Raw genomic sequence first — 54,262 nt, 5'->3', positions numbered from 1 at the left:
CTCTGAACTGGCACAGATTAAGCCCTGCATAAGGAAGTGCTTTTCCATGTAATGCACAGTCAGCCTGGGGAATGCATTATGGGGGGATGTTGTGAAGGCCAGAAGTATAACTGGGTTCAAAAAAGAACTGGGTACGTTCATGGGGGATAGGTCCATCAATGGTTATTAGTCAAGATGGTCAGGGATGCAACCCCAACCTCTGGGTATCCCTAAACCTCCAGAAGCTGGGACTGTATGACAGGGATGGATCACTTGAAATTACCCTGTTCTGTTCTTTCCTTCTAAAGCATCTGGCACTGGCCACTGTCTGAGACAGGATGCTGGGCTAGCTGGACCATTAGAATGATGCAGTATGACTGTTCTTATGAATGCACTAGAGAAGCACAATTATCCATCACTGTATTCCGTCCAATATAAAAACTACTGAGCTGGTAGTAATTCTGTGGTTCCTCCTTTTTTTTTTCTTGTTAAACCTATCAAGAAACACTTTGTCATGTAGCTCATTTTCCATAATCACGTGAAAGTGCAGTCTGCACTGATGCATCAAATTTACAATTATAGACGGGGCAGCATGAGAGGTTGTGTAATTTGATCTTGCGTAATTTGATCACAAAAATAATATGTAAATAAGCGCTTCCCAGATCACCACCTGCACTTCTTCCAAGAGCAGCAGAAACTGACATGGTTTTAGGAAACCAGCAATGTGGCCTTAAAAAAAAAAATCTTTGTTTTGGGAAATCCTTTGTTTTCCTTATACGACCGTATCCATATTCACCAGGCCTGCTTAATTCAGACTCAGAGGCAAAGTTCACTTTCTGTACATCTAAATATTCAAAACCCTTTGGCCTGTATTGGAGAAAGGCCATGATGTAGGCATTGCCAATCCCAAACATCAAAACCCTGGAGACTGAATTGAAAGAAACGTGGACCCCTTTTTTAGATACATTTGGATAAAACAGATGTAGAGAGGGCTCAAAGAATGCCAGACCTCCATTCTTTTCCCCTTCCTCTTGGACTCCTCTTCCCTCTTCTCCCTATTCATGTATGTCTTCTCCTATTTTATTTCTAGCATGTTATGTCTATCTAGCAATGCCTGTTTTTCTATTGTCCGGTCTTGCAGCTTTGACAGGTTCTGAAACAGCGTAATTGCATTGGCGATCCCGTGAAGCATGCAGTACTGGAAAATATTGTAAGTCATTTACCTTTTTGTACATTTCATTGTCTGTTTTCTTTATCAAAATCAAAAAGTTAATCACGGAAGTCCACCTTGAGTCCAGTTTCAAACTATTCATGAGATTGGCTTAAAAAAAAATCATGAATAAATGATGGGTTTGTTTTATTTACACTCTAGTTTCTGTGCTTTGAGGACACACTTAGGTCATGTTTCCAAGTTTTTCTCCACTACTGTCAGGTCTAGAAACTTTTATTTAAAAGGAAAAAAAAATGAGCTGAGATGCCCATGTGATCACATGACTCCAGGAGCTGGGACTTTCAGAAAAAAAATGTTGTGAGAATAGCAATAAAATCCCAAGAGTTGGCAACAATGATAGGAACAACACAATTACAAATAGATGATACAGAGATAGGCCCCAATCTTCAGTCTTTGGATCCTGACTTGAATTTTCACAACTGATTTATTCCATTCAGTTATGAAGACGAAGCAGCTGTGGGGTTTGGATCAGGATCCAAAAGTCCTCAGAGTTGTGGAGTGTTCAAACCTGGGGTTTTGATTTAGTCCCATCTGTAACTGGATGTGGGGAGGAGGAGTGGAAAGAAATATTTGATGTGATCCATACGTGTAAATTCTTCTTGTTGCTATTGATGATTCTCTTGTTTCCTGAATGAAATCAATTCTCTGACGCCTTGTACCAAAGTGCTCCCATGATCCCCAACCATCCTTCCAGCATCTGAGACAATAAGGCATTCAGGGCTCCCCAATGCACTGGATATCACTAGCACAATGGGCATCTCTGTAACTTTAGTCTTCAAGAGCTGCTCTGCAAGACATCACTTCTCAGTGGCCGTGGTAGGGTGATGAAATTCCTTGCCCTCCTCCTCCACCGGAATCATTACATCACTTCCTGGAAACGATTCTGTCTCCTGCTGCGGATAATGCATTGCAAGTTCGTTTTCCTCCATGTTTTCTTGAGCCTTAGCATCATTTTCACATCCTCTAACCGCGCAGTTCTTGCTGACGGGCACTTCCGAAATGGACCCCACAATCACGGTGTCGGCTTTCATTATGTATATTTTGTCTGCAGAAGGAAGCAGATAGGAATCAGTCCTGAGCATTACTAATGATCATTTCTGGTGATAGCCAGAGACGGTTCCCTCTGTTGCAATGCTTGGTTGCCTAGCTGTGCAGATCTGGCCCATCTCGACCATAATTCCCCTCTATAATTAATAGTTAAGACATGCCGGCCTTTGGTTTGTGCCCCACTAGTTATGAATAGTCAGTCTTGGCTATTCATAAGGCACCTTTCATTTGGAATCTAAGTACTGAACACAGAGAATGAAAGAAAGGGTTATGGAAAAAGGCCACGTGCAAGAGAGCTGGATATTTCATACTACAAAATGTCCAAATGTTTTGGATCACATAGAAAGTTTTGGGTCAATATTTGTTCGCGTCTCCTGCAAATCTCATCTGATTACTGAACCACCGTCCCCTCCCCCAGCAATATAAACTATGTTTCAAGTTCTTCTCTAACCAAAAGACATGTTTGCTGCGTAACAATGATCAAGGTTCTGGCCCTTCTGCAAAGGCCAGAGAGAAATTAATAATGCCAACTACCAGGATGCAAGAGTCTTCTATGACCCCAGGGCATACGCTTTAATCTACAGCGACACCAATAGCGGCATGAAAAGGCTGCCTTTAAGCAAAGTTTTCAATTGACAGGAAACTCAGATAGCTGTAACAAGAAGGATAATTGAACTCTGTTTTTAGGTCTTGCACAGGAGACTTGGTATCAGGGCTCAGGCAATGCAGGATCAGCTACGCTGGAAAGGGTATTTTAGGACAGATTTGTAGGACATGAACATAGTGTCCAACATGTTAAACCTGGTCTTGATGGGAAAGTTAATTCAAAGCCTTCATTATGACTTGAATGGCAAACTCCACCCCAGAGGTCACTGCAGTTCAGTGGTGCTGTGGGTGGGGGCAGTACCTGGGGATGACAGGCCTTACAGACTTTACATTGTTATCATAGAATATCAGGGTTGGAAGAGACCTCAGGAGGTATCTAGTCCAACCCTCTGCTCAAAGCAGGGCCAATCCAACTAAATCATCCCAGCCAGGGCTTTGTCAAGCCTGACCTTAAAAACCTCTAAGGATGGAAATTCCATCACCTCCCTAGGTAACCCATTCCAGTGCTTCACCACCCTCCTAGTGAAATAGTGTTTCCTAATAGCCAACCTAGACCTCCCAGACTGCAACTTGAAACCATTGCTCCTTGTTCTGTCATCTGCCACCACTGAGAACAGCCGAGCTCCATCCCCTTTGGAACTCCCCTTCAGGTAGTTGAAGGCTGCTATCAAATCCCCCCCTCACTCTTCTCTTCTGCAGGCTAAACTAGCCCAGTTCCCTCAGCCTCTTCTCATAAGTCTTGTGCCCCAGCCCCCTGATCATTTTCATTGCCCTCTGCTGGACTCTCTCCAATTTGTCCACATCCTTTCTGTAGTGGGAGGCCCAAAACTGGACGCAATACTCCAGATGTGGCCTCACCAGTGCCAAATAGAGGGGAGTAATCGCTTCCCTCAGTCTGATGGCAATGCTCCTACTAACGCAGCCCAATATGCCATTAGCCTTCTTGGCAACAAGGGCCCACTGCTTACTCATATCCAGCTTCTCATCCACTGTAATCCCCAGGTCATTTTCTGTAGAAGTTACAAGTGCATCACTCACAGGGTGGGAAGGTTCTGATGCATTTGCAGGACCTATGAAAGCCACTTAGTTCCAAAAGATCAGCACTAACGAGGACAAGGTAGCGTAGACTGGGAGCTGACTTCCATGGAATACCGTACCATGGCCTGGCACCAAGATGCTACTGGAACAAGTGAGTTATGTAAAATAGGCCAGGCAGCCAAGTTCTCTGGGGAATGTTAACTCAGAGCTGTTTGCAGAACTCTGACAGGATGCCATGACGTCCAAACATACAATCAGTTTGAAAACTGGCACACAACAGGCCTGCACTTTAACGATAACCTTTCCTGGTGGAGCACAGTATAGGAGCTTTGTTCCAAAAACCATACTGCCGTGACCACACAGTGCCCTCTAATCAACATCACTTAAAAGTGTTTCACAGCATTTGCACCAGGCATGAAGAGAGCGTGGATTGCATACAATACAGCAGTGGTTCTCAAGCAGGGGTCTGCAGAGGTCTGCCAGGGGGACATCAACTCCTCTAGATATTCACCTCGTTTTACAACAGGCTACAAAAAAACACTAGCAAAGTCAGTACAAACTAAAATGTCATACAGACAATGGCTTATTTATACTGCTCTATATACTATACACTGAAATACAAGTACAATATATATATTCCAATTGATTTCTTTTATAATTATATGGTAAAAAATGAGAAAGTCAGCAAATTTTCAGTAATAATGTGCTGTGACATTTATATGTCCGATTTTGTAAGCAAGTGGTTTTTAAGTGAGGTGAAACTTGGGGGTACGCAAGACAAAGCCTCCTGAAAGGGGTACAGTAGCCACTGCAATACAGAATCTGCAGCACCCCACATCTCCTCACTTTGCATATTATCTGACAACCAGGCTTTGAAATCACACTGGTCACTAATAAAGACCCTTCCTCATTACACATGTGCTTAAACAAATAAAGGGAAGCTCTCATACCAAATCATTTTGTAACATCAAACTCAAATCTGCGCACTCGTCTGTCTCCCTGTAATTGAGAACAAGTTCCAGTGGAGATTTGTCCTTCCTTCAGATATACACGTAGGGCCAGATCTCAGCTGGTGTAAATCTGCCTAGGTCCAGTGGAGATCTGCCAATTTATACCAGCAGAGGATCTGGACCATTACTCAAGATTTTCCGCAGAGGAGAGAAGACTCTCAAATGCATCTTCCCCTCCAGCCTCATTGCAGAAACTGCCTGTGAAACATCTCACTGGGAAAAATATCACCATGGTTTAAAAACAGTTTTTCAGGCTGGAGAAGAGTTGCGACGAATATTTTTTTAAAAATATATTCAGACATTAACTCTTCACCCACTGTATTGCTTAATCCCACCCTGGGCACGCCCCCAGCTGCACAGGAAATGGCCTTTGCTTATTTTCCACTTTGCTCCATCTCAGCAGCTCTTGATTTCCTTTTAAGCAGTTTTCTTTGGCAGCAGTCACTGCGGGTCAGGATTCTGTGCTGCTTGGTTGATTGTTCGAGGAAATGTTTGGAGCCAAAGTCATGCAACTGACAGTAAATGAGAACTTTAAAAAGCAGCTAGTTAATTATACAAATGGGCTGAATTCCTTCCCTCCTCCCCAACACACACACACACTATTCTGCAAAGGCATACGAGACTCACCGATTCTGTTATTAGTGTGGTCCCTCACTCGGGAATCAGCAGGGTAATCTGTGGCATTCCCAGTGCTCTGGATCACCTCCGTCAGGCTTGAGTTGGGACTGGGATTTTTTTCTGAGATGGAGACCAAATTGTTGTTGGTTTCCACAATGGGGGTTCTGTTTAACAACTCCCTCTCTTCTGACTCTTTGTCAGCTTTCAGCATACTGAACCTCTTCTGTCGACATAAAGAGGAGATGAAACAGGGCAGTGAACCTACGGCTCACAGAACAAGACACAAACCAGGGAGGGACTCCGCAATAGTTTTGGAAGCATCCACATCCCTCTGAATCCGCGAGAACAATAGTCGTATTTACAGAATACCTTCTTTCCGTTGAGGCAAATTTTCAAGAGGGCCTAAATGACTTCAGAGCTCAGGGTCCTTTGAATTAGGCTCCTAAGTCCCTTAGGGCCAGATTTACAAAGATACGTAGGTGACTAAAGATGCTGATAGGTGTCTACCGGGCAGGGCTGCCTGGGGGGGCAAGTGGGGCAATTTGCCCCGGGCCCCACAAGAATATAGTATTCTATAGGATTGCAACTTTTTTTTATGGAAGAGGCCCCCGAAATTGCTTTGCCCCAGGCCCCCGAATCCTATGAGCAGCCCTGCTACCGGGATTTATAAAGTGCCTAAGCAGGTTCGGCTCCGATCTGCAACTTTAGGCCCTAAATATCTTTGTATGTTGGGAACCTCGCTGCTTTCGAAAATTTTATTCCGTCTTAAAGCACTTGAAATACAGCAATGAATTAAGTCTCACAGCACTCCCCCGCCGATCGAGGGGTAAACTGAGGCGGAGAGCAGTCAAATGACTTGTCCAAGGTCACAGATTGAAAAAAGTGAGCATCTTTGGCAGAGCCAGTGACAGAACCTAAGTTCCCAGGCCTGTCCCATAAACACAGACCATCTGTCCTACCGAAATTGGATACAATGAACTTTGTGACATGAGACTTTAAAAAAAAAATAGATCCTGCCTGCTCTGCATGACACAAACAGCAATGGGAAGAGATCACTGAGAACTGGCCTCCAGAGGACTGAAGTTATCATTGGCCTCCACCGGCTGGCCCTTTTTGGTTACGTTGCCGGACTCAGAGACAAAGTCCCTGCACACTGAACTCTGAAGATTGACTCTGAGGTCAGGAGGGTCACTGCCCCATCACGGACAGGTGGTGGTCACGTGGTCGCCCACAATTAACCTGGCTGCAGCAGATCAGTAATGATCCTGGGGAGTTACTAAATACCGTACAGTGCGGCCATGGACATTCAAAGCTACGGGCCGCCGCTGTCTAAGCACATGGAGGTTGCTGCTCTGCATAGTCCGATGGCATTTTCATAGAAGTAGCATCCACGGCCAAGACTGTCCTCTCCCCACCTGCAGTGTTGCATGCTGTGCACCAGCGGTTGCTATCCTGTACCCTAGAGGTAGCTGCACCTCAGCGGTGGAGTATAGAGTTTGCAAAGCTCTAGGGTAGCAGTTTTCAAACTTCATTGCACCGTGACCCCCTTCTGACACCAAAAATTACTACATGACCCTAGGAGGGGGGACCAAAGCCCGAGCCTGCCCGAGCCCCACCACCCTTGGCAGGGGGGGCCCGTAACCTGGGCCCCAGCACCCAGGGCTGAAGCTGAAGCCTGAGTCCTGCCACGCAGGGCTGAAAACCCTTGGGCTTCAGCTTTAACCCCGGGCCGTAGCAAGTCTCATGCCAGCCATGGTGACCCCATTAAAATGGGGGCGCACCCCACAGTTTGAGAACCCCTGCTCAAGGGGAGCGTTGTATGTGTAATGAACAGAAATCCCAGGGAGAAGAACTCTGTTTGAACGGCTGTATTCAGGCATTGATGTTCTCGCTCTGTATTTAGGAGTGAACTAAGCAAATAGCACAGCGTGAAATTATGTAGCGCTGGGTGACCAAGGGGCAAAGAATTTAAAGGAAAACAGATGCATGTAAATTTCCCCTGATTTCCTGCAAGTCCTTGGCCTCTTGTGGAAGGTCAAGCAAGCACAGGATTTGAATTGATGTTACAGAACTTCAACAGGGAGTCCCTGCAGTCCTGTCTCAGAGGAGCTCCCTCTCAGGGGGTTAATGCTTATTTATTTATTTATTTAAAAGAGGAAACGAAGATCCAATTAACCAAAGCTGTAGCTTTCATGTCACAAAGCCAAATTCTGCTGATGGTTCCTAGCTCTGCTGCTGTTTGCACACGATTAGATCAGCAAAAACCGAGCAAGGGGTTTCAAGTGTGAAGTTCCCAGCACTGGGCACAGGGCTGACTCATTTTCTACGAAAAAGCACGAAAGGAAGCTTCCTGAGCAGCTGGCAGTGAAATATTGAAACGATGGTAGACGTTTGTAAAAACCAGGTTTCTTTACAATTGGGGATTTAAATTGGAGATTTAAAAACATTTTTGCTTTGAAAAATACAGAGCTCAATTGAAAGACCTAGCTCACTAGCACGGCAGCCGTGTAGGCTTCAAAGATTATAAAGACATTTAAAACAAAAGACATGAATTTCAGTGGAGCCATGACAACAGGGCCGCCCAGAGGGGGGGGCAAAGGGGGCAGTTTGCCCCGGGGCCCCGGGCTCCGCAGGGGCCCCCAAGAGAACAGCGGAGGCTCCCGCCTCCGCCCCTCTCCTGGAGCCTCAGCGCATCAAGCGCCGAGTCTCCGCCGGGGCCCCTGAGCCCCGCCCCCTCAGAGCCGCGTGGGGAGGGGGCGGGGCTGAGAGCTCCGGGCTGAGCTCAGCTGCCTCCGCTCGGCGTGAGCTCCCAGCCCCGCCCCCTCACCACGCGGCTCTGAGCGGGACGGAGCTCAGGCCCCGCCGGCCACACGCTGCGGCTGTTCCGGCGAGGCGCTGAGACTCCGGGTGAGGAGGGAGCCGGGGGTAAGAGGCTGGGGCCGGGGCCGGGGGGGGAAGCGGGACCCGCTGCTGAAGCACAGCCCGGTCTTCGGCAGCGGGGGGCCCCTTCCGTTCCGGGACCCGCCGCCGAAGTGCCCCGAAGACCCGCGGCGGGGACCCCACCCCCGCCGAATTACCGCCGAAGACCGGGTCCCGCTTCGGCGGTAATTCGGCGGCGGGGGGTCCCGCCGCGGGTCTTCGGGGCACTTCGGCGGCGGGTCCAGGAACGGAAGGGCCCCCCGCCGCCGAAGACCCCGGGCCCCCGGAATCCTCTGGGCGGCCCTGCATGACAATGGACTGCAGCTCAGGATCTGTCCTCTAATGTTACTGTGTTTGTTTATGTTTGATTTGTTCATCTCCAGCCCGGGATAGTCTTACTTTATCATTACTGTTGTTTTGTATTAATTGGGAATATCCCTGCACTGTGGATGAGGGTAATTATTTCCAGAGGGTCATGTTGGCTAACCAGCTTCAATCTGTGTCGTCACACCAGGCCTGGCGCAGCCAGCAAATAATATCCTTCTAACACCATTTTAGGACTAGCACTCTTGCCCACACCTGCAGAGAAGGGAAGGGGGCACCAGACGGGGGGAAACGGAAGCGGGGGCTCAATCCCAGTGACTTCATTGGAGTCAGTGGAGATGGGACGAAACTGCCAAGTTCAGATCCAAACTGCTCCCAAAAGCTCAGGCATGTTCACCTCTGCGATTTTGGTTCCTGCCCCAATCTAATGAGAACGGGTCACAGCCTGGACTCCCCACTAAAGCAAAACTCCCATTAGCAGCATGACATTGATGGGAATTTTGCCAGCGGAAGGATTCTAAGGTCAGGCCCCAGATAACAAGTAGATACATCCCCCATGTGCATGTACATCAGAGGTTACAATGGAAAGAGGCAAACCGAAGGGCAGGTTTACGCTTTGGTGATGATGCTGATGGGAGAGTAGTTAATCCACCTCCGCAAGAGGGAGTAGCCATGTTGATGGGAGAAGCTCTCCTGCCAACATAGCACTGTCTACACCAGGTGTTAGGTTGGTAAACTACATCACTCAAGGGGGAGGATTTTTCACACCCCTGAGTGATGTAGTTACACTGATACAAGTCTGTAGTGTAGACCTGGTCTTAGAAGGTAGTCACTGATGGTTTAAAAGGACATTATTAAATGCCACTAATTATTTTTACCCCTTTCGGGGAAAACAGCAGTAATTTTGGGGCGGGGGGGGTCTATTTCATACTTACTGCACAGTTCTTCATCAGATCAGAACCTGCAATGAGAAGAGGGGAAAAAAAAAACCACACATCATGAGTAAGTTTATATTAATTTAATTTAACAATCCCAAGAAGACTATCAATGTCTCATCTTGTATTTGTACAGCACCCTTCACCCTGATCGATTTAAAGTTACTTTACAAACTGACATACCTTTTGCATTCCTTCCCTACCACGAAAATGCAGACACATTTGGAGTGAATGCAGCTGAGTAGTAAAGAAGAACCCCATATTCAATAAAGAATGAACCATGCACGGCAGATGTTGATTAACGCCCTGCTGACTGTATTTAGCTATGAGGGCAACGAGAACGGAAGAGAAGCCAGATAGAACAGACTATTCAATTGAAATCGCAAGGGGAGGTTAGCTGGACAAAATGTAATTGTGAGGCTGGCAGGCCAGATGGCAGTTCTTGCCCAGGCTGCAGGCATTGGCTAAGAGCTGACAACCTCATAGCTGGAGACCAGACCAGGTCAACTGTACGTTAGTTTTCCTCAAAACAGGGATTAGTCTTATAAGAATGTATTTAGTGTTTAGATTTTATGAAATGCTTGTAAATTGCTGCCTGCATTAATCTCACTAGTAATGTCTGTATTCCAGGCTATAAGAAAATATGCAAGTTGTGCTTTGCCCTGAACTTGTGAACTCAAGCATGGGAACCATTCCCCACTCCCTCTGCCCATCCAGAAGGACTGTCAAAGTCAGATGGGCCATCAAGAATCATTGCCGTACAAAGGACTGGTTAATGGCTCTGTCCATCTGGGAAGTGCTCAGTGCAAGGAAGCTCCTCCTGAGGGCTTGGAAGCTGAACGAAGGAAATAAAACAAAGCCACAGGAAACATTTCCATCTTTTTGGCGGTTTGCGCTCTGAAGTGCCAGAAACTGTCTACATTTGCCATTTAAAGCGGAAAAAGTTCCTTTTTTGTGCAAAGACCGTGGGACTGTCTACACTTGCCAATGCCCTTTTTGCGGTGAAACTCAGAAGTTTCACCGCAAAAAGAAAACCACCTCCACGAGAGGCACACAGCTCTTACCGGTGATGCTTTTGCGGTGATGTGCAAGTGAAGACACATTCTTCCTGTTTACAGAGCTTTTAGCCTCCGCAGGATATCCCACAGTGCCTAGGTGGCCACTCTGGCCAGCGGCTCTGCTGCTCCGACGCCAGGTAAACAGACGTCTGTCCCTCCCCCTGTAAAGCCCTGGGAACTTTGAAACTCCCCTTCCTGGTTTTTTTGGCAAGTGCTCACTTACCCTCTGGCCAGGTGACACTGGCTGCTCCCCGGAGCAAACGTTCCCCTGCTTGGAGCAATGCTGAGCTACTGGAGCTGAGCAGTGTTTGGGGAGAGGAGGCTGTGCAGGAACCCAGGATGCCCCACGGTCACCCCCCGCCCTTCCCACACAAGACCTGTCATGAGAATGGAGAGAGTTGCACTGTGGGATAGCTGCCCTCAGTGCGTGGCTCTCATTGGCGATGGAAGTGCTGCAAATGTGAACACTCTCTGATGCCTGTGGAAGTGAGAACACAAACCAGCGCTTTTCTTTCACCGGTTCACTATCACCGGTGAAAGTGACAGCGCAAACACTCTGCAAGTGTAGACGTACCCTAAATTGAAGCCAGAGATTCCCCAAGGGCTGCCTCCTGGGTCTGCCCTGAAAGACACTTGGAATGGCCCGATCACTACAGCTCTGTCATTCATATGATGTAGATGGAAACCCATTCGTGCTTTAACCCATAAATAACTCTCCGATTCCTTTTTCCTAGTTAATAAACCTTTAGCTTGTTTATTGCAGGATTGGCTACAGGCGTTGTCGCTGGTGCAAGATCTAGGTGCTAATTGATCTGGGGGTAAGTGACTGATCTCTTGGGACTGGAAGTAACCTGAATGTGGTGTGATTTTGCGGGGGTAAGTGATCATTTATCACAAAAGTCCAGTTTGTCTGGATTTCAAGACAGACTGTAGAGTCTAAGGGGACCGTCTGTGACTCCGGGGAAGGCTAGTATGGTGATGAAGGAGTTTGCATTTCTTATTGGCTTGGTGAAATCCACTTCTAGAACCAGGAGCGTTGGAAGTACCCTAAAAGTGTGGGGAGGGGGCGCCCCACAGGCACCCAAACCACGGCCATGCCCCCCATGCCGCCCCTTCCCCCAAAGCCTCGCTCTCTGCACGCTCCTCTGCGCCCTTCCCCCCGTCACCAGGGCCGGCTCCAGGCACCAGCTGACCAAGCACGTGCTTGGGTGGCACCTTGGGGCAGGGCGGCGCTCGGGATTTGGGGGTTTTTTGGTTCGTCGGGGCAGCGCTGGAGGGTTTTTTTTGTTTCGGCGGCGCGGCGCTTGGGGGGGCAGGGGCGTGGCACGGCACTGGGGCGGCGGGGGCTGGCGCAGCACTCGGAGGGGGGGGCGGGGGCTTGGGGCAGCACGGCGCTTGGAGGGGGCAGGGCTTCAGGCGGCATGGCACGGTGCTGGGGGAGCGGGGGCGTGGCACGGCACTCGGAGGGGAGGCGGGGGCTTGGGGCAGCACAGCGCTCGGAGGGAGGCAGGGCTTCAGGCAGCGTGGCGCTCAGGGGTGGGGCTTCAGGTGGCATGGCACTCAGGGGTGGGGTGGGCGGGGGCTTGCGCAGCACTCGGAAGGGGGGCGGGGGCTTGGCACAGGACTCGGAAGGGGGGGAGTTTGGGGGGGCGTGGCGCTCGGGGGGGCAGGGGTTTCAGCAGTGCGGCACTGGGGGGGTTCGGTGGCGCAGCACTCGCGGGGGGGTACGGCAGGGCAGCGCTCTTCTTTTTTGCTTGGGGCGGCAAAAAAATTAGAGCCGGCCCTGCCCGTCACTCACCCTTACCGCAGGTGATAAGTGGGAGGGCCCTGGCCACCTGCCCCTCCCCGATCCGGAGCCCCTGTCTAGAATACCCCACCAGTTTGGGGCGTCTCCCCTGCTGAGCCACTCCAGACAGCATGACAGTAATGACTCAGGCTGGGGCTTGGCCAGGGTACTGTGGTTAATGCCCTCACTACTTCTGTAACACACGCCACAAGGCCTTCAGGTCAGGCACTGTGGTTTTAAGTTTCATCTAAAAAACGTCACACCTCCTGCAGCACAGGGCCCCGCGTACTACGCCAGGGCATCGATTCAGGTGGAAGAGCGCCATCTGTTGCACCGTTTTAATCGTGCTGGAGAGAGCAATGCAATGGGTTTTCACTGCCCCCTGTCGTATAAGTCTAATAACGTAAAAACGTGTCTCAGTATCAGTTGTCCTAATTAACACAAAAATGGACTGAAATTCAGCTAGAAAATCTTCCGAGATAGACCTGAAAGATGGCTCCAGCCTCTATCAATCACTTACCCTGACTTGAAGATTTGGGTCTACATGTAGTGACTGGATACAGATCAAGAGCTGAGAAAATAAAGAGACACAGTGTTCAGCACCAGAGTAGCTCTGGGACATATGGAGGACTAGATCTGATCATTACCAAGGAAGATTACCCTTCCCCTCTCTTTGCTTGGGGCTATACCAGCTAACACACTCCCTGCACAACACAGACCCCAGACAACACCATTTTGTGCCGAGGAGAGACATTTTATTACCATTTCTCCCACAGCCTCTGAGAAACTCCCCACGCAGCCTATGTTTCATGGAAGCACCATCTCTTTCTTCCTCCATGAACTGCTTATAGGATTCTAACATTGAAAACCCGGAGGTCAGGATCTGCCTGGAGCCCTCACCCTGCCCTGCTGGTAGCTCTCCCCTTCTTCCCGACACACGCAATGGCCACCCAAACCTCTAGGAGAACAGGTGACACTACCACCTTGCTACAGGTTAATGAACAGCCAGAAGGCTCAGGAAACTCACTCTTCCCATTGGGTGTGAAGATCCGCCTCTTGCAAACCTTCCTTTGCCAAACCGCCAGCATACCAGCGAGAAGCACCATGCTGCAGAGAACCACCGCACCCCAGGGAACAAAGCTCCCATCACCTGCAACACAGAGCGGGCACAGGGGGTATCGTTAATAAAGCTGCATGTTCCGCAGCTAGGATTTTTTTTTAAAAAGGTATGGGAGGGTCCACAGGCAGTATGAGAGAGAAAGATGTTCCCACACCAGAACACGCCCGCAGAGCCATGCCCGCTTTCATGTGCTGCACTCACCACGTGCATTATTGGTGCTGTCACCTGTCTTGGCAGTCTCTTCTGTAGCTATATCTGAGGTAGAAGTGCCAGCTGCGTGTTTTATATCCGATCCACCGACGGGTCCCGCAGTGGTCCAGTTGGCATCGCCAGAGGCTGCGTCACTCGTGAGGATGCTGGCGCTGGTCACTGGCTTTGTGGCAGTGTGGGAATGCTGGCCTCCCACGGTCATTGGCTGCTCGTTCAGGAGCGGCACTTCTGCCCCGTCGGAATTCTTCGGCCTGTTGCTGAATTTTGCAGACAAAGAGGCGGGTGGGAGGTGGGTGGGAGGCAGGTCCATGCAGACTTGGTCGTGCGTGGAATTTCCGCTGTCCATGGCTACTTTGTTTAGCTTGGCGCAGCTGGGAAGGGGAAGGAGAACACGGAGGTTACAGGTCACAGAGTAAAAACGCACGAGGAATCCTTGGGGGAACGGAAGACAGGAGAGAGGTTACCTGAGTGATAACCACCCCCTTGCTCATTTTTGTGCCATCTGCCCTTAGTCAGAAGCTCATTCCTCCCCATTACTCCTCCCCCTGCCCCACAGGATCTCTTTAAGCCAGATGCAAATCTAACATTCATGTTCAAGTCTAACCCACTCTAGTCAAGAGAGCTCGAGGTTAGAGGGGTTCCTCCATCCCCACTCAAACCTCCCCCCGGCCATGTCGTCTGGTGTAAATAATAAGAGAAATAGGGATGCCCTCAAATCTCTGCTCACTAGCAAAAAGCTGCCCCTTGTCCCGGGGCTGGATTTGGCTAGTTTGCACCGGAAGAGCGACAGTTCTAGCTTTAGACAGCCGGTCAGAAATCTGGGCTTACTCCGTGTGGGGCTGGCAGCGTTCGGTGCTGGAGTGCCGATCAGAGAAGGTCCCCGAAGGGCATTCTTGGCAGGAGACATCAACTTCTGACGTGCCTGCAGGAAGGGGGAAAAAAAAAAGAAGTGGTCATCGAGCAGTACGTGAGACATGTCGCCCGTACCGCCCCATGGCCAAAGCCAGGGGAGACTGGCTGGCATGGGTGGGATGCTTACCTCTGGCTAGGACTCCAAATCCTGGCTTGCAGACAGTGTGGGAAATGCATCGTGCACAGCTGTTCTGAATGGCTAGCTTACAAAACAGCCCTGCTCGGCACTCACACACCCTTCTGGAATTGAAGGAGCAAGGAACTTTCTCCACAAGGTCGTATTCTGAAAGGGGGAGTGAGAAAATCAGCATGGAGGAGATGCAGGGAGAGGAGAAGAGTTGAGCAATTTCAGTCCAGGGGTCCTGGAAATCAGGGCGGGGACACAGGATAATGAGTGTTCTGTCCAGCGATAACTCAAGTCACAAGAGCAGGAGAAGTCTGCACACCAACAGGCTGGAGTCTTATCAACCAAGCAGGGATCAGGCTTGGTCAATAGCTGAATGATCTCACAAAACTAAGTGATTGGGCAACAAAATGGCAAATGAAATGTAATGTGGATAAATGTAAAGTAATGCATATTGGAAAAAATAACCCCAACTATACATACAATATGATGGGGACTAATTTAGCTACAACGAGTCAGGAAAAAGATCTTGGAGTCATCGTGGATAGTTCTCTGAAGATGTCCGCGCAGTGTACAGAGGCAATCAAAAAAGCAAACAGAATGTTAGGCATCATTAAAAGGGGGATAGAGAATAAGACTGAGAATATGGTATTGCCCTTATATAAATCCATGGTACGCCCACATCTCGAATACTGTGTTCAGATGTGGTCTCCTCACCTCAAAAAAGATATTCTAGCACTAGAAAAGGTTCAGAAAAGGGCAACTAAAATGATTAGGGGTTTGGAGAGGGTCCCCTACAAGGAAAGATTAAAGAGGCTAGGACTCTTCAGCTTGGAAAAGAGAAGACTAAGGGGGGATATGATAGAGGTATATAAAATCATGAGTGATGTTGAGAAAGTGGATAAGGAAAAGTTATTTACTTATTCCCATAATACAAGAACTAGGGGTCACCAAATGAAATTAACAGGCAGCAGGTTTAAAACAAATAAAAGGAAGTTCTTCTTCACGCAGTGCACAGTCAACTTGTGGAACTCCTTACCTGAGGAGGTTGTGAAGGCTAGGACTATAACAATGTTTAAAAGGGAACTGGATAAATTCATGGTGGCTAAGTCCATAAATGGCTATTAGCCAGGATGGGTAAGAATGGTGTCCCTAGCCTCTGTTCGTCAGGAGAGAGATCACTTGATCATTGCCTGTTAGGTTCACTCCCTCTGGGGCACCTGGCATTGGCCACTGTCGGTAGACAGATACTGGGCTAAATGGACCTTTGGTCTGATCCGATACAGCCGTTCTTATGTTCTTAATGAGAGACCTCTGGGGAAATCCCAGGTCCTGCAGGAAGTGGCACTGCTCTCCTGCCTGAGCCAAATTTTAGCTCAGGCAATTGTGTTCCATCCCCCTAAATTTTCCTGGTAGCTTCTTTTAAACATGCTAGCCTCCCTGTTCTAACCTGGTGGGTAATGTTGTTGTGCATTGTTAAACATATCTGTGCATCCCCCCAGAGGTAGCTGCAATCCCAGTAAAGCTTGCACTTCGGTTCTGCGTCTGCAAAAACTCTTTGGGATCCATTGGAGTGAAAGACACAAGAGATGGGTCCGTACCAGAACCAGACTTTGGGAGAACCAAGATGCAAATCTGAATTCAGATCCAAGCTCCTTGGCTCGTTCCTCTCTCTAACGTCATGTCACGTGGTGGGATGACTTTTCAAATCTGAACGGAGCATCCAAGTCAAGCATTCGCATGCTCAAGTTGGTGCACAAAGTAGGAAAGTAAAATAGCCCGACGTGCACTCTCCAATTCCACCACAGTCAGTGGGAGTCTTTCCATTGACTTCTGTGGGATTTGGATCAGGCCCCAAATGCAGCCTTTAGATGTCCTACTGAGATACCCAACTATACAAATGGGACTCGTTTCACGTAATGGGGATACCTTACTGCAGTGCACCTTAACTTGAAAGGTGGCTCGCATCAGCTGTGCGTCTTAGGATCAAGGACTAAGACAAGACAGCTTCCCTCGCCAGTCCAGACAGGTAGCGGAAAGGCAGGAAAGCGAGATACAGTGAAACTGGCCCAGAGAAAGCAAACCCAGAGAAGGTCTCGGCATGATGTCAGTGCAGGGGATAAGCAAAACAAATACCTGGCTTGCACGACACGCAGGCCTCGCAGTGTGGCTTCCCTTGCTCCCTGTTCAGGAAGTGCTCGGGTTCACACTGCCCGCAGTCCCAGTCGGGATCTGTGGGACACTCTTTCCGTTTATGGTAGCCTGGAAGAGAGAAAGCAAAATAAATAAGAAGCCTCTGAGCAAGGGCTCTGAGAGAAGCAGAGGGAGAGAACCATCCTGTCCAATGCTGTGCCTGCCCGGCAGCGCCCTTTGCTGGCCAAGCGTAGCTCAGAAGTGCCACGCCTCAGTTTCCTTTTCAGAGAGGCTTTTCTCTTCCAATACGACCCTGGGTTATCATCATAAACGGTTCCCATCAAAATAAAGTTCTCAGAGTCCAAGTTTCATCCTGCCCAGCCCTACCTGGCTGGAGTCTTCTACTCCGCTGCAGGCTGCTTTCTGCTCCAGCCCCAGGCGCTCCTCCTCGGAGCTGGGGGTGTAATTGATGCCACCTGTTGAGTCTCAGCTAGCTCCTTCCTCCAGCTGGCTCTTTTCCCCAGTCAGCCCTTCACTCTCCCCCTAGGAGGTTTCCCCTGCAGATCTCCCCCAGCCACTGTCTCCACTCCTTCTGAGGGAGGATAGAGTGTATATATATTTGTTTCCCTCCCAGAGCTTGTCCTGATTGGCTGAGAGAGGAGTCCTGCCCCGCCCACTCCACTAAGCTCCTGATCCCAGGCCCTTAAAGAAACAGCAGCCTGGGTTTTCCCCAAGCCTTAACTATCCCCCCTGGGGCCATCTTTCTCTCCCTCAGTACCTAGCTCTGCCTTCCCTGGGTCTCCATCCACTCTTAAAAAGTCCAAGCACTTAAAGGGACACACCACAGAACAGGTGTTGACTGACCACTAGTGCTTACTACCCTTTAGAGGACAGTCACCCGGTTACACGGACAAAGGCTCCTCAGTCCATGCGCTCACCTCCCACACAACACTCTCTGCCCGTCACCCAGGCTGCAGTAATGCTATTCCAGGGTGCAGCGCTTGGGATCATTGCCGCAGGCAGGTTACAAAGGGGACAATAGAGGCGGCTGGCAGGTCTGCAGGGAAGTGCCCCACTGCCACGCAGATTCCTCAGACAATTGCTCCTCGCTGGCTCCTTCAGGTCTATGGTAGCGACCCCCCAGGGCCGGGGCTAACCATTTTGCTGCCCTAGGTATCTGCTTTCCTCTCAACTGCTGCCAGCACCTCTGGGAGGCTGGTGCAAACGGGAGCTTGAAGGGGCAGAGCTGCACCCTCAAAAGAGTGGAAGAAGGCAAAGCTGGAGCCTCTCTGGTGCAGCTCCTGTGGGGAGCAGGGGTGGCTGGGCCAGAGGCACCTCTAAAAGGCTGGTATTCTAAGCAGCTAGGTACGTGGTCTGACAAAGGCCCTGACTATACCATGGGGATCAGAAGGGCTGCAGAAAGCTTGACCCCAGGAGTTGCTGGGAGGTGGGTAACCACACGACCACAGAGGAAGGCCCAATGGCAGCAGCAGATGCACGATGAGACATCCCAGCAGCAGCACGGGCACGGGGCACAGATTGGGAGAGAGAGAATCCAGGAAAACGGCCCACCTCTTTCTGCAGAACGCAGCCCTCCGGGCTAACGACTCGGAGGAAAACGACACACTCGCTAAACGCTCTGGCAAGCCCAGCGTGGGCGGTGCAGGTGACAGCATCAGTGCTATATTTAGGTGACTAAATGCCACCAGACAACGCCCAGCTACATGGCTTCCACCTCCCACTGTCTGAAGCCAGTCACACTAGGGTGGCGACCGCTGCAATACTGGTGCTCAGGCCTGCAACGTGGTTCTTTTAAAAAAAATAGCTATTCCCTTTAGCGACCAGCTGTGTCAGGAATTGAGGCGGAAATAATGCACTGCAGAGAGCAGGCTGAGTGTGGCTGGGGATCAGCTGACCGCCCGCCCAGGGAGTAAACTCTGCTGGCCTACTCTGGGATTCAGCTCGGAGGAATGATGGTCTGGTCTAGTGGACAGGTTCAGGGATGCAGGCATGGAGCTTAGATTGGGGGACTGGGACTAGGGTGAGCAGCCAAGGGAGGATGGTACAGGCATTTCCTAACTTTTGAGGACTTGATTTTGCAACCTTAATATCCGTTTAGTGTCATTTTTGTTATGTAGTATAGCAGGTGTAGGCAACCTCTGGCACATGTGCAGAAGGCAGCACGCGACCTGATTTTCAGTGGCACTCACACTGCCCGGGTCCTGTCCACCGCTCCGGGAGGCTCTGCATTTTAATTTAATTTTAAATGAAGCTTCTTAAACATTTTTAAAACCTTATTTACTTTACATACAACAATAGTTTAGTTATATATTATAGACATAGAAAGAGACCTTCTAAAAACGTTAAAATGTATTACTGGCACGCGAAACCTTCAATCAGAGTGAATAAATGAAGACTCGGCACAGCACTTCTGAAAGGTTGCCGATCACTGTAATATAGTATCTATTTGTCCAGGGAACATTCCTCTCTCTGATCCTTTTTTAATGCTATTCTCCCCCTAGATTTCCCCCCGCTTTCTCCTCTCTCTCTCTCTGCACCTCTTTAACTCCCAGTCTTCCTTAAGCACAACACCAACCCAACATCCTTCAGGTACAAATCAAATTTAACAACTCCAGATCTGCAGCTGCTATAAAAACGGTGAAGCCCCTTTGACGGTAACAAAGCTACACTGACATACTCCAGTTGAGGATCATAGACCCATCGGGTTAGAAGGGACCGCCAGGGTCCCGAGTCTAACCCCCTGCCCAGATGCGGGATTTGGATGGTGTAGACACAAGACAGATGGCTGTCCATCCATTTGAGTAGGTCCCAAACTGGGTAAAAGCAGCTTCCTCATCCCTAATTTCTTGTTTTACTGGAAGCAGCCTCCCTCTTCCTTATCTGTAAGGTCTCAGCTGGCCACACACAGCAGTGGGTCGCTCAGGAGCCCTGGCATAGTCTTGACATCACATGGCTACAGCGCAGGATGTCCTGCTATTGACCCAATCCAACTTCATACAAATACCCGCAGGCAAGCACAATAGCCCTGCGCGCTATCAGCCGAACGAATAAATGTCAAAAATTTCCTTTTGAGAAAAAAAAAAAGAAAAACATTTTTACAAAGAGGGAAATGCCACCAAATGCCCCGCCCACTGAACTATTTTGGCCAATGCGGCTAGCTTCAGGCATTTCCAGGACTCGGTCTCTCTAAGCCATTTCCTGTTTCTGACCACAGGGCTTGTTACTCTTCATGAGTCATGGCTAACTTCTGAGCGGCCTGCTGCCGGCGCTGAAAACAAACTGCCCACTCCCTCTCCTCTGGAACACTTTCTAAACTGTTTTGACTCTGAAGAAAGCGACAGTTTCCCCGACGCTGTTTGCTATCTTTATGGCCTGCGATTGGATGCAAATTGAGCTTCACAGTTTTACTGGACAGTTTGAAACCCTGCAGCAGCAAATCCGTGGGTCCGATTCTTGTGCAGCCGTGCAAAGTGGGTGCAAAACACCAGCAAGTCACGATGGCAGCGTTTTACACCTTCTGTCCACGTGCTCCGCACAGGTGGACGTGACCACACAAAGTGACTCAAATTCCGCGGGATGCAAATTAAGGACCCGATTGTGCAAGGCTCTGAGCACCTCCAATGAGGTGCTGAGTGTCTTATTGCTAGTGGCACAGCTCCTTGCCAGACCAAGTCCACAGGACACGTTTACACCCTGGAGATTATATTGGCCTGGCTATTCCACTGTAGTTATGCTGGCATAACCCCTACACTGACGAAAGGGGTTGTTGCATCAGTGTAGGAACACCATCTCCCCCAACGACAGCAGCTAGGTCGATGGAAGGATCCTTTTGTCAGCATAGCTACCTCTATGCTGAGGGTTAGGTCTGCATAGCTGCAGGGTGTGGGTGTGTGTGGGGGGGTGGATTTGTCACCCCCCCCCCCAACCAATGTAGCTACATTGACCTACATTTTAAGTGTAGACCAGCCTAAATGTCTGCAAGCCGCACTGACAAAACTGTCAATGCCTAAAAACGAGCAGGGGCTTATGCCCTTCATACTGCGGCTCACTGGGACGTTTGAGGGGAGGGGATCTGGAGCCAGGCCTGTTGCTCATTCATAAAGCTGCGCACTGCACATTTATGCAGGGAACAGAAAGAACCCTCCCCCACCACTACCCCCACCACTGCACGTTGCCTAGTGCATTGGCACCAGTAAGATGTGCCGGAACATTTGCCTGTTAATTGTTCCCGAGTTACAAACATACTGACCTGAGGGACATTGGTAGCAGCAGCGTTGGGAAGCTTCATCATAGAGCCAGTTCTCTAGCACATTACAGGACTGAGGTGAGGTAATCAACGTCTAGAAAATCAAAGAGACCAAAGCCAGCGTTAAAGCTCAGTGGCAGAAGCAGCCGTATTCAACGTACGGCACTTCGTAATTACCCAATATGCACCCAGTCCAGAACACAGAAAAGCCCATCTTCGTGCAGCTCTTTTCTGCGAACGAGTAGACGAGTGGAGCGTGGGAATGGGAAACTGCATTGCAACCCGTCCAGCTGCCATTTCAGTGCTCAAAAGCCTACAGTGACAAACGCGACTGCAGTACTGTCTTAGAAATGACCCCCTTCAAATCATGCCATCAAATCAAAACTCGGCTCGCATGCCACCTTTGGCACGCGTGCCCGTAGGTTGCCGACCCCTGTTCTAGAGACAGGAATACAACCAAGGATCCTGACACTTCAAATGGACTCAAGGGGCTGTCTGAGGTCACAGAATGAGGAAGGGGGCTCTCCTTGCCTCTCCTGAAGAAGCACCTTAGCTAGCTTCTACGACTAATTTAAGCAGCAGGAGGTGATGTTATTAAATCAGTCGTTTAGAGGGGAAGGTCCCTCCAGGGCTGCCCAGAGGGGGGGGACAAGTGGGGCAATTTGTCCCGGGCCCCGCAGGGGCCCCGTGAGCCCTGGCCCAGTGGTGGTCCGGGTCTTTGGCGGCATTTCGGCAGCGGGGAGCCCTTCAGTGCTGCCAAAGACGCGGAGTGACTCCACTGCCGAAATGCCACTGAAGAACCGGACCGCCGCTGGGTGACTACAAGCGCCGCAGCTCCCCCGATTTGCCCCAGGCCCCCTGAATCCTCTGGGCGGCCCTGGGTCCCTCAGGGGTCACCCTAGACTGTTTCAACTAAGACATTGTCCTGTGAAGGGGATTAGAACTAAGCCCAGTTTTTCTACCCAGTTTTAAAAAGATAAATTTAAAAAACCACAGTCAGTGGCCATATCCAAGTCCCGCCGGGCCAGCTTTTCTGTAAGTTCTCTGGAAAGTCACTGACAAGGGCAGCGCTTCCTTCCTGGCTCTCCGATGAGATCCGACTTTGGGCTGTAAGGGATGTTTAGTATCAGATCAAGTTGAGCAATGTGACTTTAAATGATTGATGCAACACTCAGCTTCTTCCACTGAATTTTCTGGAAAAAACAGATGCTTTTCATCATTTAATTAAATGAGAGGGTTTTTACAAAGTTTAAAATATTGAACATACAGGACCAGATTTGGCTCGTAGTTGCTACTGCATAAATCTGGAGTATGGACTTATTCCAGATTTGACTGAGAGCAGAATCTGGCCCACTGCCTAATAACGACTGTGATAAATTATTGCACGTCTGCAAACAAATGTGACTCAATTACTTAATACCTCATTTTCCCACAAGAGGGCAGCTGCCTGCCACTTTAAGCTTATTCACTGCCTGAAGTCCACAACCTCTCAGATTGAGCTGCTGCCAAGGCCAGGTCTGAAAATGACACAGCATAGTAACACACAATCCACCCACCATTACCACTCTGCGGCCAGCACAGTAGCGCTGCTGCCTTCGTTATCCTCTACGCAAAATCCCAAAGTGCTCCAAGTTCGTAGAAAACTTTGTAAAATGGTTCCTTAAAATCAAGGCACGGTTTCTCTACCATGGAACGGCTCTTTCTGCTGACCCAGCCTTCCTATTTCTTGGCCGTCCACCAAGCATCACGGAGGGTTTGTCACTTATGCTGTGTCATGAGCATGAACTTTACTCATCAAGCCTTTTCCACTGTCAGCTCGGTGGCAGCAGACATCCCATTTTTGACTCAGACCTTGGCTGGCCTCCCCTTTTCATTCCCTCAGCTATTAGTTCCTACTTCAACCAGTCAACGGCAGCGCAGCATGGTCGAGTTCTGTTATCGTAGAATCTTGGGCCTGGTCTACACTGGGGGGGGGAGGGGGAAATCAATATAAGATACGCAACTTCAGCTACGAGAATAGCATAGCTGAAGTCCACGTATCTTAGATCGACTTACCTCCCGTCCTCAAGGCGCAGGATCAATGGCCACGGCTCCCCCGTTGACTTCGTTTCTCGCCCTGGTGGAGTTCCCGAGTCAACGGCAGAGTGTTCGGGAATCAATTTATTGCCTCTAGACAAGATGCAATAAATTGATCCCCACCAATCTGGTGAGTAGTGTGGCCATACCCATAGAATCTCAGCGTTGGAAGGGACCTCAGCTAGTCCAACCCCCTGCTCAAAGCAGAACCAATCCCCAGATAGATTTTTGCCCCAGATCCCTAAATGGCCCCCTCAAGGATTGAACTCACAACCCTGGGTTTAGCAGACCAATGCTCAAAGCATTGAGCCAGCCCTCCATCTGTGTTAAGTGTGATGAACGGAACAATGGCCCTTGAGAAGTGACTCCTGGGGCACTAGCACTGGCCGTGCAGTTTGCCTCACATCCCCAGTCCCTGTAGTAGCAGCGAGCCATTTATGCCTGATCAAGGCAGAAAATGAATGATATAAGCAAAACTGACAGCAGAGAAACGACGTGGGCTTCGCTTCTTTGACATGTACCAGGGTTTCTATAACCTCGGTTTCAGAATTTCACACTTCTGATGTCAAAAACGTACAGTGATAACCACAAGGTTGTGTGGGACGAAGGCAAGTGTGTGTCCAAAGCCGACTGGCGGGCCTCGGAGCCAGTGGCGTGAAGGCGTTTGGGGTTGAGAGCGGCATGTTAAAAATGACAAAGCCAGCTGGGTGTACGTGTGAACTGCAGGCTTGGGGAAGGTGGGGGTCAGAGTTACACACGGCAAAGTGAGTCTACAGGCAGCAAGGATGGTGTAATTTACACCTTCTTCTGGCCTCTCAGTTTGCTGATGTATAAGAGGGTCTCACTATAAACTGATGTAACACACTCAGGGACAGAAGGTGTGAATTACCTCATTTTAGCTGCCTTTAACCAGGCGTGCCCATGTGTCACTTTCAAACCCCCCCCCCCACGCATTTGCTCTAATTACAGCCCTGGATCTACATTAAAGAGTTGGTTGGTTTGATTTTTTTTCCTTTTTGAAACGAGTTCAGTGTTTTCAACCGGGGTTAGTGGCCTAGAAATAAACCTCAGTGCTTTGAGAGAGCAGAAGAGAGATGGATCACAGAGAACAGACAACGAAGCTAAATTACTTTGCCCAACCAGTTTAAAAGGGAAGTGATTCTCTGGGGAATCCAAAAAGAGCAGAGGAGGCAGGATCCAAGGTGCTGCTAGAAATGATCTTTCGAGGTTAGTGATACTCAGATCTCAGTGTTTCAGGAGTCAAATTAGCAATCAGCATTACCCCAAAGAGCCAAGTTGTGTTCATCTATTGTTTCATTTACTATAGTACGATTCATACTTAAACACTATGACGGGAAATTAAATAACTAAACTACCGGTATTATTTTCACAGCAAAATGACTGACCAAGTATTATTTTATCAACGACAATCGGTTAACATAGTAAACGCATCCTGACTGGTTAATCATTAAATCACACAGTGTTTTAATATCATAGGCGGCAAAAAGTCGCAGGAGACACAGAAAAGAGCCGCTTGCAGATCATGAGCCTCGGTCTGAGTATCACTGTTCTACGTTTAAAGCCCAAGCCCCTTGGTCTGTATAATTTGAAACATGGTACAGAAACCTACTGAGGCACTGCTATTTCTGCCAGAGGGACAGAGCAAAGATTTCTTGATGCTAACAGCCCTAGATATTAAACCAATGTCTCTAATTGACTCAGACATTTCCAAAGCTGTAGACTGAAGGCACTGGCTCCTCAAATGAAATCAAGGCCAGTGTTTAAACCTCTGCCTTCCAAGCAAAAATAGAAGCCAGTGCAGTCCCACATCAGAGGGCAGAATTCATCATACCTGATTTCTTAGCCACCCTCAGCCCTCCAAGTGCCACTCTCAGACCCTGTTCTGAAGCAATTCTAGCACAAGTGCTGCCTTTAGGTTACATTTCCACAAGGGCCCATCAAATTTTTTCCGTCAAGACTTATTTTGTGCCGAAAATTGAGTTTTCAACTGAACTAAAATGTTCATAGAAAGTGACTGCTTTCCTCAAAAATGTTTGATTTTTTTATTGTCAAATAACTAAAAATCAAAAAGTAGCTGCCAAAAAAATATCAGTTTTTTGAGGAAAAGTCAAAATTCTCCACACACAAAAATTGATGAAGATGATTTTTTTTCCATTTGTCGTCAAAAGTTTCTTCAGAGAAAGAAACAATTCCAGCCAGCTCTAATTTTTACTATCCTTTCGTGAGAACTTATGCATGGAAGAAAGAGAGAGAGAGATGACACGATACAGGTGGGCAAATTCATATCCTCACTGCAGCTCAGAAAATGCTAGTTAAGGTGCCACCTTTCTGGCTTTTCTAATCCAATCAGGTTTTATAGATCATGGGTGTGTTTGGGCGGAAGGATACATTTCGGATTAACAATAATATTTTGCACTCACACCATACTTTTCACCTGTGGATCTCAAAGCATTTTACTTGGGTGATTTAGCATTATTACCCTCATTTTATAAGTGGTGAAACTGAGGCACAGAGAGGCGAGCAAGCCAATGACAGAGCCAGGTGTAGAACCCAGATTTCCTGATTCCCAGCCCCTTGGCCTGCCCACTGCATCACTGTGCCTAGTAGAGAGCATCACGGAGGGTAGTGCTGAGAATTCTAGCTTTTTATTTTTTTTAATGGAGGTTAGGCTAAATCAAAATTCTAGTACCCATATAATTAAGTGACATTTCATGTGCTTTCTTGATTTGACTATTATATTGGACCATTGTCCATTGTATGCAAATAGCCAACATGTATGTGATTTCCCACATTCCAAGGTAGGTTTTCTGGAGACTACCCCCGGTACTTCTTTTTCCCCTTTATCCTGAGCGCCATGTAGCGGCCCCTCACTTTCTGATTAAGGAAGGCTAGACATTGCTCCTGCAGGAGTCCTCCAGCCCAGTCTGGTGGGACCGCAAGGCATTTTCTTGCATAATGTCCACTCCTCCTCTGCCGCCCGGGGATGGAATGTCTCATGCTAGACCCTGAATCATGAAATGTTTGCAATGCAGATTAAGAAAGACTTTTTTAAAAACAGCAGAGCTATTTCCAATGGGCTGACCGCAGACTTCCATGGAATCACAAAAAAGATTATGAAAGCAGTTTTGAGTGACTTCTCAGGAAAATAACTGTCAGAGGCCATCTCTGTTTTCAGTGGCAAGCATGAGTGTTTTGCTTAAATACTGCAGTCAAAATGTGGGGTGAAGAGAAATCCCTGACCACATAATAAGCAGCGGGGAGGGATAGCTCAGTGGTTTGAGCATTGGCCTGCTAAATTCAGGGTTATAAATTCAATCCTTGAGGAGGCCATTTAGGGAACGGGGGTAAAAATCCGTCTGGGGGTTGGACTAGCTGACCTCCTCAGGTCCCTTCCAACCCTGATATTCTACTTAAATAAATATAGTAGATCCTCCTGCTTAGCAAAAAGAATGCCCAAACTATACCAACCCATAAGAAACAACCTTTCTTTAGGAAAATAACCAAAAAGTACAAATGCAAAACAAGATTAAAATCAAAGACTTAAACCAAGGTTTCCTATTTCCTTATTTAAATCATGATAAAAAAGGGTGATTTAAATCAATCCACCCTCTTGGCCCTATCACTTTGTGACCATAGGTCAGTAACTTAAGAGCTCTGTGACTCAGTTTACCCATTAGAAAAGAAGTCTCTTATTATTTTTATCTGCATGGTGGTCATTCCTTCCCCCTGGGGCTGTGGAAAGGATTCATTACTTAGTGTTTGTTCAGCGTTTTTAAGATAAAAAGCATTGCATATGTGTTAAAGCTTATAATATCAGGGCATGGCACATGTTGCATGTACAGCCAAAATACCCATTACAAAATTCTTTTATCCCCGTACACGTTTCTGGCCTTCTTATGGATCATGTGAAGCCAGCTACTCCTCTGGCACAGAGGGCAAATCACCTGAAAACACAACTGCACTGTGCTGATCCATGCAGTGCTCCATGACAGCTAAAAAGGACCTCTTCTCTCCACTGCGTGAAGAGCAGATTGCTTGGTTCCACCAAGCCTTGATCAGGTTTCGACGGTGGCGCTGGAGATGCTTGGGTCTTGTCCGCACTAGCAGTTAAACTTTTCAGCGCCAGTGCAGGGGGAGCAGCCACTGTCAGCAATAGGTCAATTTCCTAAAGCAGACGGGACCTTTGTCCAGGGAAGCTGTTTTAGCACCTTGCCAGGAAAAATCCCCATATCTAAGCCCAACCTGCTAAAGGGGTACTAATATGGTATCCTTAGCCAAAGATACCAGGGGCCAAGGTAATGAATTTACGGCGTTGGGACTGTCTGGAGGCGGATTGTATCACTCCGCCCTGTCTACGTGAGGAAAATTCTGAGAAAATTTCCCATCAGTAGCAGTGACATTGATCGCCCTGGACACACTGTGTCACTTAGAACTGGCCTGAGCTCGGTTACGTGAGATGTGTTGACAGCGGTTGCAGCCGCAGGAGCCTTGTCTGCTTTCCCTAAGACCTGTTCACTGGGAACCAACAGTGGTATTTTTTTCTCTTTTAAATTTCCCCTAATGTGAGCTAGGCCCTAGAAAGCTCAATGATCATCTTCCAGAGGAGAGGGAATCACAGGGGATCATTCACATGCCAGCTAAGTTTGTACAAGGTTTGTACAAGGACTAAACAAAAATCATTCCTGTTGGGGGAAGAGCGATCGACGGTGCAAACGAATACCCTATTTACGCAAGTTTCTAATGCATCCATGGCGGGTAGGATCTCAACACAAATAATAATCCCTAATGTCCTTATAGGTGTTAAAGGGTCCAAGCATGGGGAAAACATGCATCTTGTAAAATAGTAAGAAACTTGGGAAATGCAGTACAGGGCCGGCTTTATGAAGAGTGGGGCCCAATTTGAATACCCGGCGGCGGTCCGGGGCTTCAGCGGCACCGCCGGCACTTCGGCAGCGGGAGGTCCACTCTGGGTCTTCCATGGCACTGAAAGACCCCCCGCCGCCGAAATGCTGCCGAAGCCCCGGAGCGGACCCCCCCGCCGCTGAAATGCTGCCAAAGCCCCGGAGCAGACCCCCCCCCGCCGCCGAAATGCTGCCGAAGACCCGGAGCGGACTCCCCTGCTGCCAAAATGCCACCGAAGGCCCGGAGCAGAGCCCCCCACTGCTGAAATGCCACCGAAGCCCCGGAGCGGACCCCCCCTTGCCACCGAGTGAGTTAAAAAACATGTAAAAGACGCCTAAGGCGTGGGGCCCTCTTAGGCTCGGGGGAATTGGCTTAAAGCCGGCCCTGATGCAGTAGATCTAATATACTTGGACTGCAGCAAAGCATTTGACATGGTAGCACATAGGAAACGTAGCTAAATGAGAGAAGATGGGGATTAGTAAAGGAACGGCGAGGTGGTCAAGAAACCGACTAAAGGGGAGAAGACACTGGGTTGTGCTGAAAGGTGAATTCCCAGCCGGAAGGGAGGTTACTAGTGGAGTTCCTCATGGGCTAGTCTTGGGACCGATCTTATTCAGTACTTTTATTAATGACCTTGGCAGAAAAAGTAGGAGCGTGCTCGTGAAATGTGCTGATGGTGCAGAGGAGGAGCGGAATATTACACAAGAAGGCCTGGATGAGCTTGAAGACTGGTGTGACAGAAATGGAATACAATTCAACAGGACAAAGGGTAAGGTCATGCACCTACAGTCTAACCAGAAGAATTTCCGCTATACGCTATGGACTCATCAGTTGGGAGTGAGAGGGAGAGAGACCAACCTGCGTGCGTGCGTTGACCACAGGATGACCATGAGCCACCAATGTGATGCGGCTATGAAACAGCCTAGGTTTGCATTTGCGGTTATCAGATGAGGCATTTCTAGCAGAGATAGGGACGTATTAGTGCCACTGTACTAGGTACTGGTAGGACCTCATATGGAAACCTGTATAATTCTGGCCACCCATGTTCAAGAAAGAGGAGTTCAAGCTGGAACAAGTGCAGAGAAGAGCTACTAGGATGATCAAGGGAATGGAGGGCCTCTCTTATGAGAGGCGACTGGAAGAGCTTGGTGGGTTTAGCTTAGCACAGTGAAGACTGAGAGGGGATCTGATTGTCCTCTAGAACTACATCAGGTGGTAAACACCAGGGGCAGTGAAGCTATTAAAGTTAAAGGACAATGTTGGCACAAGAACAAATGGGGATAAACTGGCCATGAAAAAAATTCAAGCTGGAAAGTAGAAGGTTTCTAATCATCAGAGGACTAAGTCTGGTAACAGCCGCCCAACAGAAGTTGTGGGGGCAAGCAACTTAATTAGTTTTAAGAGCAAGCTGAACAAATTGATGACTGGGATTGTATGATGGGGCGGCTTGTCATGGTGGCTGACAAGGCTCGGGGGCCATGATGGTTCATGTATGATGTCCCTAAGATCTCATGCTTCAGGGCTGCAGTCAGTCACCTCCAGGTTCACTTGGGAGTCTCTCAATCAATTCCCTGCCCTTGCAGGGGTCTCAGGCATTGGTGCACTCCCATTCTCTGCCTAACATATAATAGTTCAGCCTCCTGTGGGCTGAAATACTTTGGTCTATTTCATTGTTGGGTTTAGTGCACAGGAGCTGGGTGGTGTTGAAGGCCTGTGATATACAGGAGGTTGGACTGCATGATCTGGTCATCCCTTGTGGTTTATGGCTTGGCAGGGTAGGATAGGAGGATTTAATTACAGCATAGCAGAAGGCAGATGATCTAGAGAGCTTGGTCAAGTCACACCATTGCTCTGTGCCTCAGTTTCCCCATCTGTAATGGGGACACTGGTAATGACACTGACCTCCTTTACAAGGCATTTTGAGACCAACAGATGAAAATCATTTTATAAGGACTAGTTATGATCACAGAAAGGAAAAAGGGCCCTTTGCCAGTTACTCTTTCTGGAGATACGTTGGTCCTTCTCTCATCCCCCCTTCCCCTCCTCCCAGCCTCACCAAGCCTGCCGAAGAGGAGGATTTCCCCATTTGTTATATTGTCCTTAAGTCTTTATAAACAAGTCACACAATGAGTGTGGGAACCATCAAATGCAGATTCTGTTCTGAGATGGGTTTCATCCCGTCCTGACTCATTGTTATTAATATCACTAATAACTGATTATTTCAGAGCAGATATGGTCTTATTCAATAAAGACGCTTTGTTAGCTAAAAACTCAAGGTAAAGATTTGACTTAGCTGGCCCCATGGCTCATATTTAGCTCTTGAAATGAAGCGGAGGGGAAATCTAAGGTGTCAACCAAGCTCTATAAACCTCAAAACTATCACCTTCTTGCGAAGCAGCTTGCCGGGGGACCTACCCGTCAGACACGCCTGTGACTCTAGAACCTCTGTTCAGGGGACCCCTAAAAAGAAAGCGAAGATGGCAAACATATTCCGGGGAACCACTCCACCTCTCACCCGACTTGGATCATTCATTCTTCATGGACCCTATGATCTTAATAATAATTAATATATGGAGATACACCTATCTCATAGAACTGGAAGGGACCCCGAAAGGTCATCAAGTCCAGCCCCTGCCTTCACTAGCAGGACCAAGTACTGATTTTGCCCCAGATCCCTCAGTGGCCCCCTCAAGGATTGAACTCACAACCCTGGGTTTAGCAGCCCAATGCTCAAACCGCTGAGCTATCCCTCCCTTGCAGGTGGTGAGGGTTGATTAGTCAGCTGGAGAAGATTCACTTCGTAAGTTTTACCCCTTGTTTCTTACGTCATAAAGTACAACCTCTGTATGAGAACTTTCACTTCTGCCCCCCTCCCCCCTCTTCTCTCCTGTTAACGTCTAGACACATTGACGAGTGCAGTGTAATATAACTGGTTTGCGTTTTCAACACTGCACGTGGGTTGGCTTTATCGGGGAAACCTCTTGTGAGCTTCAAAAGCCAAATTAAACTGCTTCCCTCAGCTGTGAAAGGTACAGAATGAAAACATGGTAACCTCAAACTCTTTTTAATCTTCAGTATCTCTCTCCCCTTTCGTCTTTTGACTGTGTTTCCTTCCCCCATTGTCATCTCTGAACCTCAGTGGGGAGGCAAATTGAACTCAGCATCTTTGGTCATATGAATCCAAAGAGCTGTTCCAATTCCAGTGGGCATGTTAACATCAGTAGCAACCATCACCCAAGCTTGGGTATCACAACTGTTCCTGAAGGCAAGAAGAAGGAGGAGGAGGATGAAATGGCACATTTCCCCATTCAAAGGACCAGCCACTCCCAATGAAAAAGCTTCAGTTTGATCTCAGTGACATACAAGACTTACCAGCTCTGAAAGAGAAAATATATTAAGTTATACAACTTCCAGCCTTCTTCAGCTGCAGCCTAGGGCTAAACACAGCTAACAACAGTTTGCAAATTCTTGTGTGGGCAGAATATGCCATTGTGTTAGTCATGTCACAGCATGACTAAAAGTTCAAGTATAAACATGCCACCCCCATGTTTAGGGTCAGAAGCTGGGAGGAGTGTGGACAGTGGCTCTTCCTTATCCCCAGATGTGGTTGTGAGCAGGATGGAGGTGGAGGTGTTTTTCCCCCTCAGAGTGGACTAGCAGCGAGCACACAGAGACTCGACTCAGCTAGCGGACCACTGCGCTTAGGGCCCAATCCTGCTCACAGGGTAGCCAGAGAAAGTTTTATCACTTCAGTGGGAGCAGGATGAGGCCCCAACAGAGCAATAGAACCCACAAGCCCATAATAAATTTGAGACTATCTTGAATATTAGAAGGAGCCCAGAACTCAGCGATTCCCCTGAGCAGTAAGTTGGATGGATCTCAAAGATCAGTGCTGTTTACAAGGGAGCTAGATCCTATTTTCAACTGCAAGATAATAAAGACCAATGAAATAAAATTAAGGAAAAAAATCAAAATGCACCAGTACAAAATGGGGAATAACGGGTTAGGCAGCCGTACTGCAGAAAAGGATCTGGGGGTTACAGTGGGTCTCAGATCGAATCTAAGCCAACAGTGTAATGGTACTGTGAAAAAGGCAAAGGTCATTCTGGGATGTGTCATCATATGTAAGACATGGGACGTAACTGTCTCACTCTGCCGCAGCTGGGGTAATGCATCCAATTTGGGGCACAACCCTATAAGCAAGGTGTGAACAAGTTGAAGAGTCCAGAGGAGAGCAACAAAAATGATAAATGGCTTAGGAAAACCTGCCCTAGAATGAAAGGTTGAAGGAACTGGGCATGTTTAATCTAGAGAAGAGAAGGCTGAGGGAGGACATAACAGTCTTCAAATATGTTAGAGGTTGTCTTAAAGAGGACAGTGACTGACTGTTCTCCATGTCCAGAAAGAGCAGGATAATCAGTAATGGGTTTAATCTGCTGCAAGGGACATTTAGGTTGGTATGACACAGAGATTCTCTACTCTTTGTTCAGCAACTTTTGTCAGAACTGACATAGTCACTAACACACTGTAGTTGCAATATATACCCACAAGGTGGCATGCAATACATCACTGGAAAACTAATAATTCACTGATCCTTAATATTCTTGTGTGGTGTCTGTAGATACAAAGAGTTATAGCTATGTGCTAGAAATATGGTCTTAAAATGTGCTTGGCAAGAAATGCGTAAGCACAGTGAGCCTTAGACAAAGGGATGTGTATTTGCTTGTCTTGGTCATCAGGCGAAGACAGATGATACCATCTATATAAAAAAGGTAAACAAAGCCCTCAGACTAGAGCGTGAGGGAGATATCTCTGTCTTTATAATTAAGAGGCTCTGTACCCCAAATGATAAACAATGAATGCTACTATAGAAGCGTATCCAGTAAGATCTTTTATGACAGCCTGTAGCCTGCTGGAGATTAATATAATGGTGCAATGTATGCATTAACGCTACATGAGGAATTATGGATACTCACTGATGTTATGCTTCGAAGTCTGTGACCAAACACAGGGAGAAACAGATTTTCTCCCAGAGAGGAGGGAAGGCAGCTGTCTACCTCTCTCCAATGTAAATTAAGCATTATGGAATCAAAACAATGGAAGCCTCATTTAGATACCAATCAGCAGGGAGATGAGAGGTACAGCAGGAGACGTTCCTGCTTCTTGAAACAGGATCAATGAATTCTGAGAAGACAGCCTGGCATCTGCATCCCCCCACCGCCCCCCAGGCAGAAGAGGCGGGGCTGACTTTTCAAAGAAGAAATTTCAGAGGTTTACTGAACTTCAAAAACAAAGGGAGAGGCCCCCATAGTTGTCCATCACTTGGAGGATTCAAGTGGCCAGAGCTCTTGAAATCACAGAACGTTGGGTCCTTCAACCAGGGAGGCTGAATTTAGGCAAAGATTGTAACTTGCTAAAATTAAGTTTTAATCTTAGAAGCGTATTTTTGCTTTTGTTTCTTTGTAACCCCTCCTGTCTTTACTCCTAAGATTCGGTATCACTTAAACTTTCTGTTTAATAAATTTGTTCTACTTTTACTGTAAACCAATTCAGGGCTGTGATTGAAATAAGAGCGTGTTTGTCAAGCCCCAGTTAAATTAATGAGCTGCAATGTCTTGTCTCTTTAAAGGAGCTATGAACGTAATAACCTCCGTGAGTGTTCAGTGAAAGGGCTGGGCACCGTAGGGAGATAGCTCTGGGGAACTTGGGAATCAGGCTTCAGTGTTTATTACCTGCAAGACAAGGACTGGACTGATGAAGTCCTGAAAGGTTTGCTGGCAAGACACATAAGCTGATGTGTCACACAGTTTAACAATAGCAAAACTCTCCCTCGCTGAAGCTGAGAGGGGTAGGTGGTGACTCAGCTCTGGGAACCCCAGCAGCTGCTCTGAAGGAAATTCAGGACGAGAGGCTGTGGGGTGACTCCACAAACAGTAACTGGGTGGTGGAAGCCAGGGTGGGACCTGCAGGCTTGCTGGTGTCAGGGCTGTGAGTCACAGCAGCAGAGCATTTAAGGCACCCAGAGTCACAGGGCAAGGGGTGACACAACCCCTTTCTGGTCTGGGTTGAGCCCCAAAGCCTCACAGTTGGATATTAGGACAAACTCTGTCGCTATGAGGATAGTTAAGCCCTGGCACGGGTTACCTCAGCAGGCCGTGGAATCCCTTGCACTGGAGGTTCAGAACAGATTAGACCAGTGGGTCCCAAAGTGGGTTTGTGAACCCCTGGGGGTTCACGGAATGTTACAGGGGGTTCTCGGGAAAAAAATTTCCTAATGGCAGACAGAGCTGTCCCTAGGGACCCTGGGCAGCTCGGGGCCAGCAGCCCAGAGCCGTGGGGACTTCCAAGAGCTAAACAGCTCAAAGCAAGCGTCTCTATCACGCTGAGGAGATTGAAACTTCAAGACTCCTTATACGAAGTAGAAAGGGAGGTGGATATTTTCTGCTGTTTTTAAAATGTAATAGGTTGCTAGTGGGTTGTTGTTTTTTTAATTATTATGAAGAACAAGTTTAAGCTTTGTTGTAACGTTCATTGTTTGCCTGGCCTGCTCAAGACCTGAATGCTTGTGGAGGAGGAAGTCTTTGAGTTGGCTTCTTAAATACCTTCCTGCTGTTTCACATCTGATCCCCCTTGATGAAATATAGGAGCCACAGGTGCCAGTACGGGGAGGCGACAAGGTCACGTGCTGCTCCCACGTCAGCCCCCCACGGGTCCCTCCCTCTTTTTTCCAGCAGCCCCTGTGGCCCCCCCCACAACCCGAGGTGCACAGGGCCTTTGCCCCCGGAGCCCTTTTTTCTACTGGTGCCTCTGATAGGAGCCTCGTTTTATAACAGGCTTCCTCAAAAGTGATACAAGCTACAAAAGTGAGATCTTGGAACAGTGTTGCTGTGTTCATAATGTAATAAAAATACTGTGATGATAAATCATAGTTAATAAATAGTGTGTAATAAGCATGTTATAAAAACAAATTTTATATTTCCAAGATTACTGCTTTTATAATTTATGCTGAGGTAAGGGAGAAAATCCCTGGAAATAAATATTTTTAGGAGGGAGTTCACCAGACTTGACATTTTAGTGAAAGGGGTTCACGGGTTGTTAAAGTTTGGGAACCACTGGATTAGACAAACACCTGTCAGGGTGGTCTAGATTGATTTAATCCTGCCTCTGCTTGGGTGGGCGGGGGAGAGGTGGACTCGAGATTCCTTCCAGCCCCACATTTCTATGACTCCCTGAAAATGAACACATCTTTGGCCTGGGAACACTGAACCCTTTGGATATCCCATGGATATGTTTGTTCAAGAGCATGAAAGTTTGTTCCTTGTCTTCACTATTCTGGTGCCAGCAGAAGCGAGGGTCATTAGCAAGGTAGAGCAGATCTCAATGGGCTATGCTGCAGTTGAGTCTTGTGCTGACTGAACTCATTCATTAATATTCATTTAAGCTCACAGAAAAAAAAAAGTGTGGTGGTGAATCACAGTGAAATGAGAAAGTCGGTTTGCTATAGATGAGTCGTACGTCAGGAAGAAAAGTATATTACAGTAAAAAAAATTTTTTTTAAAGGATCTTCTACCAGCACTAGCTGCTCTGGAACTGACTACAGTACTGCAATAGCAAACCAATTGCCTCCTTCTTGGCTCCTACTCAAAGGCTGAAAATACTGAAGAGAATCCTGCCCAAGTCGAAGAGGGTGACCAGACAAACTTCATCTGTCCGATGGGGTGTGTGGAAAAAAGATCAATAATAACTGGTAACTGAACGTAAAAAAAAAGTAAACTAAAGAGCAGAAAAACAATTTAAACTATAAATAGGCTATGAATTGTCAGACACTAAACAGGAACATCTGAATTATAGTGGTGCCTCAGGCTGCCAGCAAGAGTCATCATACAGAAACACAGTAAAAAGACAATCCTTGGTCCAAAGCAATCAATCTCGGCGGCTCCAGGGTTTAACGGGCATGGGATAAGTAATGGATGGGACCAGAGTCTGAATATTAGAAAAGCAAATGCACTGTCTCTTGCAATAAAATAATAATTTTGCACTGACATAGGGTCTTTCCCCCCAAAATCAGTCTGCAGACCATCAGGCCAGTCCTGCAATCCTTACTCAGATGAGTAGTCCCAAAGTTTGCCCAGGTGAGTAGGGATTGTAGGATCAGGACCTACATATTGAGGAATCACTCCACTTTAAGGATGAGAGGATGGGAGCCAGATCACCATGGTACAGTAAATTGTGGGAGTGTGGGAGGGGAAATTACAGCTCAGGGCCACAGGGTAAACCCCTACTTTTATCAAAAGGGCCACAAGGATCTGCTAACGTCAGCGCAGAATAGGCAGGACTAAGTGTTCTCAACGATCTGCTCCAGAAGACCCTCGAGTTTTAAATCTGGCTTTGATCTCGATTTAATAATCTCCAAGCACACAAAGTTCTGCTGAAATATTTCTCCATCATTTGCCATGATAGGCACAGCCTAGACAACATACCTACAAATGACTCATGCACAGGGGACTGTTTGGGTTTCGCTAATATTTCCATTGACAGGGGGAAATCATTAAGAGGTCAGCTTGGGGCCCTGATTCCTGCACGCACTCACCCACGGGCTTGACTTCACTCAGGCAAGGCCCTGCGTGGCATCCACGATCCTACTCCCATGCATTACACACATGTATAAGCTGCACAGGATGAGGGCAATTATTGGGAATTGCACCAAGCAACCCCTGTACCAAGATGCCCAGATTACTAGATGACCTGTTCTCCCATTCTAACACGGTACCGAGAACCAACATGAACTGAGCCCAGAGCTGAAATCTCCTGGGTTGGAATCAAGAGCTTTAACAGCCAAGTCTTAACCCCGGGAGCAGGTGGGGGAAGAGGCAGAGATCACGATGATCTCTCCTTGAATGAAGTTCAATGCAGAAGCCGCCTCCCATTCAGAAGTGACTACAACAGAGAGGGGTGATGGGTGGTCCAAAGGAGGAGCAGTTTTCTTCCTACACTTGAGGGACATCGGAGTTTCTCCGCTTGTAACTGAGCCTGGGCCAGGCAGATTTCCCGAAATCTCCGGGGGTCTCCCAAGGCGTAACGAGGACCCGGGGCGAGCCCGCTTCCCCCGGGAAAGGCTCCGCTCGCCCCCCGTCCCAGCTGATGAGCCGGGGGGCGATTGTCCTGTTCGCGAGGGAAGAATCCGGATCCTTTGCCGGCTCTGGGGCGAGCCCCCCCTCCCCTATTTCCTCTCCAAGGCGGAGATCCCAACCCAGGGATCCCAGCCCTGTGATTCCCCGCGCTGCCACCCACCCCGGGCAGGGCACCGCCTCCCTAAGCCAATAGCCGCGCTGGGGCCGCCGAGCCCCCCGGCCCCGCGCACCGGAATCCCCCAGCGCCCCCACACACCTGCCAGCCCCAGCTGCGGAGCCACGTGCCCCCGCCTGGCACGGCGAGCCCGGCGCAGCTGCCTTACCTGCGGGGGCGCCGCCTGGGTCCCCTGGAGGAGAAGCAGCAGCAGCAGCCGCCACCCCCGGGCAGCCATCGGCCCCTAGCGCATCCGTCCCCGGGGCTCCCGCATCCCAGCTCGCCTGCACCGCTCCGAGCTCCTCTCCCCTGGAGCGAGCCCCGCGCGCGCCTGCAGCTCCCGCCGAGACTTTCTAGCGCGAGCAGCGGGGGCGGCAAATCCGAAACCCCGAAATCACACCGAGAAAAGGGGTTTGGCGGAGCGTGTCACTGGCCCGGCCCCTGGCCTCCCCCCCCATGCAAACTGCAGCGGCCTCTCACGCCTTTGCCCGAAAACCAGCCGGCGCCGAGGGGTCAGTATCTCTCCCTGGCTGCAGGAACAAAGAACTTCGGAGCCCCCCCGCAGCCCTTCCTCTCTGCCCCGGGCTGGGCAAACTCCTGCTCCAGCCACCCCTCGCCCTCGGCCAGCCTGGAGAGAGGTTCCTGCTGGAGACAAGGCTCGTTTTTCTCTGCTAGGGAGAGCGAGCTCGCCTCCCCCCCGCCCCGGGAAAGCCTGGGTGCTTTAAGGCTGAGCTCGGGGGGAACCTGTTTGAACACGGGCTGTCCCCTGGATTCAGCGAGCCGAAGCAGCGCGGGATTCGCTTTACCCCCAAGAGAATTTCAGCCAGTCCCCTCGCTGGAAGACTCTGCGTGAAGCCTCTTCTGCAACCCCCAGCAAAAACAAGTTTTGTGCCCTTGAAAAAGAACAGAACGGGTTAAAAACAAAAAAAAAAACCCTGAGCCAGGCAGTAACGTCCTGAGAAGCTACATTTTCATGACGATGCTTTTTTGTGTGCGTGTAAATTCTGCTAGGCAAAAGGTCAGCACAGAATGAGTGGAGGGTAATTCGTTGGTTTATCACCGGGGTGCAACAGCCCCTGTAATTACCCAGCATTTCACTCTCCTGCAGCAAAGTTCATTATGCAGAATGGAAGCACTTTCCCTGAAATGGCTTTTGAATTCCGTATTTAACTCACGCCCAGGGGCTTTATTCAAGAGTCATGGATGTCTTCTCTAGAGACCCCCACCCTGCACAATCTACTTAACTTTACACACCTGAGTCATGCCCTTGGACTAGTGACCTCAGGTGTGTTTGCAGGATCGGGGCCTTTCTTGTAAAATTAGTCTTCCGGTATTTTTAAAAGCAATGTTTACATTTAAAAATGCAGTCCAACGCCTTCATTAGAACACCCATTTATTTCCAGCTATCACACACGAATGAAACCTAAAATAAACATAAGGCCCTAAATTTTTCAGGAGGTGAATATGTCCTGGGCTGCAGTCTCAATTATGAATTTACAGAACACAAACTGTGTGTAGCTGTGGGTAGCAGGTGTTTGAGGTTTGGGGACAGCAGAGTGGGATAGTGTGTGTGTGTGTGTATTGGACTGTTAAAATTACTGTCTGGAAAATTTATTTAAACTTTATGGTAGATTGCATGATTTGCTTGGTTCATAGATTATGTTAAATAACAGCCCTTAGAATCAAGGTTCCTGGATTGGGTTATTTTTGGTTTTGTGTTGAACTTTAATCAACATAAATACAACAGCCGAATCTGGGGATAGGATGTGTGTTCTCTTAGAACAGGCACCAGCCTGGGACTCCCTCTGCTTAACTTGACTTCCATGAGTGGGTTTACTGAAGTAAGTGCAGCTAGGTGACTGAAGGGCCCCCAAGATCACAATGCTCATAGAACAGGGGTCTAACGTTAGGCAAATGCTTAAGTCTTTCCAAAATCAGAGAGGTGGGTTTAAATCAAATCAAATCTTCATTGAAGATGTGAAAAAAAAACCCTGAAATGGTCACCGAACACTGTTATTGTCTATTAGGTAAGGTCGGCTCTGCACTAAATAATGGCATTCTAGTCCTCAGGCATTTGAAATAAACACATTCTAGTCACACTGTGTTTTGATTATATTCAAGTGAATTACCAGGGACTTTCTGAAAGGAGCCATACCAGGAACTACAACACCCACCTCTGTTTCAGCAAAATAAAATTATTTTTCTCAAAACGTTCCGTTCATTTCCTAGAAAATAATCCCCTGCACTGAAGACAGAAACAGATGTTAAGGACAAATTATTTCTCCAGGTCCCAGTTCTCCATAAGGACTTTTAATTTAACAGGCAGAAAGAGAAAATCCTTGGTAGCAGAATTTTTTATTGTTTATAATACCCATCTAATTGTATGTGTCTCTCTATTTACACACTTATTAACATGTGTTTTTGCCTATAAATAGTCCTTTGAATTTAGTGATACTACATGCAGGTACAAAGTTACTTACATGTGTAAGGATTTTCAGGTGGGCAGCTTTGTTATTTACCAATGCTATTAGCACAGTGCCAAAGGTAAATATTTTGGCTGCAGCATGAGTGAGAGAAAAGAGGTATCATTCTTAAACACTGTCAAATGGAAACAAGGGATCATTCTCTCTATCAAAGGAGCCAGTTTAAAATGCCATCTTTTGAAAACTGGGTTTCAGTGTCTCTCACAGCTGCTATCTCAGGCATCAGTTGTGCACCCATTTATGGTAGTGGGAGTGTTGCCAATGACTTCTGTTAGTACAGGATCAGACCCAAGGGACCTACAATCTTTGACTCTTACTCACGTTAGCCTCAATGGCTTGAAAGGAGCCTCTTGCTGGAGGTAAGGGCTATACTATGTGCAGGCTGCAGAATCAGGTCCTAACACAATATTCAGTGAACACGGCCCTATTACATTTGCAAGTCAAGGATTCTCGTGGCTACGATGATACTCAAGGAAGGTATTTGCAGCTGAAGATCATTCACCAAATTTCTCTGTTGCCATCCCCCTTCCCAGTTTTACCAGGGGAGAGCTTCCAACCTGAGGCCCTTGGAGGATCACACAGGGAGAGAAGTGGCAGCTTGTTTAGTCAGTATCCAAACCATTTAACACCTTATAGGTGAAACCCAGCATCTTTAACCTCTCCTGGAAATCAGCTGGCAGAGGTGTATTGTGCTTGTATCAGGAATCACCACTTAGGCCTGGTCTACACTAGAAAATTAAGTCATTTTAACTACAGCACTCACAGGTGTGAAAAATCCACACCTCTGAGCAGCATAGTTAAACTGGCCTAGAGTTTAGAGACTTTAAAGAGTTCTTCTGTCAACCTAGCTACTGCCTCTCAGGGAGGTGGAATAATTATAGCCCTAGGAGAACCCTGCCGGCTGGTGTAGGTAGCATCTAAGCTGAAGCATTTCAAGTGTAGACAAGCCCTTAGCAAGCAAAGGCCAGATTTTTAAGGTGTTTAGGTGTCTAATGATGTAGAGAGGCACATAGTGTGTTTTTCAAAAGCAAGGTGTGCTTAGCTGCTTCTTTAGGCACCTAGATAACTTAAAAAATCTGACCCCCAAGTGGCTGCATTTTATACTAACTGCGGTTTCCAAACGATTTGAAATTGCCACTTGCTATAGAATAGTCTCATTTACATGAATTGGAGTAGGTCAGTTTGCAGGCCGATCATTCCAGGAACATCATTCTGCAGTATTTACTGTCATGGATGTGCATGGAGATGTTGCATTACTTCTTAATTTTAAACTTTTCCTGCAGTTTGTTTAAATCAGCCAGCTGTTCAAATCACCTGCTGTATGTTAAATATTTTCAGGGCAACTTTGATAACATGATCTGTAGAGTGCTGTTAATTCTCTGGTTTCACCCCAGAATGGGTGTCCACTATGGTCAGACTTCACCATAGCAGATGTGTTATTTCTCTTCTTTTTTTTTTTTCCCACCACAGTTCCAACATTTGTTTATTCTTACTATGTTATGTTAGCTGTTGTCCACGTCTCATAAAAAGTAACCTCCTCTTGAACTGGATTCCATATTGGCTACATGCAGTGATGAGCTGCCAAAATCTTAACAACCGGTTCCCTATAAAAAGTTCTGATTTAAGCGGGGGAGCGGCCAGGGAGAGATCCTCGTGGGGCCAGAGGCCCCTGCAGGGCCTGGGCCAATTGCCCCACTTGCCCCCTCCCCTCCCTTCTGGCCAGCAGCCCCCCCCCCTTGCTGGGCCATTCAAAAAGTGGCAGCAGGACGACTCCAGAGCTCAGCTGAGCTGCCCAGCTGGTGCCGGCGGCTGGCCACGCTGCAGCTGGGGGGAAGCGGGGGAAGGGCCGCAGGAGCCTCAGCCTCCCCAGCTGGGAATCCTGGGAGCAACAGGATGGTCCGGCCCACAGACCAGAGTTCTTTGCCCACCCTCTGGCCCTTTAACAAACGGTTCTCCACGGAGGTCTAATTTTAGCAACCGGTTCTTGAGAACCTGTGGGAACCTGCTCCAGCTCACCACTGGCTACATGGAGACTTTGCTGTTTCTACATATTTTGATTATAAATTGGCTAGTCTAGGTCTTTAGCATACAAATTATGCAATTTTTCATTGAACTTTTAAGTCTTGATACATCATTTCCTTTTACGCTCTGAACTCTGACTTTAGTCACAGAAAGGTAAGGGTTTGGGTTGTGCAAGGAATGCTGGGTTGGATCTTTATGGACATGAAAAGAAAGTTGAATGCTGCAGTCTTGGAGATGTAGCAATGTTCTTGAGAATTAATTTGCACAATACAAAAATCAGGGGTCATCCCCCCCATAACACTAATCAGCAACAAAGTTTAATAGAAACGAGGAAATACTTTGTCACAAAATGCACAATTAAGTCATGACACTCACTGCCATGGAATGTTGTGGTGGCTAAAAGTACAAATGGGTTTTAAAAAAAAAAAACTAGGTAAGTTTATGGAAGATAGGCCCATCAATGGCTATTAACCAAGATGGTCAAGGATGTAACCTCATGCTTGGGGTGACCCAAACCTCTGACTGCCAGAAGCCAGGAGGGGAACACACAGATGTATCTCCCCACAATTGTCCTGTTTTGTACACTCCCCCTGAAGCATTGGTACTAGCCCCTGTTGGAGACAGAATACTGGGCTAGATGAACAATTGCTCTGACCCAGTATGGCTGTTCTTATGTAATAAACGTTCCCATTTGTTTCTCTCCCATACATGTAACCTCTAAGAATTAAAACAGGAAGCCCTAGGAGAATACTAAGAATTTCTTGTTGTGGACTTGGATACAACAAGTCCTTGAACAGAGGGAAAGTCCCAAATTATTTCAATACTTGCAGTTCCACTATAGCAGACATCCTCATACTGAGGAGTTGTTCTATAATAAACACCAGGGACGGGAGAAATATCAACATCTCTAATAGTATAAAGTTCCACACTCAATAGCTGCAATCTAAAGAAAAAGAAAGTAGAAAACCAGACCAGATTTTCTGATCTGAGTGGGGAAGGGACTTTTGTCTCAATCAGCTGTGCTATGGAAGAGTAATAATTTAAGTGCAGTGGTTTTGGGGGGAATTAGTGACCAGCTATAGGAAGCTGATTCACCTTGGGCCATTTACTCCAGCTGGTCATTTATCCCACGCAATACCAAGATCATCATTACTATTACAAAGTAGCATTTTGAAAATAACCTTTTGGGCATTTCTCCATTTGTTTTCTCCCCATATTAGACCAAATTCTACTCTTAGCCACCCTGGTATAATTCCTGTGACGTCAGTGGAGTTACTCCACATGTACATTGGTGTTAATTAGGGAAGAATTTGGTCCTTTGTAGGACTTACCTGTTGGTCACTCCTATCATGAGGCTACTTTTTTCTCCAAGATTCCATTTCATCTGCTACTAAGTTCTCCTGCAAGTTACAAGCAAGCCATATCCAGGTGCCCAAAACCCATGATTCAGGCCCCAGAAAATCTTTAAGATCATGGGATTTTAAAATATTATTTGCTTTCTGGTTTCTGAGCCTTCAGGGTGCACATTTTCAACTTTTCCTCTGCAGCCATGAACTTTTCTCCTAAATGAAAACAGAGTCTCTCACATCATCACATGACTCCAGGAACTGGGACTTTAAGAAAAACACCAAATATTGTGATAAAATAATGAGTTGACAACATTGAACAAGGTAGACATGGATCCAAATGAAAAACTTGCATTTGAACTCCACCTACTAGGAGGCACTGCCTCTGACTTAACATCCAAACTTTCCAAAGCAGTTCAGATTTGGTCCATTATGGGGAAAGATTTAGCTAAGCTGATCTGAATCCTGATCCAGTGGTTTTGGTTTAGCCTCAGCTATAAAGTGAGGATGGCTGCATCAGGCATAAAGCAGTTTTATGCAAGTGAGCGTTTAGCTAGAATGTAATTTAAAAGAGCGTATTTCCATTTTGTTTGTATAGATTTTCTTCAGTAGGACGTTTTCTTTATAAAAGTACTGAATTTTTCCTTCTGCCACCACATAAATTCCCCAACTCACCTTTCCTTCTTCTGACGACCCTCATCCTTCTGTTCTCCTCTCACTATAGATCTGATCCAAGGCCCATTGAAGTCAATGGAAAGTCTCCCATTGACTTCAGTGGGCTGGCATCAGGGTCTATAACTAGTCTACAAAACTATACAGATCTGGCGGGATGGTTACAGAGCCAGCACTGACCGGAGAGGCCTGGCTGCAGTCACAGGTTACACAAAATTATGGCACACATTCAATGAGAGTTATGACATCCCAGCTTAATTTAGTCCTAGGAATATTTTTTGGAATGGGGATGGTCAGTGGAGAACCTAGTTAACACCAAGGAAAAGGAATCTTCATGCTTGGTTTTAACTTTAATGTAAAAAGGGGGGTTGATTTAGCCCATAGACCCATCGAGTGTAACCAAATTGTCATCAAAGTCTCTTCCCCCCAATCTTGCTACTGACCTCAAAGGCTGACCCTCAATGAGACCGTTGCTAGTTGGCCGTCGGAAAGCAGCAAGGTTGCTTTGCATGTATGAACGGTTGATATCATTAGAGGGCCAACATTTCTGCAGATGTAAGCCCACCGACGTCAGCAGAAATTTTGGCCCATTGTTTTAGTGGCTGATATTAAGCAGGACGCTATGTATATTTTATTTGCCTTTTATTGTATTGATTCATTCATTATTTTGATTTCAATGAAAATAAAAGCCGGCGTAAAAAATATGTCAGACTGTTCCATCTGAATCGCAATAGCTGGGGCCTAATTTAAAAATAAACGGCTGTTACAAAGTGTTGTCATTTACATAGAGGTGACTGAAGAAGAGAAGTCCTCTGAACCTATTTTTGGCCTCTCAAACTAATAATCTTAGCTTATATGTAGAGATGAAATTACCCTAATATTAAGAAAGGAGAAGCTATGTGATAGATTTTTTTCGTTCTGAGCACAGTAACATCAAAACCAAAAACACTTCCTGAGTCAAAGTGAAAAATGAGAAAGCTGACAGAAGTCAGGGTGCTGTCAGGAAAAAGGCTGTTGGGTCTTCCATGAAAGACACCACCACCATGTTGCAGAATTACTATCCTGAGAAGTTGACTGAGAGATAGGCGACCTCAGAAGAAAGATCATAGCCTATCTGATGCTTTCGGTAACCCTCATGCTCCTCCTGACCAGACAGAGCCTCTGGAAAAGAGCAATCGATTTACATTGTGTGTTCTCCACGAGGACCGTTTCTGATGCCGCTTTATTCTTTGCATGCTATGATCCTACCGTGCCATCCCTTCTGATTTATGCCCTTGCTGCAACTGGCAGGGTTCAGAGAGGAAAGGATGAGTCAGCATCACAGTCAATGCTGTGAGCCAATCAACCATGATAATCAAACAGCTGGGAAGAATGTTGAGTGTGTGTGTGTTGGGGGGGGAGTGTGAAGCTATCACATGAAGATTTCAGCCTACGCTGCTGTTGTAGCTTCCCTTGACACTCCTCCAGCACTGGCCTCGCCTACGACCCACACGCAAGTTCTCCTGCCTGTACAGGAGCCTTCTCCTCTGCAGCTCCTTATTTCTGGTACAACCCCTCACCTGTTTCCATCTTATTTAAAAGTGAAACAATTCTTTTATTTTTTATGATGTCAGTGGAAATGAGCCCTACCGCTCCAGGGCTGATTTAGGTCCTTCTCAATCTCACGCTGCTCTGAAGTCCTACAGCACACACCTGTATCAGTGAGGCTGCGACGCTGTCCTGACCACAAAGCGTGCACAGGGAGACCACTGGAAAGCCACTGATGACAAGAAAGGCCTTGTAAAGCAGGAAGTAAAGGATACACGTCCCTTTGGCTGGCAAGTTTCTAAGTGTACAATGTTTTAATGTGAGGTGGCCTAGGAGGTTCACTAGCATTTGAGGAGACCGTGCTATCTATTTCCAGGAAGCTACTCCCGGATCCACTGGTGCTGTTTTTCATTTTTCTGGGTGGGTGCTCCACCCCCACTTCACCCCTTCCCCCAAGGCCGCACCCTCATTCCACCTCTTCTTGCCCCCGCTTTACCCTCTCCCCAGAGGCCCTGCCCTGACCCCACCTCTTCCCACCCCTGCTCCACTCGCTCCCCTGAACGCTTCCCGCCCACTGCCAAATAGTTGATCGGTGGGTGCTGAGCACCCACTATTTTTTTCCATGGGTGCTCCAGCCCCGCATGGTGCCTGTGCCTGGATCCATCTGGAGCTAGAGTCAGGGCCATCCATTCAGAGCCTGTTCACTCTCTTTCAGTTAAGTCAGAGAGAACCTGCTCCTAGGGTCTATCCTACTCACGGAATAATCTGATTCTGGATCTAGCCTAGAACTTGGGGGTACACAGGTTCAGTTCCCTGCCTCAGCAACCTTCCTGGGTGACCTGGAGCAAATCATGTAAGCTGAATTGGTTCCCCCATCTATAAAAACAGGGATAATACTTCCCAACCCCACAGGGCTGTTATGAAGACAAATACATCAGCGACTCTGAGGTGCTCAGATACCATGGTAATGGGCACCATGTAAGTACCTAGATAGATATTCTTGGTATAACAGATCAGCAGGTCCCTGCCAATTAGGGAAAGCGAAATCTTGTTCTAGCTATATGCCCAGTACGGGAATTAAATCTGGTTTGCATCTGAGTCAGAGAAATTCTACTGCTGATTCATGCAGACCAGTTCAGAACTAATATGGTCCATCAAATCTGCTTTAGTTCACAGGACCTGATGTCAGTCCCTATATAGTTATCATACACAGAGTTAGTAGCGTACCTATTATTAAGGCTTCCCAATGCTTCCCCAATCTTGTTTTCAGCTGCTTATAACCTTGGCAAACTAACTGTTTGGGCTGAAATTTTCTATGCTGTCTGGCGTAGAGTGATTTTTTCTGGGAAATTTCACCCCAAGCAGTTCAGCCGTTTCTGAGAATGAGGATAATGTCTGGCCGGTGTTGAATTTTTGAACAGCTCCAGCGCCCACATGCGTTGAAGCAAGGCCTTGGAATTTGACAGCAGGTTGGTCCTTGTGTCAGCGACACACCTTTTACAGTCCCTGTGAAAATCTGTCCAAATTTGGCCAAGTTACAAACCTTCAAAAAATTGCAGGCTGCACGTGCTCAGTAGAGAAATTGCTGAAGATTCCATCCACACGGAGCATGCTCCATCCCCTTGCCGCTCAAGTGTGTGATTGCGCTGCACCCCTGTGCCGTCCCTACACACCTCCTAACTTTTCAGTGCTTGACTTTGCAACTTTAATAATGTTCTTTTAACGTTGTTGTTTTTTGCATACAATATCTGTATAGCTCGAGCTTGTTAAACAAAACTGAAATCCACCTCCAGCGAGTTTAATATAAACCCGCCACGTCTGTCCTAGTTTTCACTCACAATCGTTGGAAGAGGCTGCTCTTTCAATAGGAGCCAGAATCGAGCGGGTAGGCAAACGCAAGGTCTCAGAGACATTACTTAACATCTCCTGTGCAATCTGTGTAAACAAGTTCTGGGAAAGCTGACAGCATGAAAGAGAGATTCTTTCCAGGGCTGGGGTGAGAGGTGAACGGTCTGCCGTTTATTGTCCATGGAATTTAACAAAGATCTAGGGCCAGATAATCTGCTGGAGTAAATTCATACAGCTTCACTGAAATCAGCGGGGGCCATCCTAATTGACACCAGCAAGTATTTAAACCACTAAAACTCACCTGTCAATTAATAGTAGGGTGACCAGATGTCCCGTTTTTAAAGTCCCCATTTTTAGGGACTTTTTCTTATACAGGCACCTATTACCCCCCACTCCCTGTCCCGTTTTTTCCACAGTTACTATCTGGTCACCCTAATTAATAGGTAGTTTCAGACTATACCTAGCTGGGGTTTCAGGATGAAACACCCTGTGCACAGGCACAGAATTACCCTGCAATATCAATTAGCTATTGTTCGGCCAGCACCTTGACGACAACTGCTAAGGGTTGTTAGTTGTTGCAGATGAAGCAGGCTCCAGCTGCGTACAGGTCTGGGAAGTAAAACAGGGAAATTGAGAAAGCACCAAGAGTTCCAATTCTGTTTCCATTCAGAATCGAAAATACAGCTCGAGTTTGGGGAAGGGCTGTCTTGTGGCTAAAGCACAGGACTTGGTGTCAAGAGTTCTGAGGTCTCTTCTTAACTCTTACACCCACTTGCTGTGTAACCTGGGGCAGGTCACTTCTCCCCTCTGACCAGGCATTCCTCAGCAGCAGGCAGCCCTCACTGTGATCTTAACAGCTGCTTTCTTGAATGCTTCCTAATTCATGATTATCATCTCCTTTACCTGAAACCAACCAGCTGCTGTGTTCTTGGCTCTCAGCTTAAGAGCAGCAGCGCCAGGTCCTTGGCAAAGCCTTTTAAAAAAGCGTCACATGCAACAAAGCTGATCCATATGTTGCCACCGGTCTGTTTCACCAGACCCCTGTGAGGGGATCCAACCCTTAAATCCCCGCTTGAAGCCCACCCAGAGTCTAAACGGAGTCCAGGCACTGCCGCTGTCTCAGGGCCTCTAGCCATGCAGTTGGAATGCAGATCTATTTGCTCCCTCCTCCTAAGAACTTAGATTACACAGCCCAGTCCCTGGACCCAGTGTGAACTCCCCTCCCACACAATAGCTTAAACATACCCTCTTCCAGAACGCCACACAAAGATGTAAGCCTTCTGGCTTACCAATTCAGAGGGGAAATGAGATCTAGTACGCTCCCGTGGTGGAAGGCTAGAGGTAGTGTGGGTTCATGCAGTTCAGGGAGGGGAAATGAAGCCAGTCAAGATCATGGAGAGATCGTGGGGAAATATAGAGGAACAGAGCCTGTAAATCCCTCTCTAGAAACTGGGGATAGTAACTCCGACAGGGATGTGATGACACTTCCAGCTCCTCAGATGGAAGGAGATATAGACATGCAAAGTATTGTTATATGAAATAGATAAATGAGATTGTATTTCATGGTTGTAGGGTTCTTCTGTTTCTATGGCTAATCCAACCAGGTCTTTGAGAAAGTTACCTTTTGTCAGACAGGGGAGGTCTGCTGAGAATCTGGACACAGAAAACTCTAGGAGCTGATTCTCCTTCCTCGCACCGGTGTAAATCAGGAGTAGCTACTGAAATCAATTGATCACACCAGGATGAGTGGCGAATCAGGCTCCTAAGCCTTCTGATGAAGTAAAGCAACATCCACCATTAGCCAGGAAACGAGTTGAACGGAGGGTTTCAGCGATGGGTTTCTCCCACGCTTTCAGGTGTTGTACAATTCAAAAGCGAAGATTGACATTCTGGCCGCGAGATTGCAGCAGCATCTCAAGAGATGAAAGCTGCCCCCCAAATCAAAGTTGGTAAATCATTCCAAAAGAAAGCCCTGGCTGGAGGCGGGGGTTGGTGGGGCTGGGTGAAATATATCAAAGGGGCTGTGTGTGGTTGAGACAGTCATTTCCCGACAAGCTGATTACTACATAACATAAGTAGCCCAGGGCTGCACACTCATTCTTGGTGCTACTACGAGGAACGTCTTGCTAACGGGAAAGCTTAATGATGAAACAACTCTCAAAATATCTTACAATAATCCCGGAGGCAGACAGCAGGTAAAAGCAGACAGAGTAAACCCGCTGGCAGCGTCTCCAGCTACCTCTGGAGGAACAGAATGGAGTTTAGCCCTTAAACTGCTGAACATCTGCTCTGGACTGACACCAATGAAAAAAGCATAATTTGCCACACCCTGCTCACCCATTTAAGCATATCTGGGTCTCCCGTGCTATGGGGAATAAACTGTGGCTGCATACAGACAGACAACCCAGGGTGGTACCCTAGACCTTCATCACCGAAGGGACAGGCCTAATGGAGTCCTACCACGTGTACTAAAGGAGAACTCTCTTAGCTGGCTATTACGTTTTCTGGGCCAGCCACCAGCACAGTAGCCGTACTCTCACACACTAAGCCAATGTATCCCACGTGTATAAAAGGGAAGCTAAACGCAGAGGAAGCCCATGCTGGATTTTGCCCTGGCCACTCAGGCAAGTGATGGAACAGATGAGCGGGTGTAGTAACATCTTCCAATTCCCCAAAATACATGCCATATTTTTCTAGTTCACAGTGGGCAAAATTCTGAAACCTACTCCGTGCCCCATGTGTTCCTCAGCTTGCGGCTGTATTGACTTCAATGGCTTTTCTCCACCGTGCTGTGTAGACCCCATCAGCCTTTACATTTGGTTCCAGGAGTAGTCGTGGGCAGGGATCTCCTTGGCAGCATGTATCTGCCTCGGAAAGACAAAAAGCCTGAGAGCCAAAATCTAAGTGGAAGCACAGGGCTTCTCAACGGGCAGCATGTCCACTTGCAGATCTTACATGGGCTGAAACCTCACCTTCTTCTGTTGTGGGGTGGGGTGGGGTTGGGTTTGAGGAAGAATTCCTAGATCTCTCTGCTCTTTGAAACTTACCTCTCCGCACAAGAGTCTAAAATCAGCATCAACTGTAGCTATCCTTGAACAAGATTCATCCTCCAAAGCCTGCTTATAGCAAAGAATGTTCTGGCTTAAAAGAAGAACCGAGAGTTCCTCAAACTATGGATCAGCTTAACGTTGCCTGCGTCACGTGTTTGCTTAGCCAAGTTGTTACAACAATTACGACAAAACTATTGTAATCTTTCAAACCTTAGTTCTCAGCAAGTATGACCAGACATGTTAGTAATCATCTCTCCCTCACCATGCATGTCACTGATGTTTGATTAAAGACAACCAGTATTTGTGTAAGCACTGGAATCTCATATGTGATCAGCATCCAGGCCTCTCCACACTCACCCTTTGTGACCTCAGTGGAGTCATTGTGAGACACCACATAAGAAGGGGACACTCATTTTCATTAGCTACAAGCCACAAGAGAAGATGGCCTGAGCTAGTCACTGGTGATCGAACACTGGAGTGTGGTCGTGGTCAGAAGAGTAAGAACAAAAGTTTCTTACCAGAAGATCAGTCCCCCTCTGTGCAAGTTCAGCGTCAGATCTTCTTATGAAAATATAAGGTTTCAATCTTTTTTATTTTTTTAGCCCTCTTGACCCTGGAGAGCTGACTGGACTCTGCTGGCTCATGTATCATCGACATCAATTCAGTTCCAACAGCAGAGTCTTTGCCAACAGTGAGGGGACAGAAAGACCAGGCTGAATTTGCAGCAGAGGTGGCCATTAGGGATACCCCCCCCAAAACACATGTAAACTGAACACATTTGATCCAGCAACACCAAGAGACAAAGTCATTCTCACGGAGTCACTTCTCCGAGTAGAACCACACTCTAAAATCATCTAGCCATCAGTTAGGCTCATGTTGGAAAAACAAATGACATACATTTATTATAATGCGTGCCATTGCTATACAAGTAACATAAAAAAAAATCATCCGGTCATTCACAGTGTTAATACACAACCCAGCTGTCACGTGCTTCAGAAAAGTAACACACACACACACACACACACACACACACACACACACACACACACACACACAAAGTAGAAACCTCAGATTGCTCCCTAAACCAATTCAGAGAGAAAGCAAACCAAAGGGGGTTAACATGAAAATTAATGTTAGTAAGAATCTCCTCCCACTACAAAGGCCGAGGCACCGACTCTGTGGGTGCTCTGGAGCTGAAGCACCCATGGGGAAAAAATAGTGGGTGCTCAGCATCCACCGGCCACAGCTGTTTGGTGCCTCGAGGAGAGGCTTGAGGGAAGGCGGAGAGCAGCCACCGGTGGACAGGCAGGAGCCTGGGCAAGTGGGGGTGGGAAGAGGTGGAGGAAAGGTGGAGGCCTTGGGGGAAGGGGCAGAATGGAGGCTGGGGCTTTGGGAAGGAGAAGGGCTGGAGCACCTCAGAGGAAAAATAAAAGTTGGCACCTACGTTCAAAGGTGAAGTGTGCCAGAGCGGGCTGCAAAGGGAATGGCGTTAGCAGTTCAGGAGCCTTGGGATGAACTAGGCTCAAAAGAAAGAAGACGACTCCATCTGAGATGGTGCCCTCTGTGGAAAGCTTAGTTCCCAAACACACACAAAGGCCCTGAGAGCACAAGAATGGGGATAACTGGAGGCCAAGGTAGCACGGGGGCAGGATTGGAGGGTTCTGTGACTAACGAGGGGAAAAAAAATTAAGTCTCCTACAGAGATAGACCCCTGCTGCTGAGGGCAACACCAGGGTATAGCCCCGGATGCTCTGAGCCAGCAGGTCCGCATGACAATGTTCTGCATAATGAAGTGGGGGCAGGAGGGAGTGGGGAGGAGGGAGGGAAGGACAAGACATTTGGTGATCAGAGGGTGGTTCAAATAGTCAAAAGGGCTTGGCAGACATTTTGAAAGCTACTCAACGTGCAACAATGGGCCATATCCTTAGCTGGTGTCAATCAGCGTAGCCCCGTTGACATCAGTGGAGTTATGCCCATTTACACCAGTGGAGGATTTGGCCAACTAACTGCAATTAGTCAGTTACCAAAGGGCTAAAAGAGTCTTGTTCTTACCCAGAACTAGTTAATTCCATTCTGATTAACAGAATTGTGATTGCAATCACGCCAACATAGATCCAGAGTCATTGCATCCGTATCAGTGGAGTTACTCCAGTTTTACCTCATGAAAATGGGATCAGAGCCTGGCTCCTGAACATCTAATCGTGTCTTTTGTACTTGGGAAGGAGATCCCAGGACGCAGTCAGAGAGGCATGAGAGAGAAATCCGTATCCAGCCCATTCAGCAGAGGGTTCCTAGCCTCTCTCCTTCCGCACGCTGACTGGGCAAGAGGAATAGTCCAGAGTCTAGTGCAGTTACTGAGAGAGGAAAAAGTTTCGTGACCACCTAGCAAAAGAGGAAACAGAGCGGGACCTGGGGCCCAGTTCAGCTAAGTAAGGAGAGAAAATGGTCCTAGGGTCTGATCTGGCTCTGGAGCCTCGTCCGAGGAAATACGGCCCTCCTGCTGCTCAAGAAATGAAGAGCATATTGGGGCCTGGCCCAGTCAGTGGAGGAAGAGGTTCTAAGGCTCACTTGGGCCATCAGAGACGGTTCTAATGTCCAGCTGTATCACTGGACTTGTTACCACGACACCCACGAGTGGGCAGCGTTTCCAGACTGCTGCGGTTCGGAGGCAAGGGCAGGACAAACAGAAACCAAATGCAGGGCCAAATTCAGACCAGCTGTAAGGGGGGGCATCTCGACTGGTTTATGCCAGCTCTGCCTTTGGCCCAGTGGTTTCTTTCGTATACGGGAGCCGCATGAGATGGGGAAAGGAAAAGTTAACTTTCCGAAGATGATTACATTTCCATTTAACTTTATTCAAACTCAGCTGATGCTGGGTCAGCCGCCATGGAGCTCTGAGTCATACAATGCAGGCTTTAGTCAGTCATCCAGCCCAGATTCTCTAGTCCAGTTCAAGCAGTTGCTCCAGCAGAGTGTATTTCTTCTGCTCCATCTTGCCATGCGCTCTGCAAGCCTTGTCCTCAGTCCTGTCCTGTCTGTCGCAGCAGAGTAGAGCACAATCTCCAGAAAGTTACACATCACTCCCCTCTAGGCCATTACTTCTCACCTGTGTCATCCACCACCGGGAGACTCTCATAAGATTCGAAGTCAGTGACGCTCATGGGAGGTGGGTTAGCGTTGCTGGGCTTTGAAACGGAGAGATGTTCGAATTGGGGCAAGAAGCCAGATAGCCTAGGGCTGCCCGGACACTCCTCCGGCTTGCACATGATGCAATCCAGCAAGGAGCAGGCCTTTTCCTCCCAGAATTCACCCGTCTTCAGGTTCACGGTGACGTTTTCAGCCGAAACCACAAAGTGCCGGATTCGCGCCTGTTTGTGTAACTCGCACATGCAGACCCAGGGCTGCCAGTTGTTCCAGTGGAAAAGCTGATCCCCTGTGGAGAGTCAAATCAGATACATGGGCAGGAAGGGTGGGAAACAGAGCAGTTTGGGGATAAGCAGGAGTGATAATAGGCTATGGAAGGGGGCGTGCTCTAAATGGCAGACATTACTGGGAGAGCAGCCGCAGGGTATGATCCTACTCTTCTTGGAATCAGTGGCAAAGCTCCCATTGACGGTAGCGGGGGCAGGACCATGCACTGGGCTCAGAAGGGAAGTAGAGACCCCTAAGAACTTAGAGCTGGGTAGGGGAAGAAAGAGACAAGAGGATTTTGA

The 54,262-nt window shown here is 47.8% G+C and overlaps 1 protein-coding gene across 1 annotated transcript; it reads right to left on the bottom strand.

Annotated features, from left to right (window-relative positions):
* Window positions 1–245: 245 nt before the first annotated feature.
* On the bottom strand, window positions 246–53,938 carry TNFRSF8 (TNF receptor superfamily member 8). Its single transcript, XM_044996618.1, has 13 exons — window positions 53,656–53,938; window positions 40,082–40,158; window positions 38,408–38,494; window positions 21,321–21,411; window positions 17,054–17,179; window positions 14,921–15,076; window positions 14,710–14,803; window positions 13,873–14,252; window positions 13,579–13,701; window positions 13,072–13,122; window positions 9,708–9,733; window positions 5,539–5,752; window positions 246–2,255 (listed from the first exon to the last, which is right to left on the bottom strand). The coding sequence occupies exons 1-13, from the start codon at window positions 53,936–53,938 to the stop codon at window positions 2,008–2,010; spliced, it is 1,956 nt and encodes a 651-aa protein (XP_044852553.1). The 3' UTR covers window positions 246–2,007.
* Window positions 53,939–54,262: the final 324 nt, after the last annotated feature.

The sequence above is a fragment of the Mauremys mutica genome, chromosome 21, assembly GCF_020497125.1.
Source record: "Mauremys mutica isolate MM-2020 ecotype Southern chromosome 21, ASM2049712v1, whole genome shotgun sequence".
Lineage (NCBI taxonomy): Eukaryota > Metazoa > Chordata > Testudines > Geoemydidae > Mauremys > Mauremys mutica.
Note: the sequence above shows the minus strand (reverse complement) of the source record. Positions and strands in the feature narration are given on the sequence as shown.

Coding starts and splice junctions, on each gene's coding strand:
- TNFRSF8 (XM_044996618.1), bottom strand. CDS start 53,938: ATGTGCGAGTTACACAAACAGGCGCGAATCCGGCACTTTGTGGTTTCG. Junction 40,159..53,655: donor CCCGGTGGTGGATGACACAG/GTGAGAAGTAAT, acceptor CTCATGCTGCAG/CCAAAATATTTACCTTTGGC. Junction 13,123..13,578: donor CTTCACACCCAATGGGAAGA/GTGAGTTTCCTG, acceptor TTATTTTCTCAG/CTCTTGATCTGTATCCAGTC.